Source organism: Lactuca saligna, chromosome 6 (genome assembly GCF_052625555.1).
Source record: "Lactuca saligna cultivar CGN05327 chromosome 6, ASM5262555v1, whole genome shotgun sequence".
In the NCBI taxonomy this organism is placed as follows: domain Eukaryota; kingdom Viridiplantae; phylum Streptophyta; class Magnoliopsida; order Asterales; family Asteraceae; genus Lactuca; species Lactuca saligna.
The window spans coordinates 29,336,115-29,408,203 of record NC_136422.1 but is presented as its reverse complement, the minus strand read 5'-3'; the positions used below and the strand labels follow the sequence as shown (position 1 = coordinate 29,408,203).

Below are 72,089 nucleotides of genomic sequence, written 5' to 3'. Positions count from 1 at the left end.
TGGGTTGTGGCGGTCTTGCTTTGTGGTGAAGGCCAACAGACCCAGGGTGGCCCGGATAGACTGAACACCTGTGAGGCGGACCAATCAAGCCGAAGGCCCGGAGAACGGTCTAGACAGGATGAAGGCCCGGTGTGGCGATCCAGACATGTTGAAGGTTGTGTATGCGTGTTGTTACTATGATATATATGATTATGTGTTGTGTTGGTATTTTGGGGGAAACTCACTAAGCTTTGGGCTTATAGTTTTGGATTATGTTTCAGGTACCTCAGAGGATCGTGGGAAGGCGAATGCGTGATCGTGCACCTCCTTATGATTTCGGGATTTCTCTAATGTGAAACTTATTTTGAAAACAATTTATAAACAATGATGGTTTTGGGTTGATTTAAAAGTTTTAATTTTCAAGAATTTTTGCGAATGTTACACCAATATATATATATATATATATATATATATATATATATATATATATATATATATATATATATATATATATACTAGAAAATTTTGAGGTTCGTGCTAAGCACGACCCATAGAGTTTAACAGAGGATGTGTAAGTTGTGATATCATGTTGTGATCTCAGAGTGATGACGATCGTTTTCTCACCAACTCTTAGTTACTTATTAAAATTGAATGATACTTACCTCACTCAATAATATTTCATTATGTATTGTTCAAAAAAAGAATCCCAATGTAAACACCATATATGAGTTCTAAGGCATGTACCAAACACAACCAAGAATCCCAATATCTCACCAACTCTATTTTGTGAAATATATAAAATGAAAATCTAAGTTGTTTTTAGACAAATATTGTTCATAGTTAAAAAATATTTATTAATTAATTTAAATAAATAACTAAATACATTTTAAATATGATGAAAATCAAAATCTTTTTAAACTATGGTCAAAATCAAAAGAGATGTTCATGAGTACTTCAAGATGAATTTAAATAAAAAACGAATGATAATAACTTTGCAACTTTGAAACAGCAGATTTAATTATAGTAACCTAAACATATAAAACCAAAATAATTTTGAACAGATTATACATATAATTATGAAAAAAAAAAAAAAAAAAAAAAAAAAAAAAAAAAAACTTGAAAAAGGGTAGAAAGGTCTTTTTTAGAATACTTGTTTGCCTTTCCTTGCCATTTCTAGTTCTGATACCACATCTATAAGCTGTTATTGTAGCCTTGAAACTCTTTGCTCCAGCTCTTTTACTGCCCCTCAAGTAATTGAAGGGTCATATGGTTGGCTAAAATGCTTTGAAAACGCTTTTAAAGTTTCCACTCCACAGACCTATTATTGATCAAAAGCATGTATCAAAAATCAACATAGTCAAAGGGTAGATTAGTCATGTTGCTTAAATTAAAAGAATATGCTGTTAAAACAACCCTGCAGGCTAGATTCGTCATTTTGATCAAAAATAGTTTTTGATGTGAGGAAAAATAAGAAGGAGAATACAACTATTTAATTAAGAAATGAGAAACAGCTGAGACATTAAAAAAGATAAATAAAAAAAAATGAGACAAAATGTAGAATGTTTAAAAAATTCTATATATATTAAAGAAGAAAAAAAGAAAGAAATAGATGTTGAAACAAAGTAGTAAACTCATAATGGGTTCAGACAAAAGAACACCGTTCAGGGTATTTCGATGATACAACACCACCTTCAAAAACCTTGGTTACCAGCACCTTTGGCTTGGAACAAAACAGATTTGAAGGTTAGTTTCAAAATGAACTTTATATTGTGTAGATAAATATTTTTTCAAGGTTGTAATTCTTGTTTCATCTCATTCAAAGTAGACACTACAACCTTGCAGAAAGCATATGTATCTACACAAACTAAAGTTTCAAGGCTATGCACTAATGTCTCATACAAAAGCAGATCTTAGATCTTTAGAGTAAGAATCTTAATGTCTGGGAGCTTAGATTCGATCATGATCAAAGGCATGTGGGTTGTTGGAAACAGAGTATATGGTAGAGTAATGATTGTTTATTAATCCGAGTTAATATACCAAGTACAAGCAAGGAAAGCAACCTACTTATAGCTAGAAAAGATAACAAACGAAGCTCAAATCACCGGAAGAAGAAATCTTCCACTTTATTCAACTGATTGAGACTTATGACTAAAACTAAGCGCTTGAATTGGTCTTGCAACATCTCTTCTCAAGTTTGAATTATCCACCAACATGGGTTCTGTTTCATCTTATCCAAGTAAACCATCCCAAGAACCCAAACGTAAGAAAGACCAGAGGACAAACAAATAAGCAAAAAGTTTGATGCATTTTATTGTTCTAAAATATTTACCAATCACAAACACCCAAGAACATCTTTAAACACATGATCAATGTAAGTCACTAAGTTGGTAATGGAAATTGAGAACTGTAAATCTTATGAGAATTCTTTGCATGTAATAGCATTGTTATTTCTTTTAACAATATATTTTCCAAATCACCACCATTCATGGGTCATGCTTAGCACGTCACAATGAGTAGGAATCTTCATCACCTTAAGGCCTTGAATCAAGATCATAAACCAAAGAATACACATCATATTTTACCCTTTTCATTATGCAAACATAGTCAAAGATCATCTTGTTCCGTCATTTCCAGTAAGGAATGGAGCTTTAAAAACTATAAACTTCTAAGATCACATGAAAATGACAAGTCCAGAAAATGTTAATCTTTTCATCGTAAAAACTTCGCAATAAATTAAGGGTAAGGATTAAAATGAAATGGAAAAGTGGTTGAGTTTGTAAGAACCAAAAAATATAAAGTAAAAGTCCAACCAGAGATAAATAATAACAAAACTTGTAAATTGCCAAACGTGCAACTTTGTCTATAGCGCCCCCATATAATCGTTTAACAAAAAGAATTAAAACCGTAAATGTTAATTTGAGAAACTATTGATATCTCAAATTAGGGCAAAATTTGTGGGTTTTGTTGAACGTCGTAAGCATGTATAGCAAAATTAGAATCCAAAATTTTAAAAACACGTACTTGATAAACGGAGCATCTCCCAACGGGTGTGCCCATCTAATTTGATGGTCGTCGTTCAAATGTCGAGTAGAGTGGCGTAGCGTACTTGGAAACGTATCAATGCATTAGAGATGGTTCAAGAAAAAAAGGGTTATACTGAAGAAGGATTGAATCGACATATACGTGAATTGCATCGTTCGGATGGGGGTTTATTATGAAAGAGAGGTAAAGGGCATGTCTATTGTAGGTTGAGTCGTTTGGAAGATAGGTTACGTGGCATGAGACAAAGTCCATAAGTTTGATTTTAAAGGAACGAGAAAAATAACGTTTTTATATTATATTATATATATATATATATATATATATATATATATATATATATATATATATATATATATATATATATATATATATATATATACTAGCCGTTTACCCGCGCAAAGCGGCGGACGACAAATAGTTTGTTTCGATAATTAATTTCTTTTCAATGAAGAATGATTATTTTCAATTCAATCGTTAGTTTGTTTTAGGAAACATATCATATTAAAAATAAATAAAATTCATGAAATGACCAAATTATAGGGTGTTGAGTATTTATTTGGATGAAAAAAGATCTGGTCAAAACCTTGGAAGATAAGATTTATAAGAGTTTTTTAAAATTTTAATATTATTTTATTAGTGATTAGTTGTACAATTAGCTTAACGATTTGGACGTCTTAAAAAATATTATTATTTTATTCAATCTATTTTTAGAAATAGTGAGATTTGTTTTATAAGATAGTATCACTGTTGTAAAAATCCCGACTAGGTCCCGATTAATCCCTAGGCGCTACTCAACCGATTAGAGGGCGCCTAGCGATTAATCCCTACATAAATAATGAGTGAAATAGTATGAAATGATGAAATTTTAACATTTTGAAGAAGTTTTATCTCAATGGAAACTATTTGAGGCATGATTAGTGTTGTATTAATCATATTAACCTATTTTGTTATAATATTAGTGGTATTTATGAACTTTGATATAATATTAGTCATATTTAGGTTTTTAAAATTCAACAAATTAGCAATTAATGGTCCCCGATTAATCCTCCGATTAATCGCTTAACCCCAGTCCACCGACTAGCTAACGCCGAGCGTTTTTTACAACCTTGGATAGTATATATATATATATATATATATATATATATATATATATATATATATATATATATATATATATATATATATATATATATATATATATATATATATATATGTCATGTTTCATAGTTGCTATTTAGGAAAAGACTATCTGGAAAAATTTTCTGATTGAAAAAAAAAATCATGTTGTTTGATTATATATATATATATATATATATATATATATATATATATATATATATATATATATATATATATATATAGGAGTAGGATCAAACGAGAACACCAAAAAGGTTGAGAACGCGAGAACAGATCACAACCTTGTAAATAATTAGATCTATGGCTATTATTAACTGGACCATTTATGAACATTTATTAAACTGATGTGCTAAATATGTAACTTTGAAATGGCAAGAAGGTTACAATAGGAAATCCATATAATTTATTTAAATAAAAATTCCTATAATCTCTCTCTCTCTCTCTCTCTCTCTCTCTCTCTCTCCCTCTCTTTACTTAACTAGAAAACCCTAATCTAATTATTTTGAAAAAAACGGCCGCACACCCTCACCCTCTCCATCTTCGATTCTGCTAAAAATCGTTTTCCTCTGTACCTTCTTAAGTCACGATCGATACTTCCCTTCTCAGAGGCTTCCGATCTTTGCATCCAATCGTTGATTGCAGTTGATGTTTCCCTTGTTATCGCATATACACACACACAAGTTGTAGCTTCCTTCCGTATCTAGCTTCATTCTGATCGTAGCACAATTCCTTCTTCCCCCTGTTATCGCACACTCACATCATCGAATCAGGTACTATCGACTTCAATATATACCTATTTTCCATCTCTTTAATTTCGTTGTTAAGGTTTTTAGTTTCAATTGTTCAAATTCTTCTTACAATCCGCTTTGTTATGTTGGAAGATCCCGTAAAAGCTTACAACTCCGCTTTCTCCACAACTAACAACGAACTCCACGACAATTAAGACATCGACGATTCCATGAGTGGTACAACTGCGATTATTGTCCTTGTTATCAAGGTTCTGTAACTCAACACACTCATAATCATCCATTCTTTGTTCTTGCAAGTGACGACATATTTGAGTTCTTATCTAGCCAAACTGTTGTTGGTATGGTAATTAAGTACCAAGGAAATCATATATTGTTATTCTGATTGTTTCTTTTTTGGCTGCTTGTTTACATATTTAGTTGCAATTGGTGTCACAAGCTGTTCTTCTTGCTAATCTGATAACTGTTGGACCCGATGTACTTTTCTTTTACACTCAGTAAGTTGTTACAAGTCACATACCCTTTATGTTTTAGTTGTAATCTTATATGAATACAATGTCAGATGTCTCATTTGCAGTTAATCATCAATGAATACTCCATAAGGCTAGTTCGAGAAGAGCAAGGAAAGCAGCCATGGCAATGCAGGTGAGGGGAAAAAGCCAAGAGGCGGTTGCCCCTTTTGATTTCACCGGAAACACAACCCCATCCTGGTGGTTATTCTTGGCAAGGAACAAAGAATAAGAAATGATAATTTTTACACTATTTTTATTTTGTATTTATTTATGAATAGACTGTATTCATTTGTGAATATCAGTGTATTCATGTGCGAATGACTATTTAATTATACATAATTGTTTCTTTAACATTTTTGTAGATCCAATGAATAAACATGCATATAGTGGGAGGTGAGAGATTTACCAAATGAAATACCGACACCAATAGATTTTAGAAGGAGCGCAAAGATGTTTTATTCATTTATGACTGTAATTGTAGTACTAGGTTCCGTATCAAAAAAAATATATTGTAACTTATTCATTTACTATTATAATTATATTCTTTTATGAATAGAAATGTGTTTTATTTATTTATATATGAATATCATTTTAGCTGATTGTATAATCTTTTTTTTCGGGTTTTATTCATTTATGTTTTTACAAGTGTATTCATAAATACATCTGAGTTAATTCATTTATAATTTACAATTTTAATCATTTTAAAATGAAATGTATAAATCATTATTTATGAAGATATATATATTTTTTTAAATAAATGAGGTAAACTGATAAATTATTCATTCTCTTGATATTTGATTTGCTAAAAACGAAACATAAAAATGAAAAATGAAATGAAAAAAAAAACGTTTTTTTAGATAAAAATTAAATCATTATTTTATTAATTATTGGTTCATTAAAAGAATAGGATCTAAAAAATGAGATATTTTGGGTAATTGTCATCATAATCACTAAAATTTAGGAAATTATAATTTAATTAGATGGTAAAATTCCATTTATGCCCTTTAAAAATGATTGGTCTACAACTGTTATCGCGTTTTCAACCTTTTAGGTGTTCTCATTTGATCATCTCCCTATATATATATATATATATATATATATATATATATATATATATATATATATATATATATATATATATATATATATATATATATATATATATTAATGTTTTACATAGTTATCACTTTATTTTTCCATGTTGAACCTCACGTGAGACACCGCCCTTCCTCTTTCATCGTCGCCTCCATAAATTGACGCCATTTCATGAAAGCTTACACGCCCACACAGTTTCGCAATGACCCTCTGGTCCAGGTGCCAAGATTAGGTCACCAACAACAAACAAAGAGAAATCAAAGACACAAACACTCAGAGATAGCAATAACACAGCATCAATGGAACGAGGGTTTATTTTCTCTCTTTTAGCCGTTTTTTCCGTCATTTCCCTTTCAATTTACATCATCACCCACCATTACAATCACAATAACCGCCACCCTTTTCTTCCTTCTCCTTCTCCCCCGAATTCCCTCATTTCCAAGTCCGACGACAGAATCTGGCCTGTAAGTCCCGCATTTATGATCGTTGACGCTTTTGATTCTATAACCGAATGGGTTTTTCATCTTTAATGTTTTGATTCAGAAATTGGAGTTGAATTGGAGAATTGTGATGGCAACGATAATAGGGTTCTTGGGTTCTGCATTTGGAACAGTCGGTGGTGTTGGTGGTGGCGGCATTTTTGTTCCCATGCTTACTCTAATCGTTGGATTTGATACCAAGTCTTCCGCTGCTCTTTCTAAGTGTACGCGTTTTCACTCTCTCTTTTCGGATTCTTGTCTAAGTAATGGATTCAAACCTACAATGTTTCTTGAGTTTTCTAAGAGGGGATTACGTTTCATTTCACAAAATGTGATTCTTAAAGTTTCTACTCATATTTGGAATGATGTCTTTCTATTTGGGTACAGAAAGTTTGAATTTGTTTTGAGTTTGTAATTGAAGGTATGATAATGGGGGCATCAGCATCATCAGTTTGGTATAACCTAAGAGTACCACATCCATGCAGAGAAGTACCAATTCTAGATTATGATTTAGCACTCTTATTTCAGCCTATGCTTATGCTTGGAATCACTCTTGGTGTTGCTCTTAGTGTTGTTTTTCCCTATTGGCTCATCACTATTCTTACCATACTCCTATTCTCAGGTAACCCCTACTCCTACCCACATCAATTATCATTAAAAGTTCAGTTTTGATTTATGGGTTTATTCTAAACATCAATATCTATTAAATCTTCATGGTATATTCTAAGTATAGTTCTTAGTAGTTTAGCAATTATTCATTCACTTCTATCAAGAACTCTTTTTCATCAAGTTCTTTTCCCTTGTTGATAGGCACATCTTCAAGGTCTTTCTTAAAAGCTATAGAGATGTGGAAGGAAGAGACAATAATGAAGGTGGAAATGATTATATATATGACATATAACATCTTGAAATAAAAAGCCAAAAAGTATGATCTTAATCTTATGATTAATATTTTTTTTGATATTATGGCAGAAAGAAATGGAAAGACCACGTGAGCCAACTGTAAATTCTCGTGGTGAACGTAAGTTTCATGAATCTTTTTGGATCAAAAGTGAAACTTTTTGAACTTGGAGAGCTTTTCTGTAACTTGTGTTCTTTTCTTCTTAGTGCTTATTGACACATACGAGCCACTGATTCCTAAAGAAGAGAAAACACCAATGGTGAATATTGTTGACTTTAATGTTCTCTTTTTCCTTTTAATAATTTACTTTTTTTAATGTCGAAAATTCTTTCCAACAAAACATGCAGCAAATTTTTCTGTTCAATCTACGTTGGGAGAAGCTAATGGCCCTGATAGTCGTATGGGCTGCTTTTCTAGCTCTTCAAATCATTAAGGCAAGCAGTTTTCTCAACTATAATTTCGACGTTCAAGAGCCAAACCAATTAGTTTTTATTCTAAAATTGACGATAATTGTGACACGATTTTAAGGAAAACAAACTGTTAATAGACAGATCTACTACAACATAACATCAGAAACATTTTGAGCTAAAACAATAAGCTCATTAATGTCAAATTTAAATTTAAAAAACAAAACCAATTTTCAATACATGTTCTTTGTAGCAACCTTGTGGCTAATTATCTTCATGCAGAATGACGTAGTAGCATGCAGTACTTCATACTGGGTAATCACCATAATACAGGTAATTTGTAGTCGAACTATGGTATACTCAACATGCATCATATTGAACAATTCTTTTTAGGGTTAAATGCATGAACCATAATACACGTTCTTTTTATGTCTATTTGTGTTTCTTGTAGTTCCCTGTAGCATTAGCAGTATTTGGACACGAATGCGTTAAGTTGTACAAAGAAAGCAAGAAGCGTAAAAGCATGGGGAATCCTGAATCAGTGTGTGAAGCTGCAATCGATTGGACTGGGCCCCACCTTACGTTTTGTGCAGTTTGTGGGATTTTGGGTGGCACCGTTGGTGGGCTTTTGGGGTCCGGTGGTGGCTTCATTCTTGGCCCACTTTTACTTGAGATCGGTGTCATGCCACAGGTATACACAACTTATTTATAACTTTTAGTCAATCAAAAATAAAAATAATAATAAAAATAAAAAAAATCTTCTTGGTGTTATATATATATAGGTTGCAAGTGCGACAGCGACATTTGTAATGATGTTCTCATCATCATTATCTGTAGTCGAGTTTTACCTTCTCCAAAGATTCCCAATTCCTCATGGTATATATTTATATAATCTCCATTTCTATAATCAGTTAATTATCACCATTCAATTTCATTAAAACATTAAATACAAATTATGATTTATGAATCATTTTTTATTTGCAGCCTTGTATCTTATGGTAGTATCTATAACAGCTGGCTTCTGGGGTCAGTTTTACATTAGAAAGCTTGTTGCAGTACTAAAACGAGCTTCAATTATCGTCTTCATTCTTTCAGCTGTCATCTTCACCAGTGCTCTTACAATGGGTAAAGTTATGAATAATATTTTTCTTGTTGTACTTTGTGTTTTAGGAGATGTGGCATGATGAACTTGGATTGATATGCAGGGGTGATTGGGATTGATAGAAGTATCAGGATGATCCATAATCATGAATTCATGGGATTTCTTGAGTTTTGTAGCAGTCAATAGGTGTGGAAAACAAAGGGTTGAAGAAATTAGTGCAGAAAAAAAGATCGGAAGATATATATGGTGTTCATGTACAGAATGTATAATCTAGTTGTAGGCACATCTGGTGTCCCCCTTTCCACGATCATCAAGTAGGATTTGTTTTTTTTTTTTTTAGCTTCATTGTCCAAATTTTTTGTTACATATACCAAGTAATTCGACTCATTTAGTTAGAAATGGTAAGAATTGAGTTTATATATATATTCATTTTTTTGTGTTGGTGAATTCTAATTAAGACACATCCATATCAGTGACTAGCTAGACACCATGTATTACATGTTTGACAATTTAGAAAATCAAACCACATTGATAAAATATGAAAGATATAAAAATGCAATATTAAAATATGACAAAATATAGAAAATATAAAAGGTTATGAAAGTAAAATGATAAACAGGTATGAAGTGCGACTTATAATTTTTATTTGCTTTTATTATAAAATTTTACTTTCAAAATATAATAGTTGCCAATTAAACTTTTAAAAAAAATAAAACTAATAAATTAGAAGTACAATTATTAAAATAGAATAAAAGATGTAAACCACAGTACCACACACTTAATTAAAACAAAAATTAAATTACATTTACGGCATATAAATTTAAAATGGATTATCATATGTCAAGGATGTAATACATCATAATTTCTGGTATTTAAAATTTTAAAATAAAAAAGATATTTTGATTTAGAGGGGATCTTTCAATCCATTAATACTATTTTCCATTATTTCCTTACTAGTTGTAAAACCCGTATATTATACGGGTTAATTAAAACATAATGTTAAACAGAAGCGATTAGATGAAAAGTTTATTTTGAATTTGAAATATGAAATAAGTGAAAATTATGAAGAAAAAAAAACGTGCAAAAAATAAATTAATTAAAATTATGTATTTAATTGTTAGACCCGTCTACTAAACGAGTCTCCCTATCTAATAAATGAATAGGGTTAATCTCATTCCGCCATGTATCAAGCCATTAAATCAATAATACGCACATGTCATTATTTTGGTTCTCCAATTTGAATTTCATTTTACCACTCATATTCATAAATACTCATAAATTTTTATATTTTTATATAGTAATAAAATATATCAAAATATGTCAATATTACCCACCCATTAAAGGATATTTACCAAATTTGTTTACACTTATTATGTTTATATTTTTCTTTTATAATTCCTTATTTTTTAATAATATATGTTTATTTTAACAATTTAATTTTCTAATTTATATTACCAATTTTAATTTTGTAACCGTGCTTTCCACGGGTTATAAATTAGTTATTATAATAAAATGTTAAATACAAATGTTTAAAGTGTAAATTTATTTGAAATTGAAATTGAAATTTCAAATTTGAAATTAATAATTATTATAGTAGGTTTAATTTATGGAAACTAAATTAATGATATAGTGGAATTGAATAATGAAGTAATTGAAAAGTGGAAAATAAATATATTTCAAAATTATGACAAAATGACATGTGGCCAAATGAATGAGAAGAAGACAAATGACAAAAAAATCCTTCATTTATTAAGGAGGATTTTTTTCATCCATTCAATCCATTCCTATTTTACATTATTTCCTTATTTTTTCATTTATTCATTTTTAACCCTATTCCAATTATTCATCCATTTTGGAGGAAATGAATAGTATAACACCATATTTGATATTATACTATTCATTTCCTTCAAAACAGGGATAAACTTTGAGCTGTTGATTTTAGTCCTTTTTTTATATATTTATATATTTCTGTTTTTTTATTTATTAATTATAATTTACATGTAATATTTAATACTTATAGTATTGTGTTATATATTAAATTATATTAATTAATTGTAAATATAAAGTTTGTTTTTGTTTATCAAATTCATATTAAAATTTAAATATATATTGAAATTTTAAAACACGATAACGTATTTTACAAAAGATTATAATTAACTGTTATAAATATAATCTTATTTATTTAATATTATTGTAATGAAAAAAACATAGATTATATATTTGTTAAAACCAAATTAATTGAAGATATGTTTGACAATTTATATAAGTTAAAAGAATGAAATATACTTTTTGGGGGTAAAAATAAGTTAAAAATATAATAGAGTTGGAGATGAAACACTATTTACCTTATTTTTTACTCAATTCTTGGGAGAAAAAATGAAAGCGCGTTGGAGATGGTGTTAATCAATTTTACTCTCCTTAACATCAATTTAATGAATCATTTAACATCATTTTTTTGTTTCTTTTCCTTTTTGTTTTTTTTCGTTTCTTTTATTTGTGTGTGTGTTTTTTTTTTGTTTTTTCTTTTCTTTTATATTTTATTATTATTATTATTATTATTATTATTATTATTATTATTATTATTATTTCGATAACCATAAAAAATTCAGACAACATTTTAAAATTCGCATGACATTTTAATATTCGAACAACGTTATAAAATTCAAACGGCTATATAAAATGAAACAAAAGCAAAGTTTGTATTTATTTAAGAAACAAATCCATACCATTATTGTCTATTGATAAATTACAATTCACCATAACGATTATGTAATGGTTGATTCAAGGAGCATATTTAATGTCTGATGTTTTGTCAAAACCTCTCCATACATACAAATCAGAATATTCGGTAACATGGGTATACAATTGCTCAACTAAATGTTTTCAATCCGCATAACTCAACACGCAAATGTAATACCGAATTACTTAATATTTGTGATAAATAAAGACAAACTTTGCTTTTATTCCGTTTTATATAGTCGTTCGAATTTTATAATGTGGTTTTAATTTTATATGGTTATCGAAATTTATAATAATAATAATAATAATAATAATAATAATAATAATAATAATAATAATAATATAATAATAATAATAATAATAATAATAATAATAATAATAATAAATAAAAATTAAAAACAACAATAAAACAAAATAGGAAAAAAAAACAACAAAATACAAAAAAAAATCAAATCATGGGATGAAATTGGAAAATGAGGCGGAGGGGGTACTTGTAGCATTACCCTAAATGAATAATTTTATTCTCATTTGAATGATATTTATTTGATATTTTTTTTTTTTTGAAATATCAAATCTACACCAATGGTTAAGTTACTTTTTAATTTCATTTACATCTACCAGAAGACTTAAACCCTCAAGATAAAAGACAACTTTTGATATCAAATTATCCGATTTATCTTTTTTTTTTTAATTATATGAATGAATTTCAACAATGCCACATGGCCTGATAATAATGATAGAGAAAAACATAGTAGTCAATTTTATTTATTAAATAATATAAATAGATATCGATATCTTAATTTTTTTGTAATTAATGGTTAATAATTAAAATAAAAAATAATTATTTAAAATATATAATAATCAAATAATAATAAATTTGTCATAAAATTGGGGAAAAAAGGTCAAGAGAATAACAAATAACGTCAAAAAGCAACAACCGGCAATCAAATTAATGGAAATAAATCCATATTTTAAATGAATAGGAAAAAAAAATTAGTTATTAGTAATAAATATATAACCGTTTATGTTTGCAACTTGCAAGTTTTTTAATATTTTAATAGTTGAATCGAGTCGAAAAAAAATAAATAGTTGAAATGAATCATGTGGCTTGCATACCGGGAGTCACCGAATACGGTTAATTTATTCTTAAACGGTTTAATTTTGTGAGGCCGTGAAACGTAATTTTAGTAAATTATTTAGTAGATAAAAAAACATTTTTAAAATGCAAAATAAGTATAAAAAAATTGAAAAAAAAAATGCAGGTTCATTTGAAACCATGTTACTTTTGTGAAACTGTGAGATGCAATCTAAAAATAATTTTAAAATGCAAAATAATCCAAAAATTCTTTTTTTTTTTTTTATTTTCGTCATTTTATTTATCTAAAATAAATTATCGTTTTTTTTTTTTTTTGAAAAATACGTGAAATATTCTAATAGAATATTACACTGTAAATATTCTATTATACTTTTTAGATTGTTAAAATATTCTAGTATTCTACTAGATTTGTCAGATATATAAAGTATTATAATATTGTAATATGCTATTAGAATATATAAAAAACCGGTAATTTTTCTTTTTGGAAAATATAAATAACGAAAATAATACTTTAAAAAAATCGAAAATTTTCAATTATTTTGCATTTTAAAAATATTTTTTTATTTACAAAATAAATGGCTAAGATTGCATCCCACTGTCTCACAAAATTAAGCTGTCTCATATGAACTTAACCCTATATATATATATATATATATATATATATATATATATATATATATATATATATAAGCGTCTCACGGTCTCACAAAATTAAGCAAACTCAAATGAGAACTAAAAAAAGTTAAGAACCATTTTTTAAAATGTTTTCAATAAAGATATTTTGGACAAATCAAACATTAGTATTATATTAATAAAAAAAAATTCATTTCATAGTTTACAATTAGTTGTCACTTGTTGGAATACCATCGGACCAAATCGGACCGCTACCTGACCACTCTCGAACAACTATCGAACCACCATTGAACTAACACCAATTTCAATAGTAAATTTTTGATCGTATTCACATCTTAATAGAATAAATATTGTATTTCTCGTTTCTATGGTAATACTTTTTAACCAATATTAATTCATTTTTGCAACCAAATATACAAAATTATAATAAAAAAAATAGAATTATTCATTAACAAATTCAATTTCCCTTTTTCTAAATTGTAGATTTTAAAAAATATATATAGTGTTTATAAGATATATTCACAATTTAGAATACGATAATCATAATTTAATAATATATTAATTCAATAATACACAATTTAATATTTTTATGCATACATTCATTAATATTTTAATATAAAATTTATATAAAATATACAAGTTAATGCAGTTCATTTTTAATTTAATACATCAAATTCACAACATAACATCATACAATCTATCATAATCTAATTCGCATATTTAAATAACTCAAACCCAAATTCTACCACCACAAAATCCCATGCGTCACCACCAACCACACGTGTTATCGCCTCAATCAACATTCCTTCGAAATAAGATGTGTATATAAAATCATTAACTAAAAGTTTAAAATATTATATTCACAATTTAATAATCAATTAATTCACTTATTTAAAGTTTAATGCAAAATAATTATAATAACTAATTTATTCTTACATATTTATGCAACACAAAAATAAATATAATGATAAGAAAAATTATACAAATATTCATACATAAATCATTCAAATTTTAACTTAAAATTCATCAAAAAAAATACAACTTAATATATTCAATTCACGTTTAAACAAAAAAATGCATAGATTAATGAAGTCAAATTAGAGTTTAAAGCACAAAAATCACAGTTTAATATATAAAATTTAACAATTTAATACAATCAATTCACTGTTTAAACAGAAAATACACAACTTATTGTAAGTAATTTGTTGTTTAAAACACAAAAATCACAGTTTAATAAATACGAAGTATAAATTCATAACCTTGTTATCAACTTAAAATATTTAATACAATCAAATCACAAAATAATATACAAAATTCACAACTTAACACATTCACAATTTAATTTACGAAATTCATAACTTAATATAGTTAATTTATAATTTAAATAAAAAATTCACTGTTTAATGCAATCAATTTACAATTTAAAACAAAAAATTCACAGTTTAATATACAAAGTTCATCGCTTAAGACAATAACTGAAACATTAAAACATAATAAATCACAACTAAAAAAATCTAATATATATATATATATATATATATATATATATATATATATATATATATATATATATTAAGAAAACACTAACGTAATAACATACATTCTAAACTCAATTCACAATATAAAAACAATAAAGCATAAGCTATGAATACCATTCTAAACTAAATTTACAATATAAAAACAATAAAACATAAGCTATGAATACTAGTTTTAGAAAAATATTATAAATTAATAGCAGTGGATTCACAACTTAATATTTTATAAAAATATTATAAAAAATAAGAAAACACTTTGTGTGCATCAAGACTTCAGGGCATGAGACAAAGTTTCATGTTGCAGCGGAGGATTAATAGGTGCGCGAAAGCTGGTCCGGAAACCTCGTTAAAGAAGTTCCCTTTCCAAAAAAAAGTAATTCACAATATTTATACAACAACATTATTTATAAATAAAAAAATTTATAAATACAAAAAAAATAATAACAATAGAATGTAGGTTGTTTATAGATTAATACACAACTGTATACACTTATTCACAACTAAATGGACAAAACACACTATTCACAACTTAAAATTTTCATTCAGACAAATCATCAAACACCTTATGTACATCATGAAATGGTTTTTTAATCAGATTTTTACTAAACCTTTAACACATAATCAGTAGCAAAGATAGAATAAGATGCAAAACATTATAAATAACCATGAAAATAATTGTATGAAGATTTAAACAAAAAAACATTTATCAAAACCTCATCATAACATACATGTTGTGAAGAAGACGAGTGACACATTGTAAATCGAGTTAGGCACAGAGGTTGTAACAACACTGTCAAATCTCATAGATCTGGCTCTATCACTAATCGGATATTGTAGATCTGTCCTCGTCGGTAGTCGACACTCATGTATCTGGCCTCGTCAGTCGTCGGTAGTGTTGCGGTCATTGTCGATGGTGACAATTAAAATCCTCAACGAGCATCGTGCAACAAATATGAGGCGACATTGCAACACAACCAGTGACAAAATCGATCAATGTGATGGAAGTGGAATTAGATTCATCACAATATTTTGAATAAATATGCATTTGAAGCTTTGAATGTTTACGACACTACCATTTTCGTTGCCGGAAGTTGGTGAAAAAGGAGTTAGAGAAAAATAGAAATTGGATTTATGGATATAATTATGAGTAATTAAATTGTTTCCTATTTTTTATGTCTATAAATGTTCCTACCCAATAAAATTATGATAAATGTCATAATTCCATATTTTTTTAACTAACTCATTAAGGTTATATTATGAATATATCAAATAAAATTAAATTGAATGATGATGTGTTTTAATTTTAGTGGGTAGAAATAATTATAGGTTTAAAAGGTAGGAGGTAATTTAATTTCTCTTTTAAGTATTGTGATGATATTCAACGAATCTAACATTAACATAGGAATATAATAATACCTTCGAATTTATACATTATTACAAAATTGCCACCCTTAGTTTTAACATGTTAACTTTACTGACTTAAGGTATAAAATTTTGAGCAATATTACAAACATTGCCAACGGGATGTTAATTTTTTTAATTTACGGAATAAAAGTGGTTCTCAATTGGTTCTTAATCTTTAAGGGTTTTTATTTGAAATATTATATATATATATATATATATATATATATATATATATATATATATATATATAGAGAGAGAGAGAGAGAAAGAGAGAGAGAGAGAGAGAGTCCTTTGATTTTGAAAGTCTTGTGTAAAAATTAAAATTGATCCCCTCTAAATACAATTTTTTCATATATATATATATATATATATATATATATATATATATATATATATATATATATATATATATATATATATATATATATATATATATATATAGTGTTGGAATCCTAAGTCAAGTAGGACATTGGATACCAAGCAATCATAATATGGCAAGTTGGTCATTTTTCCTAATTCCAGTCTAATAGCAAGTCGGTTATTAGAACCTATATAAACATTGTCTTAGCCATGTTAGGGTATGAGATAGTAATTGTAAGCAATTGATTTTTGAGCAAGTTTCTCATTAATCAAAGAGTTGTTTTGATTAAACTAGGTCAACATTGTTCTTATGTGTTTAACTTTAATTTTTGTCTTATAAATGGTATTTTTCTAATTATATTATTTGGTTTTTAACGTGTTTTTATACATCGTAAGTAATTTACTTTGTTTTCATTAATTGGTATCAAAGCTAAGGAATCGAAGGCTGTGAGATCGATTTTGTTACCTGTTGACAAGCTAGGTCAACATGTCGGATGGTGAAGATGGTGCGCAGACCCCTCCGGTGAGAGTGAAGGAGATTGTGTCAACCATTATAGCATGTCCTATGCTGAACCCAACAAATTACACGGTCTGGTCACTAAGGATCAAGGTAGTTCTCAGAATCCATAAGGCCTGGACTGTAATAGATCCTGGAGAATGAATAGTAATATTACCTTGCAATAGGATTGTTGTATCAGGCAATCCCAGACGATCTAATCATGCAAATAGGAGAGGTGGAATCTGTTGGATTAATGTCTAAGTCCATAACTATAATTGGTAAGACTTGACCCGACCCGGCATGGTCCATTTGGGTTGCATGGCATCATGCACTTGGATAGACTATAATGAGAGAAATAAGACACTTATGGTTATTAATATATTATAAGTTTTAGTATATTAATAATAAGAATAATAAGATTATTTAATTAGTATTGATCAAGAATTAATCTAGGATTAATTAAGTGATCAAAAGAAGACTAATTAAATATATGGGTTGATTGTGTAAATCATCCATACTTGTATAGTGGGCTAATGCTCCATGGATTATCTAGTTGGGCCAAAACCCATATGATGCTCCATGGATGCTCCATGGTGTATTTGAACCCATGGATCCAAGGAAATGGAAAGTCATGACAATTAGGGTTTACCCTAATTGTATAACTATATAAGCATCTTATTCTTGAGGAAAATCGGCCACTAGTATTATTCTAGAGAGGGCTAGCCGATTTTATGAAGTGTAGAATCCTCTCAAGTTATTCCAAGTGTATTTGGTGTTGTGTGAACCATTTGAGGTGTCACACTTGGGGCACTAAGCACTCAAGCTTCATGAAGACAAGCACCATTAAAGAGGTATGTATTCTATCTTGTTATATTGATATTTTGTATGCTAGATTAGGATAATACCTTGGATGTTCATATTTGCATGTATAATAGAGAAAACATAGATCCAAGGTATTTAGGGTTGCATGTACACTTAGGAGTGTTAGAATGCTCATAACCCAACAGTGGTATCAGAGCCTAGGCTTGTTTTCTTGTTAGACCTGCAATAGAAGCTGAAAAATCGAAATTGGTGCTGTCATCCCAGCAGACTCGCCGAGTCCATGAAGGGACTCGACGAGTCCAAGGCAAAATGCATCCAACTCGCCGAGTTGTGTTCATGCACTCGACGAGTTGGACCCCAGACAGCATATCTTCGAGGTTTTTGGCTAGAAATGGACTAGGAACATTACCCTAAGTTGTTTTTGAACTTATAAACTTGTTTTTAATGTGGTAATGTTCATGCTAATCCATTTTCAAAGATAATTGTCAATAGATTCATGTTTTGTATTAGTTTAAAGGTTAGACTAATTACATGAAAAAGTTTGATTTGAATTATCTTGTTCTTATGAGTTGCTTATATTAATAGAAAAGTTGAGTGAAAAAGTTGTTTTCAATCCAAATTAATCTAAGAGTTGATTCTAAAATGTGTTTTTGTAACTTGTCCTCAAGTTATATGAAAAGTCACATTTAAGTTTCATAAAAACTCATAAAAGTGGGCAATGGTTACAAAGATGAAGAGTCTTGTCCTTAAGTTATGGAGGTTCAAGAGTCACTTCATTAATAAATAAATAAATAAAATATGTAACCTTAATTAATTCTATAAGTTATAAAATAAAGAAAAGGTTAAGTCTTTATTAGTTTAAAGTCTTCCATAATTTGTCCACAAGTTATGGAACTTGAAGAGTTTTTGGATTAAAACTACTTTAAACATATAAGTTATGGAATTAATTAGTTTTTAATAGTTTCAAAACTTGCCCTCAAGTTTTGGAATTTGTAAAGTTTTCTCTTATGAATACTTTAATTCCAAGTTAGCCCTTAGAATTTTAAAAGTTAAAATTCAACCCTTATACTTTATAATATTATAAGTTAATAATATATACATGTATAAGAGTAAAGTCGGTCTTACCGCTAGTACGCCTCATTCACGAAGCCGGTCTATAAGGTAGGTATAAGGTTGTTGCCTATAAAATGGCAACTTAATGGGTGTTCACTCTCACCCACCGCTTGCTTGACCGGTGGTGGGTCGTTAGCCGAACGGGTTTGACATGACTATAATTCTCCCTTCATTAAAAGTATTAATGATAAATACTAAGTAACTAAACTTTTAATAATACTCAATCTTAGTTACTTAGGAAAATGTGAATAAGGTGCTAATCCATGAAATTACACTTTGCACTTTGTTTAAGTCGGTTAGTGGAGCTTGTGTGGTTAACCGGCACACTAACTCGTATTTAACAAGGTAGGCGAAGGGTGACTTAATGTTTATCATAGTATCGATGGAGCGTGTGTGGTTAACCGGCACATCGATTGAGGGGTAAACACTTAAGGGTACCAAGTAATTTGCATGGTTACTTCACACCTTGTTTTGTGATCCTCGGCATCCCAATCACAAAACCTGAAGGGCACACTCGAGATTGAAACATGCCATTGAACAGTTCAATGAATCTCAAAAGATCTAGGAATTTCAAAGCCAATTAAAACCTAATAATACATTTCGTTTATCTTGGTGGAAATTGGTGAATCGTCATTCACCTACCTTCAAATTGTTTTATAGCTTGGATTACGGCATACCTCTTCTAAGTTATAAAATAGTTTGTTGGGTCCTAGCCTTAATATTTCATATTGGGTGTCATATTAAGGACTTTAAGATCAACTATCTTGAATATCTCCCATAACATGTCTGGTTTAGACATTTATGATCTTCCCAAATCTCTTGAAACAAGCTTTCCTAAATGAAGATGATGTCCCATGGATATCATACTTCTTTCACCTCCTCCAAATTATTCTCCCTACCCCACAAGTTCTTGAAAAGTTTAAGATCACTCAAGCCCTAATGGCAAGGCAAGGTCTAGGTGTGATCACATCTTGGAGATGTAGTCACATATTGACAAGCCGGGAGAGTTGGGTGTCAAAGTCTTGAGAAAGTTAGTGGCTCAACTACTTTCTAAGTCACATAGTGAGTTCTTTTGGAACACCTATGAAACAGACTATGACAAGACCCTTAATGATCTTATCTATTTGCTAAGATCAACTTCCTGAAACTCTATGGACATTGACAATAGTGACACAGGAAATCCAGAAAAAGTATTCTCTTCCCAATGGAAAGGGATCGGCCATAGTCAACTCGGTTGATCAAATGGTAAAGAGAAAAACTAAGTCTGTGATAGTCCCGTGTACCATTATCAAAGGGTCCATATGTTTATATTGCCAAAGAAAGGGTCATTATTTGCGAAGCTGCCAAATTTACCTAAGGATGTTAAAGTCAATAAGGTTGACTCTACTTCAGGTAAAGTCCACTATCTAACTCTGTTAAGTTTCTATTCTGAGATTCCTGATACATGATGTGACTGGGTCACATGGTAATGTTTTAAGAATCAAAGAAAAGTAAAGGAACTTAAAAGAAGGGATATGCTGAGTCTGATCGCGTAGATGGATTTCTATCGCGTAGTTTGAAGATCGGATTCTTGAGCTACTTCTTAGGAGTTATGAGACATTGCTAAGGAATAGATAACAACAAGTTTTCATATGTATTGTAAGGATAAGTTTTTCCGCATAGTTTTAAAATAAAAGAAATTTTTGATTTTATTTATTTTAAAATATCCTTACAATGGCATTTGAGGAAAAATTGTTGCTTATATGATTCCATTAATAGCAAGAGTGGAAATATGAAATTGATTCTTTCATTTGTGGTAATGTCTAAATTTATCAAATAAAGGAAAGATTCTCATCACCCAAGTCTCAATTGGACAGGAACTTGGAATCATGCAAGGTGTATAGCATGATGAATGAGAACTTTCAAGTATTGGAAAAATTAAGACTAATTACTTGTTCACATGGATGTGTGAGTCAAGTAATGGACTAAGGGATCGAGTACATAGTCATGTGCACTGATTAAGTCCACCACAAAAGATATAAAGTTATTCGTCATAGTTTACTAAAGCTCAGTAAATATGATTATACTTACAAGCTTAAGTGTAACTCTGAGACATTGGAAAAGGTTCCAATGTAAGGCAGAGCGAATAAGAAGAATCAAATTAGGCAGAAGGATAAAAGTTTCTCAAATCTGAAAAGATGGGAGAGTACTTTAGTATCAGTTTTGTGATCATCTTAATGATTAAGAAACCATATCAAAATTAGTTCTCTAAGGAAGTCTTAGTTCATTCTTATGACTAAGAAGAAGGGATCTTGAATTGTTGAAATGGTTAAATCAAGAAGATGAGTCATACTTCGTTCCAATACAAGTCTTAGAGTCATACTCCAAGATTGTAATTTGAGTGACATGTCTTAAAGAAGGTTTAAAACACTTGACAAATGTAAGAGTAAAAGTTTTCTACTCTTGTACATTTGAAATTGGTAAGTTGTGATGTTTTGGATAAAACAAAGACCAACTTCGGCCAATTGTGTGAAGTGTTTGTCTTGATTAGAATCCACACTATCTCTTGGACGTTTGACAAGGAAGTCTTATAGGTCAAGAGGACAGTGGGAGTCTTAAAGGTCTTGAAATTCTCAAGAACTAATCAAGAATGAAACCTGAAGTTCTTCACTAGCGCACGACTTGAGGTTTATAACCTATCGTGTTGACATATTCTGTGCCCATTCTAGTTATAGTTGGCTTCGCATATGAGTTCTTAGAGTTCTCAATGTGTTGCACAACAACTTGGAAGCAATGGTAGGCCCTTGAGCTGCCAGGTGGCAAGAAATTAAGATTGAGTTCAATCCATATGGTTTTGGATTTGTCATTATCCTTGTCTTGTGATTATGGTTTTGACAAATTCATATGGGTAGGAACTCATACACCATTAAATCTAAGTGTCATAAGGTTTCTCTCCGATTCATGAAAATGATGGTGAGGAAACACTTCCACTAAGTAGATTTTAGCTAGATAGCAATTGTAATATTTGCATTCTCAAAGTCGTTAGTGGAGCGTGTGTGGTTTACCGGCACACTAACCTGGACTTGTGAGAAGTGGCAAAAAGGTCTAACCATTATGATTACGGCATCCCTCTTCATAATTGTTTAGACACACAAGTGTGCTATCTAAGGGAAGGTGTATGTTTTTGATAAAGTCTTATCAAAACAATCTAGTATCAGAAATCTGAACTTTGGTAAGTCAATAAAGTATTGATTCCTAGAAGTCCAGTTGATTTCTGATTACATGTCAAAGCTAGTGGGAGCATAAGTGTTATGCTAATAATCATCATGTTAGTGGGAGCATGATAATTATGATAAGTATTGCAAGTTAGCAATGTTAATTATAGAAAACAAAAGTTTCAACTCGGAAAGAGTTGTTTTGCTATAATTAAGGGAGAGGAAATTATACTTCATCTCAAATCTATAAGCTTAGATCGTGAGGTTTTAATCATTTAGTCAAGGATATATATGAATTTCATGTTGGAATGGCTCAACATAAGGAAATTCTGTATATGGTTCCATTATTTGCGTTCTAAAATTCGATTATGATTACGGCATCCCTTTTCATAATCTGAATTATGAGAACTTGGCAAATTGAAATGGAAATGTTATAGCAAAAGACTGGTTTAGTCTTTATGTGAGACATCATGAATCGTGTCCCATATGCTTCGGATATAGGATCGATTACATGTGCTATATTCATCCTTTCTAAAATTTTCCAAATGCCTTCCAAATGCCTAGGGCATTAAGAAGGGAAAAGGTTTAGAATTGGATATGACTAAAAGGATTAAACAATTGTTGAGAAAAATCTAAGGTTTACCAAAGATTGGTTGCTCAAGGACAGTTGGAAGTATAGTGATAATTCTAGAAGGACCATATTGACATAATCTGTAAGGAGGCAACTCTTGTTCAGAAGTGATAGTCAAAATGAATCTGGAAATGTTTCAAAGTCAGAAATTTCAATCTGTGCAAGATTAAGGAAACTTAATGCAAGAAGGATGTTTCCAAGGAATTGATCTCCTTTGGAATACTCTGTAATGGTTGTTGCCAAGTCTTTCTGACTTTGTGCATAATCATTACAAGAGGATCAATGCATATAAGTTTAGAATCTAACAGATTTCTGTAAATGGCATGAATTTGGAATTCTTGCATTTGCAGTAAGGATTTGGGAGTGTGAAAAGAGAATCATTGAAGTTATGTTCAATTGATCTAGTTCACAAAGTAAAGATCATAGACAAACATAGTATGCATACTTGGTGTATGGCATGACTAGTGTTTAGAAAAACATAGTGTACATGCTTGGAGCATGGGACAACTATTGTTTTAAATTCAAGAATAATGTTGATAGCTGAAACAATATACAATGAATAATGTGTAATCATATGGTGATAAATAAAAGGTGTTTTATTTATATTCATAAGTTCTGAGACCATATTGGATTCAATTATTATTGTGTTTCACTTTGCATGTTTTGACTTCCCGAATAAACTAGGTTATTCTTCCGGAATGACTACGTTATTCAAACCATCCACAGTCGGTCATATGTTGGAAGTAGATATGAATTAAGACTGTCATGGGTTGGCTTGTAGAGGTCTAAGTTGTTGGACAAAGGGCTACAACACTCATGAGTGCTCATAAGTTCTGAGTATTGGATTCAACCCGCGCTCATTGGAATCACTTCATGGATTTTATCACGAGTGATCATGAGACGATAATATCTTATATTCTTCAAACCTAGAGATATGAGTTGTTACTATGAGTTGATAGTACATTGATTACACGAAACGCATTGGTAACTCGATGTTATAAAACGTGTCTTTGTGTATGATTCAACAAGTAGTAGAACAAGCCATATGAGTCGAAGTTTATCCATTCCTTTTACCTTCGGGATAAAAGCGATATCTGTGGGCCCCTCGATGATTTGATGATGACAAATGGAAGTGCTCGGCCGGGCCAGGACTGATTTGATTTGTTCATTTAGTCAGTCGTCATAAATCGGAAATCGGGAAACAACTAATGGACAGAGAGAATGATTATAATCCATGTCTCAGTCCATATGATATCTAGAATGGAGGAATATATGATCCCTTATCTAATGGACAAGTCATTGACAAAGGTCAGCGTTTATCGACAAGGTCAGAGTTCGACAGAAGCTTTTGAGAGCTACGATTGCCAGTTGGTTCCTGAAGTCATACGCAATAATAGTTTTAGACTTATCCAAGTGGGAGACTGTTGGATTAATGTCTAAGTCCATAACTATAATTGGTAAGACTTGACCCGACCCGGCATGGTCCATTTGGGTTGCATGGCATCATGCACTTGGATAGACTATAATGAGAGAAATAAGACACTTATGGTTATTAATATATTATAAGTTTTAGTATATTAATAATAAGAATAATAAGATTATTTAATTAGTATTGATCAAGAATTAATCTAGGATTAATTAAGTGATCAAAAGAAGACTAATTAAATATATGGGTTGATTGTGTAAATCATCCATACTTGTATAGTGGGCTAATGCTCCATGGATTATCTAGTTGGGCCAAAACCCATATGATGCTCCATGGATGCTCCATGGTGTATTTGAACCCATGGATCCAAGGAAATGGAAAGTCATGACAATTAGGGTTTACCCTAATTGTATAACTATATAAGCATCTTATTCTTGAGGAAAATCGGCCACTAGTATTATTCTAGAGAGGGCTAGCCGATTTTATGAAGTGTAGAATCCTCTCAAGTTATTCCAAGTGTATTTGGTGTTGTGTGAACCATTTGAGGTGTCACACTTGGGGCACTAAGCACTCAAGCTTCATGAAGACAAGCACCATTAAAGAGGTATGTATTCTATCTTGTTATATTGATATTTTGTATGCTAGATTAGGATAATACCTTGGATGTTCATATTTGCATGTATAATAGAGAAAACATAGATCCAAGGTATTTAGGGTTGCATGTACACTTAGGAGTGTTAGAATGCTCATAACCCAACAGAATCTGCTAAGGGACTTTGGGGAGAAATTAAGGCGAGATATGTAGGTGTTGATCGTGTGAGAGTGGCTCGATTGCAAACCCCCCCTTAATGCAGAATTTGATCGATTGAAGATGTAGGAGTCTGAAACAATTGATAGCTATGTTGGAAAGTTATCTGGAATCGCGTCCAAATCAGCAGCCCTTGGAGAAACCATTGATGAATCGAAGTTGGTAAAGAAGTTCCTCAAAACTCTGCCCCAATCAAAGTTCATCCAGATCGTTGCCTCCTTTGAGTAGGTATTGGACTTGAAGACAGTGGGATTTGAAGATGTCGACGGAAGGCTCAAAGCATATGAAGAAAGAATAATATGAAGAAAGAATAAGGGAAGAAGATATCAGTGAGGCAGATTAATTGAAGGTCCTATTTGTGAAATCGATGTCTGAAGGAGGTGGCTCGTCGGCTGGTAGGGGTAACTCGTCGGGAACAAAGGGAAAGTGGAAAGGATCAAATGGGTTATCCGGGTTAAGTCAAGCTAGTGGGCTACACGGGTTGAAAAAACCAAGTTAGCCCAAGAACAAAAACCCAATAACAATTCTGATTTAATTCAACCCAATTCCAACAATTGCAAAAAATGTAATTGTTGTTGTGACAGAAATCGGAAAAATAGGAAAAAAAGACCGATCTAAGGTGATTTGTTTTCGGTGTGACAAACCGGATCACTTTGCTTCTAAATGTTCGGAATGACTCCAAAAATTACAAGAATGTGATTTTTCGGAACATGGCGACAGCGACGAGTCCGTGTTCTAAAACCTAATCGGAGACTTAGAGATTCGGGGGTGATTGTTGGAATCCTAAGTCAAGTAGGACCGGAGACCAAGCAATCATAATATGGCAAGTTGGTCATGTTTCCTAATTCCAGTCTAATAGCAAGTCGGTTATTAGAACCTAACATTGTCTTAGCCGTGTTAGGGTATGAGATAGTAATTGTAAACAATTGAGTTTTGAGCAAGTTTCTCATTAATCAAAGAGCTATTTTGACTAAATTGTTTTGTAATTTACTTTCTTTTCATTATATAGTCTTGTCTTAGGGAACTGTTAAGTTTTCATTATATAGTCTTGTCTTAGGGAACTGTTAAGTATAAACGATGCCTAGAAATGATAGTAACACCTGGGTCGAAATACCAAATCCCAACTTAAGTCCAAAAGGCCTACACTTTAACTAGGAATAGAAAGGTCCGTGAAATAACCGCGTTGCTCGATCAGTGAAACCTGAGTGATGGTCTTCTGGGACGAGACATTTGTAATGGATCCATAGACGTTATTTTAGATGGTTCTAATTGTGGGTGATAGTCTTCAACTAGGGGGATCTGGAGTTCCCGAAATGTATACTAGTTTGCCAAGTAATGTTTTGGTTGCAATGCGTAGGCCGTCGTTCTTTGATCCATTCTGGTCCATTCTTTAGGTGAGAGGAAACCTTCTCTTTCAAAATAAATGATTGTGGTGTTAGGAATAAATGATTGTGGTGTTAGGGAATGAGACGGTAATTGTAGAGTAATGTAAACAATTGAGTTTTGAGCAAACAATTAAGGTTTTGAGCAAGTTTCTCATTAATCAAAAAGCTATTTTGATTAAACTGATTTGCAATTTACTTTCTTGTCATTATACAGTCTTGTCATTATATAGTCTTGAGTAAGAAGAAATCATGTCATCTTTTAACCAAAAAATAAGATTTCAATGTTATCTTTAGAGAAATAGATAAAGAAATAAATAGATCCTTTTTACTAATCAAAATAAAATACAACTAAAATCATATATGGACCAAAATACAATAGTCATGTATATCGATACCATAATACTTGAATAATTGTTGACAAAAGTTTCGCTTAAGTAGGACAGTTGCTGAAGGTAATTGATTTATCTTACGTTTTCACCTCAACCCAATTTGTAATTGCTTCAAAATAACAAAACTTAGTGCTATAACCGGATCAAGATCAAAAACAAAATTTGGCTTTCGATAATAATACAAATAGTTATCCCACACAATACTTAATTTATATAAGTTCTTTCATAGAGAAACATCAACTACAAAACGCAAAATCAACACATCAATTCATGCAAATTCACAGTCCACGATCGCCGCCGTGGCTCATCTCCTTGCATCCGTCACCGGACTTGCCCGAGTACCTCCGCCCCTCGTACCTAATGGGGTGTCATCCACGTCCACCGCTGCCAGCAACCCTGTTCCCAACGGCGAGATATCCTCCACTTCCACCTCCATCACCTCCACCGTATTATCTCCACCATGTTCTTTCAGGTTCATCGACTCCATTCGCTTCCTTGCATCCTCCTTGGTTCGATTATCAAACATTTCCTACCCAAATAAATCATAAATATCATTTCTCTACGGATTTCATTTTAGTAAATGTTGGGTATTATATAATACATTATCAATTCAGTTTACTACACACGACAAAAACGAAAAATTGATTTAATTTTATCACATCCGACTGACCTTTGTGGCGCCACTGGTTTCAGAAAGCTTCCCTTTGGTTTCCTCTTTCTTTCCAGTCAATAAATCCATGGCTTTCCTGGCAGCTTCAGCGGCGGCGTCTTTCAACTCCGTCGCCTTCCCCACAGTTACATTCTTCCCTTCTGTTGCCTTCTCCGCTGTGTAGTCTCGAGTAGCCGCCGCCTTGTCAAGGGTGTAGTCCTTGGTTGCCGCAGCTTTGTCGACGGTGTAATCCTTGGTAGCTGCCGCCGTATCGACGGTGTAATCCTTAGCTTCAGCAGCTTTTTGAGCAGCATAATCTTTGTACTCCCCCATTTTATCCACGGTTGCATCCTTGGCTGCTTTTGCCTTCTCCGCCGTGTAGTCTCGAGTGGCCGCCGCTTTGTCAAGGGTGTAGTCTTTGGTGGCTGCCGCCCTGTCGACGGTGTAATCCTTGGTGGCTGCCGCCGTATCAACGGTGTAATCCTTGGCCTCAACTGCTTTTTGAGCAGCATAATCTTTGTACTCCCCCATTTTATCCACCGTCGCGTCCTTGGCTGCTTTTGCTTTCTCCGCCGTGTAATCTTTGGCAGCAACCGCCTTATCGACTGTATAATCCTTCGCTGCCACCGCCTTGTCCACTGTGTAATCTTTAGCGGCTATAGCTTTATCAGCAGTGTAATCGGCAGCCTCCTTTGTTTTCTGTGCAGTATAGTCCTTGTACTCTCCTAGTTTCTCCATAGTCGTGTCTTTAGCTTCTTTCGCCTTCTCCGCCGTGACATCCGCCGTCTCCTTCGTTTTCTGTGCAGTGTAGTCTTTGTATTCTACGCCCTTGTTAGCCGCTTCCCTCCCCTTCTGTGCTGCGTAATCCTTGTACTCTCCTGTCTTCTCCATTGTCGTGTCTTTGGCTTCCTTTGCCTTCTGCGCTGCATAGTCCTTATACTCTCCGGCTTTGTCCATTGTTGTATCCTTAGCTTCCCTCGTCTTCTGTGCTGCGTAGTCTTTGTATTCTCCTCCCTTATCGGCGACTTGTCTTCCCTTCTCCGCCGCATAATCCTTGTATTCTCCAGCCTTTTCCATTGTTACATCCTTACCTTCTTTCGCCTTCTCTGCTGTAGCATCCGCAGCTTCCTTAGCTTTCTGCGCTGCGTAGTCTTTGTACTCTCCCGTCTTATCAGCGATCTGTCTTCCCTTCTCCATTGTTGCATCCTTGCCTGTTTTTGCCTTCTCTGCTGTAACATCCGCAGCTTCCTTTGTTCTCTGTGCTGTATAGTCTTTGTATTCTCCAGCCTTCTCTTTTGTCTCCTCTCCGATCCGTTTCCCTCTCTCAGCAGCTTCCCCACTAACCTCCGCTGTCTTCTCCGTCGCGTCATGGGTTTTCCCGGTGAAAGCATCCTTAGCCTGGCCTAAGGTACCAGTGACGGTTTGAATTATACTGCTAACAATACCAGGTCGACCTTCATCAGTTTGTATCTGTTCACGGCGTTCGACTACTACAACATCGCCGCCGCCACCTATCTGTCTCTGACGATTGACGTCCCTTAGCTCGTCGGCGGCAGCCCTTGCAGCGGTCTCCGCCTTCTGTTCCTTGCTCCTAACTTCTTGATGTGATGCCATTGGATTATCTAGTGTAAAATGCAAACGAAACTTTAATGTAAGTTGGATGAAATGATTACTGGGTGATGAAATTTGTGGTTCGTGAGTAGAACGTGAATGGATTTATAAGAAGGCCTGGCTAAGCGATAGAAACTTATTGGTGATGTAAGCTATGGTTGCTTGACACGTAGCATGGAGGGGACACGTGGATGCATACCAAATGAAGTGGCAACTGCAGAAGATATATCTAGTAAATATCATTGGTTATGGATGTGATCAAATTGTGGGTCGGTGTGTTTGACGAATATGATAAGTCTAAAAGGTCGTGTTGGGTGACATAAGCATTTTCTTTTCCTTTTGTTACTAGAATGGTCCTGTGACTTGGGTAGTTTTTGGTGTTTAATTTTTTTTATTTAAATGGGAAGTTTCTTATTGTGTTTGTCAGTCGGTTCTTACTAGACTTAAAAAAAGGTATAGTGTATTTTTTGTATTTTTTTAATTAATTTATTGTTTATCAAAGTAAAAAATATACCTCTTAAAGTTATATTATAACCACCAAACCTTATACCTTTATTTTTTATTATATTATTGGTGAGAGTGTAGGCCATTTCCTCTTTTCTTTGTTGTTTCTCTCTTTATACTCATCGGAAACACGCATCCTCTCCTTCCTTTTCTACCATCCGCAACCATCTACGACCCATTTTACGTCCATATATGTAACCCTCTCGTCAGAAAAGTGCACAAATGCTAAGGTTTAGTTGCCGAAAAATGTAAAAAGTTAAAATTAGGTGGTGACCAACAAGAAGAAAACGAGCGTCGGCTAGGGTTTTAGCAGCCGAAACATTGCTATCATCGGGACGTTATCTTAAATCGGAACCATACGCTCTACCCATATGCTTTAGAAAGGTTCATTGTCTAAAATTATGAATAAAACGTTGCTCGATTTTAATCATTATTTATGAATTGCATTTAGGTTTTTTAACAAGGTCTATCTTGATTTTTTTTTTACAACAATTGTATGTGGTTTTTTTAGGGGGGAGGACATGTGGGAGAAGACGAATGAGATGGTGGTAGTTTGTCAGATGTGAAGTAGTTATTACTAGAAAAACAACATTTTACAACGTGCAATGCGTGTCGTAAAACGCTCAGACGACGCGCAAATGCATGTCAAGGAAGGATCTGTCATAACGAGAGACGACACACTTTTGCGCGTCGTCTATAGACGACGCACATTTATGACATGCATTTACGACACACAATGTGTATTGTGACATCACCATTTTCACGGTCAGAAAAGACCGATTTTGTTTATGTTTTATAAAAATCAGAGTACTTTCTTTTCATAAAAATATTGTGGAATTTGTTCCCAGAAAAATACGATAAATACGTTATCAAAACATTTTCGAAGAAACGTATTCTATTCATTTTAAAACGTTTGTGATGTCATTGTCAATACAGGAACATAAGCATAAACGGAACTTATATTTATTTACACTAGTGATCTACATCTCTTTAATCTCTCAGTGTAATGTCACTTCATATCGACATCTGTGATATAAATAAACTGAGTGGGTCAGGTTGGGAAATCTGGTGAGTACATACGGTTTTCAATCCACAATAATATAATTATTATGTTTAATCATCAAACAGTTAACCCAATTACCCATCCCCATTATCTTCTTTATTCTTAAGGATCTACCCTAAGAATCAGCTATTTCTTGTTCATTCATTCCTAAGGAGTATCCTAAGGAATAGGTACGAATTCCATCGTTGTAAATGACACATCTGTCAAGCACAACTACTAGTTCTGCCACTTAGGCGCAGCTGCCAAAATTATGACATTCTCTAAGGGGCGCATCTACCGGAATAGTCATTTAGGTGCATCTGCCGGGGTTATGAGGATCTCTATTAGGCGCTTCTGCCGGTAGAGTCCTTTAGGCGCATATGTTGGGTTTTATTGACAGTATCGTTTTTGAGAGTCCACTCGCAATACATATCAATGGGTTTTTTTTAGAGTACACCGGTGAACACGTCGTTCACAACACCTACAGGTTGTGAGCCTGCTAGTGTTCCACTGGACTGTCTAGAATAGTCCGTGGTTGTCATCCATACTCTGCTGAATGACGGGGTCATCATTTGGGAAAAAGGCTTCTCACATCGTCCACCTCTCACCCTCACCTCACGGTCTATTTCACCTCTCAACTCATCATCCAACTAATATTTCATCTATTACATCTACCCATGTCTTATCCCAACATTTTCGTAGATATAAAATACATATACAGTTTAAATCATTTAAAACGTGTATAAAATCGTTCACCCAGCATAGATAGCAAGTATTCGGATAATATGCACACATAGCACGTAATTTATATAAAATATTTCATATCTATGTGTAAGCTGAAAGTAACTATGCACTCACCTGAATGGTGGTGACTCAGCACTCGGACAGCGCTTCGATACTCTCAAAACAACTTTCCTTCGATAAAACCTAGTACCAATACCACTAGGGTTTAGTCTAACGATAACCGTGACAAATTAATAGTCTGACTATTATTATTATTATATAAGCGTTAAATAACACTCAATATAACTCATAATAATAGCCCAAATAATTATTTTAAGTACCTAATAACATTACTATAATTATTTGAAAGCTATATTAAAAGTTGCGTACTACTGAAAGCAGAGGATCCGTACCCGAACTAAGGAAGGCCGAGATAAGGCCAGAGAACTTGTAGTGGATGTGGTTCCTCAAGAGGTATCATTATTGCTAATAGTCATTGTATATATATATTGCAGAATGGTGGTACTACGATCAAGGCCAGCAGTTGGCAGTTCAGGAGAGGGATCAGGTTCGGGATCACGTTCTGAGCTAGGGGATGAGAGGCTACGCGAGTTCATCGCGTCAGAGATCACCAGGGGCATCCTTGAGTCGACTCCCATTATCTTCGAGTCGATCAAGGAAGGGATATTTGAGTTGATGGAGGATTGCCTCAGGGCATTCAGGAGCGACATGGCATCTGGCCAGTCGGGATCTCGCACACTATCCTTTAAGGACTTCAGGGGTAGTGGTGCGCCAGATTTTCACGGAGCGAAGGACCCCATAGCTGTCAGGCGGTGGATTGTAGATATCGAGTCTGCATAGTTGATTAGCTTCTGCCCCGAGGGGTCGAAGGTGAGATATGCAGCAGGGTGTTTGAGAGGCAGAGTTAGAGACTAGTGGGAGTCTGTTGGTGACTCATTGGGAGCCTCGGTTGTCGAGACTATGACCTGGTCGGACTTTGTGACCAGGTTCAAGGCAGAGTTTGCACCGGCTGTCAAGCTTCAGCAGCTGGTCAGGGAGTTTTTAGATATAAGGCAGATGACGGAGACTGTGGTGGAGATCACCGCCAAGTTCCGGGATAGGGCGTTGTTAGTGCCCCAGTATGCAGGTCATGAGGATATGAGGCGGACCCGCTACCACGACATGCTATGAGCTGACATCCGGGAGCATGTTAGTTTTTCAGCTTGCCCTACCCTAGATTCCATGATTGCCAGGGCTAGGGAAAGGGAGATTGATCTGGAGCATATCCGGAAGAGGAAGGTAGAAGAGGTACAGGTTGCAAGGGCTTCGGAGAAGAAGCCCAAGGGATCAGATGCTGGGCCGAAAGGCCGGTCAGGATCGGGCCGCTGCAGGAAATGCGGCAGGCCACATGAGGGGGCATGTAGACTGGGATCGTCGGTCTGCTACAAGTGGGGCAAGACGGGGCATTTCAGCAGGGATTATACTGCCCCTGCACCGGTTATTCAGACGTCTGAGTTGTTGTGCTTCCACTGCAACCAGAGGGGGCACAAGAAGGTCAATTGCCCCCAGTTGACAGCAGCATCAGTGCCAGTGAAGGCACCAACTCCAACGACCCTGTGGATCACTGATGGCCGGCAGGGCAAGGCAGAGGCTCCAGTGGTGAGGAGTCGGGCATTCCAGTTGACTACCGAGGAGGCACGCGCCGCACCCGATGTGGTGACTGGATCGTTCCATGTGAACGGTATCCCAGTTCAGGTGTTGTTCGATTCGGGGGCTACCCAATCATTTGTTTCTCTTGCACTTAGTAAGAAGTTTTCTGAGTCTTCGGGCAGGTTGGATTGTCTTTTAGAGGTGGAGATTTCCGACGATCGATCGGTGCGAGCATCAGAGGTTTTCCGGGATTGTGTATTGAGATTATTTGAGGAGCGTTATCTGGTGGATCTGGTTCCCATACCTTTGCGAAGGAACAAGGTTATTATTGGTATGGATTGGTTAAGCCCCCATGGGGCAGTGATAGACTGCGCATAGCGGCTAGTGCGAGTCAGAGCCCCAAGTAGGGTAGAGTTGGTGATTCAGGGCGAGAGACAACAGCGAGGGCCAACCTTATGTTCGGCAGCGAGGTCAAGGCGCTACCTCCAGCAGGGTTGCGCAGGTTATATCGCGTATGTTGCGGATGCCCGGGAGGCAAGTAGAGCGACGGTGGACGAGGTGCCCATAGTACGAGAGTTCACGGATGTATTCCCCGAGGAGTTGTCTGCGATACCTCCAGAGCGTCAGGTGGAGTTCAGGATCGACCTAGTCCTTGGTGCGACTCCCATAGCTAAGGCACCCTATCGGTTGGCTCCTCCCGAGATGCAGGAGTTTTCTACGCAGGTGCAGGAGCTGCTAGACAAGAGATTTACCAGGCCGAGCAGTTCACCCTGGGGAGCCCCAATTTTGTTTGTGAAGAAGAAGGACGAGTCGCATCGGATGTGTATAGAATATCGGGATCTGAACAAGGTAACGGTGAAGAACCGTTACCCACTCCCGAGGATTGATGATCTCTTTGACCAGTTGCAGGGAGCATCTTGGTTCTCCTAGATCGATTTGCATTCAGGTTATCATCATATGAGGGTCAGAGAGGGGGATGTGCAGAAGACCGTGTTTCAGACGCGCTATGGACATTATGAGTTCGTGGTGATGCCGTTTGGGCTCACCCATGCTCCTACCGCGTTCATGGATCTTATGAACCGCGTGTGCAGACCGATGCTGGATCGGTCTGTGATAGTTTTCATTGATGACATCTTGGTTTATTCCAAGACGCAGGAGGAGCACGAGGGGCATCTCCGAGAGGTGTTGGAGACCCTGAGGAAAGAGATCTTATATGCTAAGTTCTCCAAGAGTTAGTTCTGGTTGCGCGAGGTGCAGTTTCTTGGGCACCTTGTTAACCAGGACGGGATTTCAGTAGACCCGGCCAAGGTAGAGGCCGTGATGAGATGGAAGTTTCCAAAGTCTCCATCTGAGATTCGGAGTTTCCTGGGTTTAGCGGGCTATTATCGGAGATTCATCCAAGATAGTCGTACCATTGACCAGGCTAACAAGGAAGGTCGTGGTCTTTCGTTGGGGGCCTGAGCAGCATGCAGCATTCGAGAAACTGAGACAGAGATTTTGAGAGGCGCCAATCTTTGTAACGACCCAATTTTCATGTCCAAAAATTTCATTTTAAAATATTACTTTTAGAAGACATTAATAAATAAAAGCATTGTTTGATCACGCCATAACACATCGCAAAGCACGTTTTAATATTCAAACCATACAATCCATCAAATATCAGAGTACAATCCCAGTGAATCTCATAAATGCGGAAACCGAAGAGTGTGTGTGTGACATGCTGCTACCGTGCCGGCTCCTTTCCCCTAGCTGAGGAGGTACCTGAAACCAAAAACTGAAACCGTAAGCACAAAGCTTAGTGAGCTCCCCCATAATACCCCATACCATACAACATATAACAAATAACATGCAATTAGGAGATACGGGCCCCGCCCACACTCGTGAGGATACGGGCCCCGCCCACACCTCACTTTCTGAGAGATACGGGCCCCGCCCACACTCGTGAAGATACGGGCCCCGCCCACACTTCGCTACCTGGGAGGTACGGGCCTAGCCCACACTCCACTCTCGGAGGGATACGGGCCTCGCCCACACCCAACCGCCAACACATATCATACAAGTATCACGCAGACAACAAGTATAAACAGTTCTATCATACTGGTATATATCACAATCAACTCGACTAATAGATACGGGCTCGGCCCACACTATAATACTAACGTCTCATCTATACGGGCCGGCCTTGGTGCCTTAGACCCGTTACTAATGAAAGGAAACTCACCTCGAAATAGCTGCTGGTCTGTGTGGGAATTGATCACCTACTACTGCTGCTGCTGCTCCGGAAACTCCTCGGCTGTAATTCCCACAATATACTTAATCATACACTGCTAACTGTCCTTTGGGTAAAAAGACCATTTTACCCCTGGTCTAGCCCTAAGTCAAATCGAAGTCAACTTTTAGTTTACCCGACTCGCCGAGTGGATCTCCACTCGCCGAGTCCCTAGCAAACTATTGTCCTGGGTCCCTGATTCTACTCGTCGAGTTGGGCTATGACTCGACGAGTTTATCTTCTAAACTGTCATTCAACTCCTTCATCCTACTCGCCGAGTCGTATGAACAACTCGTCGAGTTCATCTTCATCCGAAGAACACATATGCTAAGACTCGCCGAGTTGTATGAACAACTCGCCGAGTCTGTTCTTGATCTTATGAAGATTGCCTTGGACTCGCCGAGTCAGGGCATTGACTCGCCGAGTCCTAACATGGGTGAGTTCAGCTCCCAACTCACCGAGTCACCCCCTGTGACTCACGGCTCAACTCGATACATCATGAAGGGACCAATTCGGTGACTCGCGACCAGACTCGCCGAGTCACCTATACGACTCGCCGAGTCGTCGCCATGCATCCCCCAAATACACCGATTTGCTCGATTCCAGTCCAGTCCATTCATAGATCTGGGCTTCTAGGAAACAAATCACACGTAAAGTTTCCAGCTTTACGTGTAGATATTCACCAATATGGATTTTAAGGCTCAAAGTGCACCAAAAGAGGTAGATCTAGAGCTTTCATGCAATATGACCCCATAAAGGCATTAGATCCAAGCTCCAGGGACTAAATCATGCCTAGATCTAAAGGCTAACCACTTATCATCACCCACAAAGCACAAACAAGCTTGGGGAAGAGCCCAAGAAGGACTCCTATGAAGCAAAAAGGGATTACAAGCTTGAAAACAGAGGGGAAACGAGCTATACCTCAAGGAAAATGTTGAAATGACACAAAGATGGCTGATCTCCTTCTCCTCTTCTTGATCTACTCCTCTTTCTCCTCAAAACCTTCAAGAACACACCAAGAACACTTCAATCTCTCAAGGAAATAAGGGAAAACGATGTTGGGGGAGTTCTGGGGGTGAATGGGGACGAGTTGGGGCGGAATGAGGGTTTAAATAGGGTGCAAACCCTTGAAACTTAGGGTTTCATCCAGCAGCGGTGACTCGCCGAGTCCAGGATATGGACTCGCCGAGTCGCCCACTTAAACGTGTCCTGAGTCTCGTCCCTACTCGGCGAGTCGGACCTTATGACTTGCCGAGTCCAAGGCTAAAATAGGGCAATGCTCAAATAAAATTCACATACCGGAAACCAGGTGCTACAATCTTAGCCCTGCCAGAGGGCATAGAGGATTTTGTTGTGTACTGCGATGCGTCCATCTCAAGTTTGGGTGCGGTATTGATGCAGAGAGGGCATGTCATTTCCTACGCGTCGAGGCAGCTGAAGCCTCACGATGCGAATTACCCGACACATGACTTGGGAGTGGGGGTTGTTGTGTTCGCCCTCAAGATTTGGCGTCATTACCTCTATAGGGTTCGTTGTACCATTTACATAGACCATAAGAGTTTGAGGTACCTCATGGATCAGCCGAATCTAAACATGAGGCAACGTCGGTGGTTGGATGTGGTAAAGGATTATGATTGCGAGATCCTCTATCACCCAGGGAAGGCCAATGTGGTGGCCGACACACTTAGCCGTAAGGCAGCACCGATCCGAGATATCTGCCTACGGATGACAGTAGTGACTCCGCTATTGGAGCGGATTCGGGAGGCTCAGCAGGAGGATATGAAGGAGGAACATCGGAAGAGTGAGCGGATTGTGGGGCAGGTTTCCTCCTTCAACTATGATAGCCGAGGGTTATTGACTCTTCACCGTAGGGTGTAGGTCCCTTATCATGGTGGCGTGCGTCAGGTTCTGATGGAGGAGGCGCACAAATCCCGGTTCTCTATTCATCCCGGGGCAACGAAGATGTATAGGGATCTTTGTCTAGACTATTGGTGGCCCTGCATGAAGCGAGATGTGGCTTGGTACGTTGAGCGGTGTTTGACCTGCAGGAAGGTCAAGGTCGAGCATCACAGACCACATGGCAAGATGCAGCCGTTGGGCATCCCGTTGTGGAAATGGGAAGATATTACGATGGATTTTATCATAAAGCTTCCCAAGACCGCGCGAGGAGTGGATTCGATATGGGTCATCGTGGATCGATTGACCAAAAGCGCCCATTTTATTCCCATCCAGGAGAGCATATCGGTCGAAAAGTTGGCCAACATCTATATCAGGGAGATAATGGCGTGGCACGGGGTGCCAGTATCCGTGATTTTAGATAGGGATGTGCGTTTTACTTCCAGGTTTTGGAAGAAATTTCATGACGATTTGGGCACTCGTCTGCATTTTAGCACCGCCTTTCATCCGCAGACAAATGGTCAGAGTGAGCGGACCATCCAGACTCTTGAGGATATGTTGCGGGCATGTGTGCTAGACTTCGGTGGTAGCTGGGATACCTATCTTTCTCTAGCTGAGTTCTCGTACAACAGCAGTTACCACGCGAGTATTGATCGACCTCCCTTCAAAATGTTGTACGGAAGGAGGTGTCGGACCCCGATATGTTGGGGTGAGGTTGGCCAGAGGGTCATGGGGAGCACCGATGTAGTGCTCAAGACGACCGAAAAGATTCAGCAAGTTCAGAGCAGGCTTCAGACTGCACAGAGTCGGCAGAAAAGTTATGCCAACATGCGCCGTTCGGACTTGGAATTACAAGTCGGGGATATGGTTCTTCTGAAGGTGTCGCCATGGAAAGGCGTCATCCGATTCAGAAAACAGGGCAAGTTGGGCCCAACGTACATCGATCCATTTAGGGTTGTAGCCCGGGTGGGCAAGGTGGCATATAGGTTGGATCTGCCAGCAGAACTCAGCCAGATCCACAACACTTTCCACGTCTCTCAGTTGCGTAAGTGTTTGGTGGACGACTCGACAGTGGTGCCTTTGGAGGATATTCAGGTCGATGACAACCTGAATTACATCGAGCGACCTGTGGCATTCCTCGACAGGAAGTCGGAGGATCTGAGGAACAAGAGGGTGGAACTCGTAAAGGTGCAATGACAGCACCGGAAAGGATTGGAGTGGACTTGGGAGCCGGTGGAAGAAATGATGGACCACTACCCCGAGCTAAGTGGGGGAGATTTGTAGCACTTGGTTCCCAGTACGCATTTCTTGTAATTAAAAACTCTTATTTCTTGCATTTTTGCCTTGGACTCAGCGAGTTGAAGGATCGACTCGCCGAGTAGGAGCGTGATGAGAAGCGGGGTTTAAGCCTCGAACTCGGCAAGTCGGTTCCCAGACTCGGCGAGTAGGCCCTGTTTGGGCAAAAACCCTAACCCGGGTGTTTGCACCCTATTTAAGCACACTAACTCGGCCTCCCTTGTCCCTTACACATCCAGAAGAGCTGTAAAGTGAAACCCTAGCCCCCTTTTTGTCCTTGTAAGTGATTTTGGCCTTATGAAGGAAGTTTGAAGCTCAAGAGAAGAAGAAGAAGAAGGTGGAAGAGTGCAAGGAGGAGAAGTAGATCCGACATCTACCCTGCAAGAGGCTTTCATTCAGGTAGAAAAGTTCGTACCTTGACCTCTAGTTCATTAGATACCATTTTTGTCCCAAATTGGTGGTTTTCAATCCCTAAAACACCAAACTCCATGTGTTTGTGCTTAATTATCTGAAAGGACTTTAGATCTAGACCGTGTGGACGTATTAGAAGCATAAAGTTCCTGTGGATGAAGTGATTGAGGTCCCCATTGAGGGTATGACCTCATAAAGAGCTTGGATTTACCTTTTGAAGCTTGTAGGGCCATGCATGCACGTAAAGTTTGCAACTTTACGCGATAAGCATGCCCTAGGAACATAGATCTATGATTTTGAAGCGTTGCATGTCTCAAATTTGGTCTATATGGGAAATGGGTCAAGGGACTCAGCGAGTCCCAAAGTGGAACTCGACGAGTTCTTTGAAGACGGCCTTAGACTCGATGAGTTGGATGAATAACTCGGCGAGTCCTATGAAGATTTCCTGGTACTCGACAAGTTGTTCTTCAAACTCGGCGAGTCAGATGAACAGTTACTGAGTATGAGGGGTTTAGATGATGAAGGTCCAACCCTTCGAAATTGCACGCGAAATTAGCAATCTAACGTGTTGAAATAGTCCTAGAAATCCAAATCCTCATAAGGGATGCTCTGGTAAGGATTTGGAAGCGAGTGGGAGGTCTGCTCGTATGGACTCTGTTCTTGGACTCGGCGAGTCGGATCGCGAGCCGGTCCTATCTTCCCAAGTATAAAGTTAAGGGTGACTCAGTGAGTAGGAAGAGGGGCTTGTATAGTAGGACTGGGTTAGTGGGAGAAGGACTCGACGAGTCAGTTCCATGACTCGACGATTCCAGTCAACTGGAAGTTGACTTTGACCAAGGAGTTGACCTTGGACCAGGGGTGGGTCAGTCATCTGACCTAAGGGTGTGAATGAGTGGCTAATCTATGTTTATGATTTATAACCGGAGGATTACCGATTCAGCAGGCAGGCGCTTAGCAAGCAGACTTTCAGCAGCTACTTTCGAGGTGAGTTACCTTCTAGTAGCGGTGGGTCTAAGGCCACAATGTCGGCCCACAAGTAGGAGACGTATGATAGATGATTGTCTTTGTGATATCATCTAGGTTAGTTACTACCCAATGCCACTCCAAGCTTTATACCCCTAGAAGCTCCTCAATGTGAACTAGGTGCAGGTTCTTGAAGCCCAATGTCACTCCAAGCTTGCTCAACAACTTCTCCTTTCTTGAATGGGCACTAAAATGGCCCCAAATGCACACTCTAAGCTCAAAAATGATCTCACAAACTCTCTCTGGAGTAGAAGGGAGAAATAAGGCTGTAGAGGTTGTCTTGGGTTAGGTCCAAGAGGCTTAAGGACGTTTAAATAGGCCTCAAGTCTGGAAATTAGGGTTTTAGATGCCCGTCACGTACACCCAGCGTACGTGCTGCCCCTCCACGATCCTCCTTGCAAAGTACGCTAAGCGTACCCATAAGTACATCCATCGTACTTAAGGGACTTATTATGCTATATTTAAAATTCTTAAAGGGCTTCAAGGTAATACCTGATTTGGAGTGTACATATTTTTGTAAGGATGATTTGATTTTTCATTGATCAAATGTCATGATTGAGTTATGCATTTACATAGTAAATGTTATTTATATTTGGAACTAGTAATATATATATATATATATATATATATATACACACACACACACACATACACACACACACACACATATATATATATATATATATATATATCAAGGTTGTAAACGTTGTTAGGCGTTATTTCGTCGTTCAAAGTCGGTCTAATTGGGGATTAGTCGACAACTAATCAGAGACCCTAAATTGTAAATTTGTTAAATTTTAAAAAAGTTAAATATGACTAATATCATAACAAAGTTGGTAATTACCACTAAAATCATAACAAAAGTTGGTAAAAACCTTAAAAGGTAAAGGTTGTCTAGACGCTAGGATGTGACGCGCCTACCAGGTGTCTGCGGCGTGCCCGTTTGAACCTTTCACGATATTTTGTTGTCTTATGAAGCTCGACATGTCAAGTCATGGTCACGGCGCGTGATAGTTTAATTTTATTTACTTCTTTTTATAGTTTATTTTAGTATATTTCATTTATAATTTAACTAATTTTCATGCATATTTTTTTTTTGTTATTTTATGACAATTTCTGGTACTTTTTAGTTTTGTGAGTGCAATTGAAGATTTTAAGGAGACTAATGAAGTGGGATCTTTGAGAGACAAATGGACTTGGAAGACAATGAAAAATCTCAGGCTAGAAAATTAATGAAGATGAAGCAAATAATGGACTTGTTGATTATTTGAAGGTTTGGAGAAGATGGGTTTTTAATTTACAAGAAAATGGAAAATATTTGTGCATGCAGAGATTATTGACCGGGCGAATACGCGGGTGATTTGCAGAGCCAAATTGGGCTTAAAATTAAAACAACTTGAAAAAAATAGGTTATGAGTTGATTGGATTCAATCAGGGTTAGTGGATTAAAGCTTTGGAGACCCAAAACTCAAAGGCACACAATTTACGTCTCACCCATGCATCTTTTAGACACTTCTAGACATCAGAATTTTAGTCAATTCTCCTGGAGATTTGGGAGGTCTTTGAGCATTTGAAGAACAAAATATCATGTTAGTTGCTCTTGATTCTTACTACATGTTAGGTACTTATTTATTTTTTCTTTTTAACATAAAATGACATAATAATGTGTAAAATTAATTGAGACTTTTCTATTAAAAAATAAATTTAAAACTAAAATGGAACTTTTCCAAAAATTGAGATTTTCTGATAATTTCGTTAAAAAAAAAAGATGCCTATATTTATATATTTATAATGACGCCTTCTTAAATAAAGATAGATTTGCCCCCAACTCAGTTGCCAAACATACAGCGATCTACCTGTGGTGTTACGCAAAAAAGCAGTTGTACTCATTCCATGATCGATCATTGGAGTCGACGACGCTAGTTTGGTCACACTTACGTTGTTGATTCGACTTCCAATTCACTCGATCTTCCGCTCTGTATCCCCATGGACGGACGTCGTAAACAGCAGGTTTTCTGATATGTGCAATTCCCGAATTTGTTTGACCACAATTCATGATAATTTAATACCTAGGGCGATGTTACCATGTATTTATTTCAATTTAAAATCAATATAAGAATTTCCTGTGTGATTTTGTATCAGAATTTGGCTTAATTGATGAATTAGTTGGTGGTTGAGTGGATTGAACATCTTAGAATTACTTTCTGAACGCTGTTTTGGTTGGATTTAGGTGTCGCTACGTGGTTCGAGTGCGAAAGAGATCACTAGGGATGCCTTACTTGAAAAGGTTACGCAAGAGAGGGAATTTCGCAATTACATGCGGCGAGCTTCCGCAGCTTCACTTTTTATTCAGGTTTTTGTGCTTCCGTCCTTCCAAAATAAGAGCTACATGCTGTCTTTGAGGATTGAACTTGTTACTTTACTGATTGAAATTAATTGAATTTTTTACTTTTGAGAAGAATCTGATGGCTTCTACATTATACCCAAGAACTAAACAATTGGTTAAGTGAATGACTTCTCAAATCTTGTGTAGAGGGTTTGGAGACGCTATGCTTCAACAAAGATGGCAGCTGCACATCTTCGAGAAGAGTGGCAGGAGATGCTTAATAGTCATCCAGTTCCTATGAGCAGAGATTGGATTTCCAACAACCTATTGAAACCTTTTCTTTTCTTCATTACAACTTTAGCAACTGGACGTCAAAGGTTTGAAAATAGAGATGTAGAATGTATGCAGATCTGCTTCAAAATTCTTTTGGAGAGCATAAATTCCAGTGGTATGCTATGCTTTTTCTCTACTTAAACATCAGATTCTTAAACGCATTATATAACACTTTTTGTGTCTACCACTTTTTATCATTTCTATGATTTTAAATACTTTTGAACTGATTTACAAATCCTTAATTCAAGTTTTCCTTTTAAAGATCCACAGAGAAACTTCTGCTCCCTTGCCACATCTAACATTGAAGAGAGAAGAACATGGACATATCAAGCAAAGAAGTTGATTTCCTTATGTCTACTCATTCTTTCAGAATGTGATTACTCATATCAAGAGGGACACCAATACATTGTTCTTACATCTATGGCAATGCGATTTGTTGTTAGCTTGACTGATCTGAAAGGATGGAAAACTCTTGATGATGTCACTCTTCAAGAAGCACATACATCAGTGAAAGATCTAGTATCATACATGTGCAGTGAGAAAAGTCGGCTTTACATTTCCATCAGAAGATACATTAGTAGATTGGAAGTTCCTCTTTCTTCAACTACTGGACATACACATACAGATGACAGATTCTTGATTACTGCAAGTGCAATCACTTTAGCACTGAGACCCTTCAACATGAATATGAATGAAAATGGTCTCCAAGATTTGCAGATTGCTGTTGAGCAATATTGTGTGCTTCTGCTCACAATTCCTTGGTTTACTCAACGTCTGCCAGCTGTACTCTTATCTGCTATAAAGCATAAATCCATCTTGTCACCTTGCTTCATGCAAATATTGGTAATCCTTGTAAACTTACATACTTTAGCACAACTTATTCTTCATCATTAATACTTTATTAATACATAAAGCATGAGAGAAGCTGATCAACCTTTGGCAGGTGATGACAGATATCAAAAGAGAGAGTTTTAGATGAGATTTCAAAGTTGAATAATTTGGAACAAAGTTCAACTCCAAATGTGTTGCCTCCTGTTGGTTGGACACTTGCAAACATTATTTCTCTTGCAACAGGTGTAGACAACAATTCCAAAGATTCTGGAAGATTCACTCAAGATCTAGACTTTTCATCTTACCTTCATGTTGTCATCATTCTTGCTGAAAATTTATTAACTTGGTTTGAGGGAGCTGAATGGAATCAGAATCAGAATCAGAATCAGTCACTCCAATCCAACATGTCATACAAAGATTTACTCAACCCTGTTTGTCAACAATGGCATTTAATGAAGTTATTGACTTTGGAAAATGATTCATATGAATTGACAGATGTTGCATATTATTATTCCTGTATGCTAAGAATATTTACAATCCTCAATCCAGTTGCTGGATCAATGCCTATCCTCAATATGCTCTCATTCACCCCTGGATTTCTTTCAAATCTCTGGGAATCACTCGAAAACTCCTTCTTCCCTAAATCAAAATCCACCCCTGATGCTAACTTCAACATTACTGAAGATTCAAGAGATAGAAATAGAATCTCCAAGAAAAAGAAAAAAGGATTATCTAAAAACGGAAGCACTAAATGGGCCAATGTATTAAACAAAATCACTGGAAAATCCCAAGGAGATATAGACAACACAGAGTCTGTTAACAACATTGGCACTCAAATTGATGACTCTTCTGATGTATGGGATATTGAGCCTTTCAGAAAAGGTCCAGAAGGCTTAACAACTGATTCTTCTCATTTACTCCATCTTTTCTCTGCTGTTTATGCACACCTTTTGCTTGTTCTTGATGACATAGAGTTCTATGAAAAACAGGTAATCCTAATCCTAATACTAAATTACTAATATGCCCTTCTCATATGTTACTTTGTATTTATGAATTTGGTGTTTGTGTAGGTGCCATTTACACTAGAGCAACAGAGAAGAATCGCATCAATGCTGAATACATTAGTGTACAACACTTTGTCTTACAACATTACATGGAATAATCGTCCATTAATGGATGCTTGTGTTCGATGTCTACATTTGTTATATGAAAGAGATTGTAGACACGAGTTTTGTCCCCATGAACTTTGGCTTTCTCCAGCTAAAAAAAATCGTCCACCAATTGCAGTTGCTGCAAGAACTCATGAAGCTCTTCTATCAACCAATCTAAGATCATCAGACGATTCATTCCCCATTTCAAGTATGCACTCTGTTATCACCACAACCCCACATGTTTTTCCATTTGAAGAAAGGTAAAATCAAGTAACCGAGTAATCTGAAGTTGATATGATCATATGATGATATGAATATGATTAACAATGTTTGTTTGTTTGATTGTTTGGGTATCAGAGTTGAGATGTTTAGAGAACTGATTGGAATGGATAAAGTTTCTAGAAGAATGGCTGGTGAAATCATAGGACCTGGCCCACAAGCAGTTGAGGTAGTAATCAGGCGTAGTCATATTGTTGAAGATGGATTCCAACAATTGAATTGTCTTGGGTCAAGATTAAAGTCAAGCATACACGTGTCATTTGTTAGTGAATGTGGTCTACCTGAAGCTGGATTAGATTATGGTGGTTTATCAAAAGAGTTTCTAACAGACATAGCAAAAGCTGCTTTTGCTCCTGAGTAAGTTTGCTGACATGGAATTTTTTTTTTTTTATAAACCTTAACAAACTTTATTAAATCATTATATATATATTTTTTTTTTGGTAAAGTTATGGATTATTCAGCCAGACATCGACTTCAGACAGGCTTCTGATTCCAAATTCGGCTGCAAGATCCATGGATAATGGCATACAAATGATTGAATTTGTTGGAAGAGTTGTTGGAAAAGCACTTTATGAAGGAATATTACTAGATTATTCTTTCTCCCATGTTTTTGTTCAAAAGCTTTTAGGTCGTTACAGCTTTATTGATGAGCTTTCAGCATTGGATCCTGAACTTTACAAGAATCTTATGTATGTTAAGGTAAAGGATATATTTTAAAAATAAAATAAAAAGGGTAAAATCGTAAATAAGTTATTATAATTCGTTCTTGTTTTCTTCTTGATATATTATTGCAGCATTATGATGGTGATGTGAAGGATCTGTGTCTAGATTTTACAGTTACTGAAGAGTTACCTGGAAAACGAAATGTTGTAGAGCTGAAAACCGGGGGTAAAGACGTCATTGTCACAAATGATAATAAGTTGCAGTATATATATGCTATGGCAGATTATAAACTTAACCGACAGGTAAAATGACCTTTTTACCCTTTCATTCCGAGAAAAAAAAAAAAAAAAAAACAAATTTCACTATAAGATATTTGATGCTGCTGATTATTTTACAGGTATTGCCACTTTCAAATGCGTTTTATAGAGGATTGACAGATCTTATATCCCCATCTTGGTTGAAATTGTTTAATGCCAGTGAATTTAATCAGGTATTAAGTATTTGCTTAAATTGATTTGTCTTAATTTTTTTTTTTTTTAATTTAAATCAACTGAAGTTTTTAATATTTAAAAAAAAAAGCTTCTTTCTGGTGGGAACCATGACATTGATGTTGATGATTTGAGGGATAACACACGGTACACTGGTGGTTACACTGAAGGAAGTCGGACAGTTAAGCTCTTTTGGGAGGTATGTGTAAATTACATTTCTGGTCCCTGTAGTTTTAAATTTCCGGAATTACACTTTTGGTCCTTTCACTTTTTTTATTTGCAAAAGGGAAATAAGCAACAGACACTTTTGGTCCCTATAGTTTTAACTTTCCGGAATTACATTTTTGGTCCCTGTAGTTTTTAGTTTCCATGAGTTACATTTCTGGTCTGTAGTTTTAATTTTCCGGAATTATTACATTTTTGGTCCCTGTAGTTTTTAATTTGTATAAATTACATTTCTGGCCCTGTAGTTTTAAATTTCTGGAATTACACTTTTGGTCCTTGCACTTCATAATTTTCAAGAAGGAAATAAGCAACACACTTTTGCTCCCTATAGTTTTAATTTTCCGGAATTACATTTTTGGTCCCTGTAGTTTTAACTTTCCGAAATTACGACTTTTGATTCTTGTATTTTTTAATTTGCATAAATTACATTTTTGGCCCTGTAGTTTTAAATTTCTGGAATTACACTTTTGGTACGTGTTCTTTTTAATTTGCAAGAATGAAATAAGCAACAGACACTTTTGGTCCCTGTGGTTTTAATTATCCGGAATTACATTTTCGGTCCCTGAAGTTTTTGGATTGCATGAATTACATGTCCAGTCCCTGTAATTTTAATTTTCCGAAATTATACTTTTGGTCGGTGTAGTTTTTAATTTGCAAGAAATGAACGACTTACACTTTTAGTCTCTATAGTTTACAATGCTCTGCACTCTAGGTCCAAGTTTTGGTATTTTTTTTTACAAGAACACTTAATTACAGTTTGGGCCCCTGTGATTTTTATAATTACTTATTATTTGTTGTTATAAATATGTCATCTCTCTTTCAAATTACACAAGTAATCTTACATACCAACATTTTATATTATTTTATTCATTCAAATCACCAGTAGTTTTTATTATTGGTAAAGAAATGTAAGTACATTGCTACCAGGGGTAAAAAAGTAAATTACATTGTTATTTTTTGTGTTACTAATGACATTTTTACTTGAGTCAGGTAATAAGAGAATTTGAGCCAAAAGAAAGGTGTCTGTTAATGAAATTTGTGACAAGTTGTTCTCGGGCTCCATTGCTTGGGTTTAAACACTTGCAGCCAAGTTTTACAATCCACAAGGTATATTTTTTAATAAAATTATAATCTTTTATTAATTAGTTATGAATATGAACTTTTATTTTTAATAAGAGAAAGATTTTAATTAATATAGGTTGCATGTGATTTACCACTTTGGGCATCATTTGGAGGACAAGATGTTGATCGTCTTCCATCAGCTTCAACATGCTATAATACTCTCAAGGTATTTTTAAAAAATATATATATAATTTTCTTTTATTAAGGTGATGATAATATTTTTAATTTAATTTAATAATATGCAGCTTCCAACTTACAAAAGATCAAGCACATTAAGAACAAAGCTACTATATGCCATTAATTCCAATGCAGGATTTGAACTTTCATAAATCACTTAAATAGTGTGCATTACTTAGGTAAGCCTCTATATTTTGTGCATATTTCATGAATATGATTTGTAATGTATTTCTTTATTTTTTTATTTTTAAATTTCTACATAGGATTACTTGATGGATAGTAAGTGAAGGGGATGATGTATGTGATTCACTTATAAATTATTGATGTAAAGTTTATCCAACAAGTTAAAGGTTTGTGTATGATGTATATGAATTAAAATTGTATTTTGTAGCGTGATTGGTGATTTTATACGAGTGCCTAGGGGATTTTAGTCTCACATGTCAATGTCATTTTTGGTGTAATTGGAATTTATGAGTGTCAAATGGGATTTCATCATATTTTTGTTATTTGATCAAACTTAAAACGAAATGGTATTGAATTTAAACAATTATTTACTTGTAAATTCATCGTGTTGTTTAATGACACTACATAGATTGGTTCTCTCCGTGGATTATTTCCAAGTTTTCGATGGAATATATATTATTTAAGAAATTGTAATCAATAGATTCATTTAAAAAAGTACTAGAGGTCCATTAAAAAAAATGTAGTGGAAGATGTTCAATGCAGTTATGAGTATGGATTGACTTTGATATTGATATGCTAAGAGACTGAGTTTGATTCACTAGCAACTATCAAACAACAATTGATTCAATCAACAACTATCAAAAACAACTTAAAACAATTGATTCTATAAGAACTGTCGAACAACTATTGAAAGTTTTTTTTTAATTATATTTAATGTTGATGTCCTATATTGACGACTTTAATCTCATATTTTTGTTTCTATCTCCAAGAAATATGTTGGATATTGATATTAGGTTTGATTTGTAAAAAAAATAAAACCTTATTTATGTTAAATCAGTCTAAATTTAAGATAGTTGGTCATAATTACATAAAAAGAATTTGTTTCAGGTATATGAAAGATGTTTTTATTACCATTCTAGAAAATTTTGAAAACTTGTTGGCAAAATGCAAATTTTCCTCAACATTAGTGTTACTAATAATTTGGGATGAACATCGGCTTGGATCCAGACTCAAGCAGACTGAGAACCAAAGAACCGGAAACCGATTTACTGAGAAATGGAGAACTAAAAATCGAACTGAATACCTTGGTTCCAGTTCTAATTCAGTTTCAGTTTTGGTTTTTGTTTCCAGAATCAGATCAAATGTTCATCCCTCAAATGACTAATAAGTAACAAAATTGTGGTTGCCAATGGGAGATAATATTATATTTTAGTTTTATTTACAAAAATGTTTGCATTTATTATAAAACAATCTTAAATAAAAATTGTCAAATTTATTGTGACACTTGGTACTTTATAATAAATTCAAAGTTTGAGGGTTGAACTTAAAACTAATATTTAAGGTTATTAGATTGTTTCATTAGTGATGCCAATTCCTTGGTAGTTGTTACATGAAACTTTGTTAATTTTCAACTTTAATACGTTGACATGGAATAATATTGTATTAAAAATGATATGATCGCTAGTCAGATATATTAAGTAATTAAGTATGTTTTTTCAAGCTTAATAATACCGTTTTGGCATTTTTTTTTCAATGGACAAGGTTGTCTATTTTTTTTACGCTTGTTTATTTAAGTAGTGCCCAACATGCATATTCTTTATTGTTTTCAGATATTTATATGATATCTTCACCAAAGTTCTTTCTTGATTTTGCTGACTTGTTATAAAAGTTATGGGTAGGCGATTAGGATACATCTTCTTTATATTTAATTGATTTAACCAACAACAAGTCAACAACAACAGTGGTCTGGTATCATACAAATAGGGTTAGAAGAGATAGGATGGTTGCCCGTCTCTATCATTAGATAGATAGAGGTTGTTTTCGTAGAAGACATTCGATAAAGGGCTAACGGCCAACTTGTTGTCCGTTTGCTTTCCATCGATATATATTGACCTATATGTTTATAACTCAAATATAAATTTTATTTAAATAAATAAATAAATAAAACGAGATAAAATGTAATAATCTACCCTAATAAATAAGAATGATTTTGCCACATGTCATTCTTTCATTCAATTTGACACATGTCATTTTGTCATAATTTAGAGATATATTTATTTTCCACTTGTCATTTATTTCATTTTCCATTTCTAATATATTATTAATTAGTTTCCATAAATTAAACCTACCATAATGATATTAATTTCAAATTTTAAATTTTAAATTTTAATTTTAATTTTAAATAAATTTACAGTTTAAACCTTTGTGTTTAACATTTTGTTATAATTAACCTGTTTAGTATACGGGTCTGATAACTAAACAATAATTTTAATTTATTTATTTTTTGCATGTTTTTTTCTCATAATTTTTATATATTTCAAATTTCAAATGCAAATAAAATTTTCATTTAATTGATTCTATTTAACATTTTGTTTTAATCAACCCGTATAATATACGGGTTTCACACCTAGTAATAATATTATAAACTGTTTTTCTTTGCATACTATACATGCATATAAAACGTTACCTCACTTTGATCTCTGCTTAACAGATCCCTACATATCAAATACTATAAATATTCGAATGGGATAAGGCGGGTTTGTTTATATATTTAGTGAGAAATTAAATCATTCTACATTTTGTTTTTATTTTTCTTCCTATATATTTAAAATGATGACAAGTGTACAAATTTAACATTTCAATCAAATTTTAAGATACTTGTTACCATCTAAAATAGATAGGAGAATAGTAGGAATAAAAAAAAATTGAAAGATATTTAATTTCTCATATTTAATACATTTAATCTCTAATGTAATTTGTTTATATTTTTTCAGTATGTTAGATTTAATAGTTTGGAAAAGAAACTTATGAACCTTAAGACTAAATGGTGAAGGCAATGCTCACATCCGTTTTTCTGACATGTCACGGGCTTAACACCATGGTCATGCGAAACCCCCCCCCCCCCCCCCCCCCCCCCACCAATTTTGTTTCCGTCCATTGTGAGGCAATTCGTTACCCTTCATTGCCTCTATAACGTTTCATAACGCGTAGAATAGTCCATTTTTTGACCGTTGGCGAACGGTTAATATGTAAAATAAATAAATAATAAATAAATTTTTTTATTTTACATATAAATACACATACAAACATAACTTTAACTGCACAATCTTTTCTCATCGTCATTCTATTTTCAATTTAAAATTTCCATTCAACCAAATATGGAGCGAAAGTCGAACACGCCGCCTTTAAACACAAACACATCCATCCCGATGGGTTTCACAGAATACAAAAGTTATATAAACATGCTCAACTCAAACTCACTCCCAATGCAATTTCCTACATCCCCTTACATGCAGCAAAACCCAAATCTTCAACATAACCCTTTTAATGCTTTCACTTCCATGCAACAAAATCACCACCCACACAACTACCACCAGAAATTGTTCCTGAAAGACAAGAGGGAGGTAGTCGGAAAGGAAAAGGGAATATAGTCGCAGATACGGAAGAAGATCCTCCACTATGGTGGACACCGGAGGAGGAGTATGCTTTGGCGGTGCCATGGTGCGAGACTTCAAAGAATCCAACCGTAGAATGATATGCGAAGAGTTGGGTTTTGAGAAGTCATGCTCGACAAATTCCACACGCTTATGAAGAAACAACCATATCGCAATATCGATATGCTTAGTAGCAAGTGGACTCCGAGCAGTCGTCGGTGCACCAAGTTTAATGGGGTTTTCATGAGATTAGAATCGCAAAGGCAAATTGGTGCGAAATAATTTTGATGTTTACAAAGCCGCAAGGGAACAATATCAAGTGGAAATGGGGCACCCTTTCAAGTTTGAAAAAATATGGGAGATTGTTAGACTAAATCCAAAATGGAAAGACGCTAATATCGGGGAAGGCACAATCAAAGAGGTCTCACAATTCTAGTTCATTTGATGTTTCCGATGGACGAACGAACATCGACCTCAACGCCGATACGGATGATATCCCTGACGACATCGAAGAGACCCCCCCCCCCATCTACCGATCGGACACGACAAAGCGAAACGTGCCCTACGTCGCGCGGACGAAATTGATAGAAGGGCACAAGAGTTGGCGGAAATGAAAGCACAATTCGACCAACACAATCCGATCGCCCAACAAAATGTTGATGTTCAACGTGAGCACTTAGAGTTTCTTCCTAAACAAGCGGAGAAATATCAAATTGCGAATGATTTAGCAATTCTCCAGACTAGCGAAACAAATATGGTACCACGGGAAGCGCTAGTGCTCTAAAAGATGAATGAGAAAATCGAAAGACAATATGTGGATGACTAGTTGATCCTCTTTTAGTTTTTAGGACAATTGTTTTTTTTTTTTTGGTGTGTAATGCTTTTTTTTCTTTTTAAAGATTTTAATGCCATGATTAATTTAGGAGTTAATTAAATTGCATGTTTTGTTTTGCTTTTTTTTTTTTATTATTATTATTAATCCAATGTGATTAAAAAAATAATCAAAAATAAATAAATTGAAAAAAGAAAAGAAAAACAAAAAGAAAGTTAAAAAAACGATACATGGAAAGTTAAAAATGTTATAACAAGTTGTCAATTTCTTCAATTTGGTGTTATAATACTATTTTGACATGACATATTAGGGATACATTTTGGATGTGATAACACCCCTTAACTAATTTGCTCACACCTATTAATCAAATCAAATTATTTATAATATAATATCATAATGATATATAACTGATTTTGAAATCATTTATTAAAATTTTGAAAAACTAACTTCTACCTGTTTCTATAATTAATGTTTTCAAATATTATTTTATTAATTTCCTTTTGAACAATAATTTCGTAACATTGCTTCAATTCTTACAGATTTCTTATATACTAATTTCATAGGTATACTAAAAGGAAAAAAAATTGTGTGATCGTATAAATCACCTTTCACGACATAGTAAAAAATTAATTCAATCATCAAAATAAACATCAATTTAGCAGTTGACATATGTGAAATTAAAAGCTATGTGTAAAATGACACGTTATCTGAAAAATATTTGATTATCCTCCAAAGAAGGCCAACATACTAAAACGAAAAATATAAGGTTTGAGGAAGTGGTGCGGTAGAGGGAGCGCGGTTTTGCCACATAAGCAGCGAACACCGCCCCCAGGGTGCGGTTTGGGTGCAGTTCGAACCGCAGTAGGGCAAAAAATGACCGCAGCTTGTGATTGGGTGGGGATAATTTGATTAGCTTGTGATTGGTTGGGGAGAAATTAAAGTTTTTATTTAAATTTTTTTTAAAAAAAATAAAGTGTGACACCACTCCTTGGGTGTGACAAAGAACCGTACTTTTGTGGTAAAAATGATGTGGCGCTTACGTGGTAACGAAGAAAGTGCGGTTTCGGTGACACCACACCCTCCAGCCTAATGGTTATATGTCAAAGGAATGAAAATAACAAGATAAAGGTTGTATGTGGGATTAAATAATGAGGTGCCGTAGTGGCATAGTTTTAATTTTTTTTTTTTTTAAATGTGAATGTTATAGGACAGTTGTGGTAGGGTTCTATTTCAAGTCTTTTGATCCCATGGATCTCTAAAACATAAACAACATAAATAAATAAAAAAATTTAAAATCAAATAAAAAAATTTAAGTATGTTTGTCAAATTATTGTGTAGAAACATTCAAAGTTTGAGGGTTTAAGTTGAAACTAATATGTGATGTTATTGGGTTGGCTCGTGAGTAATGAGTAATTTCAACTTTAATATGTTGACACGGTATAATATTGTATTAAATGATATGCTTGCTACTTGCTAGTCAAATATATAAGTAATTAAGTATGTTTGTTCAAACTTAATAATTGATATTTTGGCCTTTTTATTCAGTCGTTAAGGAGAAGGTTGTGTTTTTTATGTTTGTTGTTTAGTTAAGAGAGGCATTAATCATGCCCAACATGCATCGTTTCTTTATTGTTTTCAAATTTTTATATGATATCTTCACTAGTAGACGATTACGATAGATCTCTTATTTATTTAAGTCGTTCAATATGTTATTTTTTGGGCTGTGTATTAGACTTAATAGTTTGGAAATGAAACTTATTTGCAAACATTTATTAGAGTTTAGAAAAATTAACTTCCGTATGTTTTAATGTTTTTGAAAATCATTATATTAAATTCTTTTTGAATGATAATTTGGTAATCTTAATTTTAAATATGAGTTATTTACTAAAATAACATTAAATGTGAGCTATTTACTAAAATGACCAAGAAGAATAAACTTTCAGGTATTTAAAAATTCAACACCTAACAACTTCATGATTACACTTTTTTTTTTAAAATAGGACAAATGTTTTAACACTCCGTTTTAGAATGATTAACATGTTAATTATTTTTTTATTTTTTTCGTAAGCACTAGGTATATCACCAACCTGTAATGGAGTTTTCATCTACGAATAAAGTTGATAAACATATTATGACAAAGTTTGTATTTTAGCAAGCACAACAAATATTACAATTCAATCATATGAAAATCATAAATGACATGACTTTTTTTTAAACAACTGAAAGATTATATTAACACATTAACAAAAGCTAATAAAAAAAGGTTACAAAAGATTAGACATAATAGGGTTTTGTAACCAAGACACCCAACTAGAATTAACATTGAGCTTCTTATTCCTATACACAAACCAAGAGAACGAGTGCAAGTCCAAAACCACATTGTCATAATAATAGCTTCTAATGCCATGCATTTTATATTCGATAACTAGAATGTATAAATCCAAGTTACCATGTCCTCTACACAGTGGCGGATGCAGAGCATTTTCGTAGGGTGACACTAAAAAAAATTTCCAAATAAATCTATATTAGTAGTGTCACTCGTATTTTAAGCTGGTACAACCAATAGAAAAAACATTAAAAAAACATTAATTTTTTTTACACTACGTGCCAGCGTCGAAGCATTGTCCCAGGACCGTTGGGACCACACTAAGGTCCGCCACTGCCTCTACATCTACTAAATCAGAACAAGTAACACCACATTCATGTGAAAGCCCACAAAACCGAAGCCACTTCACAAGTGATAAAAATATGGGAACCAGTTCCAATTTGGTAAAAGCCTTTACCCTGGATAAGCTAGCTAGATAATTCATTTGAGAAGTTTTGGAAGTGGTTTGAGTTCCAAAGAATCAGCCAAGAAAAAGTCTGATTTTTCTTTCGAGTTAGAGAGTTACACAAGCCGTGTAAGATAATCCTTGAATATTTACTCAGTCATGGACTCTAACGCCCAACAAGGTGAAAAACATGAGTTTTGATACTAAGTTAATGTACTTTGGGTTGTTTGCTTCTAAACCTTCCGAATTAACCTTATGAATGCATTAAGACCTATCATCTTTGATTATTATATTAACCTAACTTATTTCCTTCATAGTCTAGTGCTTAAGATTACTTAATGCTTCAAGAGCTTGACGAAGCACACATGAAGACATCAAACTCTCAAATCAAGTCATAAACTCTATTTAATCTTATGGATTCATCTAGGTTGTTACTAAATGAGTTCCATTCATGTTAAGACCTTAACAACATGTTTGAACATCTACTTAATACTCAATTCCATTATCGATCAATAATTTTCCAAGCTGATAATAGAAATTCAAATCATTAAAATCATTGTTTATTAAAATGCTCACAATTTCTTCCAAGTGGCATTTCCATCAGCCTTGCATCTAGATTTCATTTTATATATTCAAATGATGAATTTAAACTAGATCATTGATATATATAGTGGGATTTGAAACTACTTAAATCTAGGTTCAAAATCCTCACTCTAAATCATGAGACTCTAACATTGATTTAACACTTCAATCAAAGATCAAATAAGGTTGTTATACTTGAGTTATGATTAATAGAGTTAAATTTGAATTCAAAGACATAGTAGTAACTAGATAAGTTATCACTTCTTTAGATGAAGCTTAATTTTTCATTTTTATCCCAATTATTCCCATTTCTAGGGTTTGTGAACTCCAAATTCTTCATGTCGTCAAATCAAACAATAACGAAGAACATTGTTGCTAGATTAGAACATACATAATATTTGTAACTTAGGAACACAAAGCAATCCACAGTTTACCCTAGATTCTCGAATTTGAGAATAACTCAAACCCTAGGCTCATAAAATGGAGGATATATAACTTGAGATTTATCTCTTAAAGGCCTCTAACGTTGAGTTTAACAACTAATGTTCAAATTACACTTCAAAATTGCTTTAATGTTGAGATTATGTTGAGATTTATCACATTTTTGTTCTTAATAAACTCCAACTGTATTTCCTTCGATTATGAATGTATATCCTTCACTTACTCGTGAAAAACATATCTTTATAGCTTTGTAGACTTAGTTCATCGTCCATCCATGTAAAATATATAACAAATAATTTTAGTTTATTTCAAATTCATTGTTGTAACTTGTAATCGACCAATTATGATTCAACCTTACAAAAAAAACTTGTCAAATCCAAAAAATAAAATGTTTTCGAACATACAAAACCGACACATATTAAAAGAAATTCCACTAATAACGATAAATTTATAAAGATCACGATAAAAAGGTTAACACATTACAAGTAAAAATCAAATGATTTCAAACTTAAGCCATATCACTAATACCTTATTCAAACTAATACCTTATTCAAAGACACAAGACGACAAACATCATAAAGTTAACACAAACACCACATAAATATCTACAAACAACAAAATGTTTTTAGTAAAATCGTCAAATTGTATCCAACCTACCACTGAAAAAGAGTTGACTTTTGGTCAAACCTTCAACGCATTAAAATCTGGAATGCTTCATTATCTGTCTCAATTTCATACTCATATCCAAGCTCATTTGCAACACCCCGAAACTCATTTAATTCACTTGAACAAACCTGAATCCCAACCAAAACATTCGCCCCCATTTCACCCTTTTCACATATTAAAAAAAAAAAAAAAAAAAGGATTAGAATCACCATTCAGTCATTCACCACACCAACATCAAAACTCAAAAGGGCAAAATCGGAATAAAAAGATATTTTATCAAACCTGTGCTCGGTAATGAAACAAGCTAATATTCCATCGCGGACTAAACCCATGCAAAAATTTCATCAACGCCCCTGGCCTCTCCGGAAATACAAACCGACAAAGTAGCTCGTTTTCAACATTCGTTCTCCCTCCCATCTGGAAACCAAGGGTATTTTAGTCTTTTTTTTTCATTTATAAAAACTCAAACAATCAGATAAAAAAAATAAAGTATGTTGCTATTATTAGGTATTACCAGATGGCGTAAATGATCCTTAACCATGTCATTATTTGTAAATTCCATAGTTTTTAATTCATATGATTCCATTCTCTCCACCATTGCTTGAAGCTCAAACTTTGTATGTAGCCCCACACTATATAACAATCACATGTCAAAATATAAATTTAAACTTTTCTCAAATTAAAAAAAATAAAAAAAACATCTTTAACCTGTATAGAACTAAAGCTTGTTTCTCTCCAGAATCATATCGATACTTGAACTCAGTAATATTCATCGCCCCTATCTGCCACCACAATTATTTTTAATTATAAAAAAATAAAAAAATAAAAAAACGATATTTCGTTATTTCGTTATTTCATTATTTAGTTAATTACCAGTTCACAAAACTGTTTAAAGCTTCCGGGTTCTTCCGGAAGGAAAGTTGCAAGAACAGCCTCCCGTTGCCTACCAACATTTGCAAGCTCTGTCACCAACCTTAATCTATCAAAATTCATGTTGGCCCCACTTGTTATCGCAACAACGTTAATATCTTTAAGGTTATAATATTTGCAATATGCTTCAGCTCCAGCAAGTGCTAGAGCCCCTGCTGGTTCTAGAATACTCCTTTTCTCCTCAAACATATCCTACATCACAAATTTAAAAAATAAAATATAAAAACATTAAAAAGATCTGAAACTTCTAATTGTGGTATCAAATTCAAAGATACTGACTTTTATGGATGCACAAATGGCGTCACGTGTGACAAGAACAACTCCATCAATTAACTCTCTGCATAAACGAAAAGTTTCTAGACCAACTTCTTTTACAGCGACACCATCTGCAAAACCTCCAACTTGGTCAAGCATTATGCGTTGACCATGGTGTAATGATAACGCCATTGCGTTTGCATCAGCTGGCTCTACGCCAATGATTCGTACCTATTAAAAAGATTTCAGAGAATGAGAATTTTTTTCGTTTGTATGAGATTTAGGGTTTTGGTTTTACCTCTGGTGAAACTCTTTTCACGTAGGCGGCTATACCTGCAATTAAACCGCCACCACCTACAGGGACGAAAATGGCGTGAATTGGACCTTGCATTTGTCTCACAATCTCCATTCCTACAGTTCCTTGGCCCATTATGATGTCTGGATGATCAAATGGAGGGATGAAGGTTCTTTTTTCGTTTTCGCCTCTTTTTTTCGCGTATGTTTGTGCTTCATCGTATGAATCGCCTTCAAGAACAACTGTTGCACCTAATCTTTTGACAGATTCCCACTAAATGGATCGTTCAAGAATGGTGGAATCAGTAGGGATTAGAAGGTGAAAACAATATGAAGAAGGAAAACAGAGAAGAAAATGGAACCTTGATTCGAGGTGTGGTTACTGGCATTACAATCACTGCATCACAGCCTAGTGTTTTGGCTGCTAATGCAACACCTTGAGCATGATTTCCTGCTGATGAACAGATGACTCCTTGTGCTAATTGTTCTTTTGGGAGTTTTGCCATCATGTTATATGCTCCACGAAGCTTGAATGAGAAAACCTGAAGCATAAATCACAAATCATCAATTCAGTATGCTAAACTAGAAACTTTCAATATGAACAGATGAATAGCATAAATAAGAACATATTGATGTTTGTGAAAGTTTATTATGACTAATTTGAATTGAAATATGTGCGAAATCGTGTTTAGATGTGTGCTTACAGGTTGAAGATCTTCTCGTTTAAGCCAGATGTTGACACCTAATCGTTCTGAAAGCTTAGGGGCGAGCGATAACGGAGATTCAATTGCAACGTCGTAAACTCGATTCGACGACAAAATATTCGTCAAATACTCCATTTCACTCAAAGCACCATTACCTTCCTCCACCTTATGGTCCGGAACAGCGCCCAACAGGCCTGATTCGTACTGCAATGAAGAAGGAGAAACTCGAAGCAACGGCGGTGGTTGTTCTCGGGTCCGCAACACTGCAGTCGTTGGCCTCGCCTCCTTTGTTAACAAATCGATATCCGCCTTTGATTTGGACATGGTGGCGGAGACGGAAGGTCTCCTTCTCCTGGTCGTGTTAACATTTTGCAATATGACGCCATTGGTGGGGATTTTGACGTAAGGAGTGAAACACAAGGCTTCCATTTGAGCTCTGGTTAGGTTTCCGGTGGCGGAATGCGGTGGTGTTGGCAGTGGAGACGAAGTCGGAGGCGGTGGAAGAAAAAGCTGATGGTTTCGACTTTCGACACACCGAATGGACACCGAGGGTTCCTGGATTTTGTAAAGGGGACATGTGGGTGATGGTCGAGCCAATAAGATGTTGACACGTGAGATGGCTGTTGAAAGACGACTAGCCGCCGGTGTTTTCTTTATGTTTCACGAACTTATTAAATTTAAAGTTTGTCATGAACTGTGGGCTTGCCTAAGTATTTAATGGGCTAAACGAGGCCCACATTCTAATCATGATGCTAAAAATCAAGATTTTAATTTGATTAGTAAAGAATAATTTAGATTGTGACTTTGAGCTTCTTGTTCTCTTACTTATCAATATATTATCAATATATTGACTATAGTTAAAAAAAAATTAAACAGAAGTATGGAATAACTATATGCAATCAAGTTTAAATTAATAGTTCAAAACCTATTTGTCTAAAAAAAATAACATATATTTTTATAAAATCATAAAACATGAAGGACGTGTTTGCCACGGAACTTTTGGAAGTGTTTGTGAGCTTCTAGCTTTTAACTTTTGATAAAATGCTCTAGTTTAAAAAAAAAGTTTCGTTTGGCAGTATGAGTGTTTAGTTTTTAATTTAAACAAAACGCTTCAAATCTAAAAGTTACTTCATGTAGCGTTTAGCAGAACGCTACTAAACTTTTAAAATCAATTTCCATAATTACCCTTAAAAATATATTTATATATTTATTTATTTTTCATCAATTGTCTTTTTATGTAATTTTATATATTTCAAAAGTTTCCAGCTACTTTTGTCAAATACTCATATAACAAATAAAAGCTACAGCTTCCCGCTACCAGCTACCCGTTACATGTTACCCGCTAACCGCTTCCAGCTAATAGCTACTTTTGTCAAACATTCCTGAACACTAAAACTAAAAGACCGATATCAAAATTTCAAACACATGATTATATAGGGCATGTTCGATTAGTTAATAGCGGGTAGTTGGTACCTTGTAGCTCGTAACGTTTTGTTAAACGCTGCATGAAGTAGCATTTTGATTTTTAGCGTTTTGTTTAAAATAAACGCTAGAAGCTTGTAGTGTCAAACAAAACTTTCTGTTCAAAATGGAACGTTTTGTAAAACGCTAGAAGCTAGAAGCTCTCAAACACTCTATGTCGAACACGCTCATAATCCAATATACTTTATTTAGAAATTTTAATTTAATTTTATGCTCATATATTTTAATAGATAGTTAAATAAAAGATGTATTCGCATATTTATAAATGAATCTTTATAAAAATGTATAAAACAAATTAAATTTAACTAGAAAAACTAATGTTAAAAGAGACTAATAAAATAACTAAATTATAAAAATTATATATTTTTTCTTTTGGAACGGGAACTTCCCTAACGATGGTTTTCAAGTCAGCTTTCACACACCGACAAATTGCGAACGATTATGTTAACTTTGTGAGACTGTGAGATTAAATCTAAAAATAATTTTAAAATACAAAATAAAAGGAAAAATCCAAAAATTCTTTTTTTTTTTCAATTATCTTTCTACTCTCTAGGTGATTATTTAATAAATGTGATACAACAAATACTTTCGAATTTATTTATTTATTTTTTTCTTATCCAATTATCGCAAAAAGATAGAAGCTATTCAAGCTAGGATTCTATATGTTAAATATAATATTTTTAATTTATTTTTCTTTTTTTCTTAAAATGCATATTCATAATTTTAAAATACAAAATAAAAGGAAAAATCAAAAAATTCTTTTTTTTAATTATTATTATTTTCGGAACTCTATTTACCTAAAAAATATTAAAAAAAATAAAAAAATTACTGTTTTTTTTAAAATACGTGACACTTAAATTTCTAATATAATTTTAGAATGTTTAGAATATTCTACTAGATTTACCAGATATGTAGAATATTCTAAATATTTTACTAAAATATGTAAAAATGTTTTTTTTGTATTTATTTATTTATTTTTTTTGTATTTTATTTATTTATTTATTTATTTTGGAAAATATATATTCCGAAAATAATATTGGAAAAAAATAGAAAATTTTAAATTATTTTGCATTTTAAAAATGTTTTTGTTTTATCTGTTAAATGAGTGGCTACGATTGCGTTTCACGGTCTCATAAAATTAGACCGTCTCACATTAACCTAACCCTATATATATATATATATATATATATATATATATATATATATATGTATATATATATATATATATAATTAGGTTCATATATGAACTTTAAATACTGTACGAATGTATGACCTAATACGAGCCATGGATCAAATTCAATCTGCCAAGATAAATTCAAAATTTTTTTTAATCAATTTAGCAGTTATCTAATACGATTAAGGAAACTAAAGATGCGTTACATTTTTTGATCATTTTTTTTTTCAATTCATCTTATTTGATTAACATCTTAATTGCATGGTAAGAAGTATATTCATTCTCCATAAGAATCGATTTACATAACTTCAAATAAATATCGTATTTTTCTGATGGATTTTTATAATTTGATTTGCATTCAAAACAATTTATAGATGAACATTTGTTAATCTGATTCAAAAAAGCAGAAAAATTCAAACCAATTAAGATTTCCGTTTTTTCCATTAACTTTAAAGGTTTTAGGTTTTATTCAAGTTACGATTGCGGTAAATCATTTATTCATAATATGTGAAATTTACCTGTTCATTCTTAAAGAATATATTAATGATATATTATACTGTTTAACTCATTTTTTTTCATATTGAAATTCTTTCAGAATTTTGAATGCGTACATATTTATTTAACTATTCTTAAATATTTAGTTCTAAATTTTTCATAAATTATTGTCATTTTTTTATAGGTAAGACTTTTGAAACGCCCATTCTTCAAGAATTATACTAACAAAATTTATACTTAACTATTTATTTTTTTAGAATGTTGCTCATAAATACATATTCTTATAGAATATTATTGTTTTCATCCCTTTTATGAATTTGAGGTGACGTTTTTTAATATTTATTCATTCTACAAGTTTTTTTTATAAATAAGTTAATTACATGTCAATTCTAAAAGAATATTCAAATTCAGTATATTTTTTGTGCAAGCGTTTTTGTCAAGAACCAATGATGTATTATATTCTTAAAGAACTTATAATATATTATAATTTTTTTTTGTGTATTCTAACAAAAAAAAGATGACATGTTCTTAAAGAATATAGTACACAAGTTTGTAGATATTCTTTAAAATGTTTTATATATTCTTATTTTATGTTATAAAAATGGTTTTCATTTTCTTATTATAAATTTTTTTATTTTATTGTAATATATTTTTTTCAAAGAATGATATGTTATTGTCTTATATAAGAGACGTATTCTTTAAGAATGTTACTTCTCAAAAAGTTATATCTTGTAAGACCGAACGAATCAAAAAACCATTAAATAATATAATATTTTTCAAGAATGAAAGAATTAACATATGTGTTGAATGAAGACGTATTCTCAAAAAATCCGATTTAAAATAAATGTAATTAATAAAATATAAGATTTGACTTGATTTCTATTAACTAATTTTAAGTCATTGCCTAAATATTAGATACTTTTCATATCTTTCTCTTTATAAAATGTAATAAATGTCATTATAATTAATAATTGTAATTATATAGTACATGATAATCTATTTTAATAATATGTACCCAAAATTACATCCATTCAGTCTTTTTAATCTAATGAATAGAATTTGGTCATACATTCATACAATATTTATCATTCACATTTGATCCTAACAATATATATATATATATATATATATATATATATATATATATATATATATATATATATATATATATATATCGTCTTCTTCATCGAAGGTGTTCGAGTCAATTTTCTTTTTTCCGAAAGAGAGTACTCAAGTTAGTTTACGTACACCACAATTAATTCTCATGTAAACATTCACACCTCCATAGTGTTTCACCGGTAGGCCACTACTCAGGTGGTTAAATAAGCTCTTCTTTATATCACACACCATTGTAAATAATGTAGAGGAAGAACCAAGGCTAGAAAGAGTGACAAAGTGAGATTCCCATAATTTTACTACACCTTAAGAAATCTAGACGACAACAGGTTACTCGTCGAGATGCAAATTCACTCGTACGAACACGAACACACAAAGATCAGCAGTTTTGGCGGATGACCGGAGTGATTAGTTGTGACTTGTGACCGATTATTGAAGAGGAGAGTTTAATAATTTGATAGTTATTAGGATTTGATTTTTTTATAAAAGTTATGATAATTTGATAGTTATTAGGATTTGTGAGTTTTTGAAAATAAAATGTTTCAAATCTTTTATATCGTTATCAAATTCAATTTAGAGTAGTATTTGTTATACTTTTATGTTATGATTTTCTTGTATGATTACATGCGCGTTTTATCAGGGATTAAAATGCTTTAAACACTTTGATCATCTCACATTAAGTGTTTATTATAAAGATTAAACTTTTTTGATACATCAAAACATGATGATCAAAAGCTTTGTAACCCAACAATATAAAGGTATTGTCATATCTTTTTGAGGTTGATGAATCAAGTCACGTTTGGAACATAAGTGGATTTAGTTTAGGAGTAGATTAAATTTCTCGTTTAAAAAAAATCAAAACATGATGGATATATCTAATGTCAATGTTTTAAGGGTAAAACCTAGAAACTTTGATGAAAAACTATCCCATGACTAATTTAAAGGCGAATATGATATAGGAAGTAGCCCACCAACTATCATGGACCCCATGTTTTGTCCGCGTAACGAATATATAGTGAAATGTGACTTAGTCTCCACAACTTAACTACTGCAACGGTCACCCATTAAATGGATTTAACCAGTCTGTGTATCAGGCCAATATTTTCTCCACTTGTGTGTACCATTGATCTTCTTAGCTCAGGTAATGGCAGGCTGCTCTTGACGGGTTGAATCCGACATTATGTAATAAGAAACGACGCCTTACATTATACACACACACACACACACACACACACATATATATATATATATATATATCCAGCGTACCGATGCAGCAACGGGAAAGTTATAATCAGCCACAACAACTGCCACCACCACCACCACCTCTACCACCAACCAACCTTACCACTACCACCTCTGTCACCTCTACCACCACTGCCTCCGCCACTACCACCTCCTCTGCCACCAACCACCATAATCATATATTATTAATCCGTTTCTGAATTGAACAGAAATATATGTATAATCATATATGATTAGGCATATATGTATTAACATGTACGATCGTATCTGATTATACTTTTCACCATATAATCATTTATGAGTGGGTATTATCCAGCCACGCTAGTATGCTGAAGCGTTAGAGCAACAAATAAGAAATATTTGGCTGAGGTTGAATCTAAATATCTTTATTTTTTTCATAATGGAACCGTCATATCTCTCTCTCTCTCTCTCTCACTATATATATATATATATATATATATAGGTTTAGGTTCTATGGAAAACAAAAAACCCCTAAAAATGCATAAAAAAATACTTAGAGAGCACAAGACTTTTTTTTGAATTTTTTTTATAAAAAATCGCAACTTTTTATAAAAATTCGCTGAAAAAAAATATATATATATTTTTTTGTAAAAAAAAAAGTTCATATATATATATATATATATATATAGAAAGAGTATTCCAATGTTTAAATTATGTTAATTCATCATTTCCCTAATCTAGACCTCGAAATAAATGATTACTCCAATAGATAAACTTTACTCAAATAGTTCTTTTTTATAAATTTAGGTAATTTATCTTCATTTATATAAATGTTTTATTAAAATCCTTCATTAGCTGCTGGTTAAACAAAAATCATATTTAATACGAAAATTTAAATGCAACTAAATGGATCTTTTTTTATATGTATAAAATACAAAAATATTATTTTATAGTTACAAAATAAAATAAAAACATTAAAAATATTATAGTATCGTTATAAAACTTATATTTTATAACGAGAAGTCATCCAATATTTAATTAAAATAATTAATTAGTAAATATAAAAAAAAAGTTAAATTATAGTTAAAAGAAAAAAATAAAATATGATTGAAGTAGAAAGGGTAATATGTACAATTTATGAAAGTATAATGATCACTTAATATATCTTGAGTGATCAAATAAAAAAGCAAAAACATTGTATTCCAATAATATTAAGTATAGGGGTGTGTATGGATGATTTGGTTCGGTTATATGTTAAACTCAAGTCATAACCATTGCAATTGGTTAATCTGTTTTAGTAGTAGTTATGATTATTCATGGCTATGGTTAATGGTTTTACTCGGTTAAATGTTTTGGTTAATGGTTAATATTGTGTAACCATTATGATAAAAAAAATTAATATCAAAATTGCAAGTGGATTTATATAAAATGTCAAGAAAAAAGCCAACTCCATTGCTATAAAAACTAAAAAGTGAAATTAAAAAAGTAAGTTGCTAAAAAATGCGAAAAAAATACAAAAGAGAATAATAATCATCCGCAAACAAACATCTTACTTTCAAAAATGAAAAAAAAATGCATTTTACCTTAAAAAATGCATATGGTTCCTTCACTATTCATCTATAAGGTCGGACGATGTGAGTGAGGGAAATGGTGCGAGAAGCTTTTCCTCTCACCAGAACACCGCTTATTGACTGTGGGAAAGATGGTGAGGGAATTAGGTGAGAGAGCTCATTGTCGCACTCTTTCTTTCCTATTTCTATTAGCCAACTTTTTTTTATCAATTTTAATACTTATTAAATTATATACCTACTAAAAATTATAAAAAAAAGTATCAAAACTAATGGTTTTTAATTTCCTACAAAATGAATATAATATTTGCAGGATATATATATATATATATATATATATATATTAAAAGAAAATAGAAAAGTTTTACAATTATTCCTTAGGTTTAAGTGAAGAAAAGAAAAATCATAAAAAAAACCGATTCATCAATATTCAAAGAAACAACAATACACATAATGATTGCGTAATTAATAATTGTGGTATCTTTGTAGGTGTATTAAAGAATTGTGATAGTCCTTATGTTATTTTTTCTTTGTATGTGTGCATTAAAGCATTTAGAATGGTATTTAAGATATTAAATTGTCGACTTGATATAATAAATTAATTATATTTTTTATTAATATTGTAAATGAAAGCCAAATATTATAAGTATTGAGACAACATGGACAAAATGAATTTTTTTTATTACATATTGTATTAGTCTTAGATCCCGAAATAAGATGTTCTATATTGATAAGTGTGTGGGGTTGATTATGGTTGCAATGATGTGAAAGTCAATAAAGTGAATCACCGACTGCTAGGAACTTTGAGAGTTATTTACTCACTACAAGAAGATTGAGGACAAAGATAATGAGAAAAATACAAATGGTTCATCTTCTACTACTACATAGTTTAGTGGCGTTGTACATCTTGATTTGGATACAGCTATGCAAAATATTTGGATAACCGGGGAATATATATATATATATATATATATATATATATATATATATATATATATATATATATATATATATATATATATATATATATATATATATATATATATATATATATATATATATATATATATACAACAAAAAATAAATTTAAGGGGGGCGATTTTGATGTATAAAATTGGTGGAAACTCAATTTGGGTAAATACCCTGGATTCTCTAATCATTGCAAAACATGTTTTGGGCATGTGAATTTCAACCGGTGCTAGCGATTTGACGTTTAGTATCGGTGGTTGGGTTATTGACAAATTTAAAAGCTCTCTTACACCACACACCACCGAAACTTTGATATGCACACAAGATAAACTACGTGTTACACTATCATACTTGCAAGAGATGCCCATTCATGACCTATAAGTAGAAGAGTTGCCGGTGTATTCAGAGAATTTAGAGCATGGTAACAATTTCCCTATTTAATTAGTTATTTAGTTTATAAGTTTTTGCTTCTTAACTTTTAACAATATGTTAAAATGTTTTTTCTTTGCAGGTTATATTGCAAAGGGAAAAATGTATGTAATGATTTGGTCATGGATGAAGGAACTTTTTGCATTTTTAATGTAAAATGCATTTTTAATGATTTTTTTATTTTTTAATGTAAGATTATCTCTTTTTTGTATTTTTTTTTCTTTTTATAACTACGTACTTTTTTATTTTTACTTTTTATATCAATCCACACTCAGTTTGGATATCATTCTTTTATCATAATGGTTAACCAATATTAATCATTAACCGACTAAAACCATTAACCATAATCAATAGCTACCAAATCGCATTAACCCATTGTAATGGTTATGGGTCGGTTTTGAATTATAACTAACCAAACCTCAACATACACACACCTAGTCTATATGGTTTGAGGAATGCTCTAACGCAGTGGTCCTTGAAGTTTGATAACTTCATATATAGGAGTGGTTACAATAGATGTGAGATCGATCATTGATATTATTTGAAGAAATTCAAATCCCCAGACATCATCATGTTGTTATACATTGATGACATGTTGATCAGTGAATGTGATATGCAGGAGATCAACAAGTTTGGGAAACCGTTTGGCTAATTAGTTTGAGATGAAGGACATAGGGGGTGCTAAGCAGACATAGTAATGGCTGAAATAAGGAGCATGGTATCTAAGTGACCAAGAATAATTATGGTAAGTCAGATGAAAATAAGGAGAGATGGTCCAACTCAAAAATCCCTGAATGACCGAAAGGTTAAATTTTTTTTTCTTAACATGGTATCGTTATATGGTTGCATATCTTTACTATATTATTAAGCATATTGCCCATTTCTTGAAAATTAAGAGGTATACCTGTTATAACTATCATGTACAATCCTATTAAGCATAATGATTGTAACTGACTGTAGTAAATTCTCCATATATCTAAACGTGAAAAACCCTAATTTCATCTACATACCATCTGTCATCGTTTGTCCTAAATTTATGTCTCTCTAATTGCTCCCTTCAATCTCTTTTGTGTCTCTAATTGTTGTCTTCTGTCTCTCCATATATCATTTCTTATCTCAGTCGATTTGTGGAAGAACCCTTAGCCATCTCTTCTCTCGAACTCTCTGATAAGAACCCTAATCCATATCCCTCATATTCCATTTATGGCTCCCATATCCACATTTGCCTCCTTTGCTAGTATCTCCTGCAATCCTTACTTCCCTTCTCCTCTCTACCCCACCACCATTGCACCACCAGTGAATCATCGCCCCTATGAAAACCCTAGAGACCACCATCTCCAAAACCACTCAACCCTCTCTGAAAACCATATACACGACATTTACCATCGTTTCCTCTAACAACTCCTACCATCGTCTAAATTTATAAGCTGGAAGTATAATCACATAATGCACAAATTTTATCTGCATACCAAATCGGATTATCAAACATATACATATGTAATTTGATTTTTATTCCTTAAATATCTCAACTTAACCGCTTTAATTCATCTGTAATTTGAATTGATCAAAGTTGACCCTGTATTCTCTCGCCTTCATCGAATTGAATAAGTCATCAAGAGATATACATTTCATAGCCTCTCATCAGTCATCTCTCAAAGAACCCTATATGTGACGCCATTTCTTCTCTCGATGGCAACAATATACACGAATCTACTCTCTTCATCGCCTCTTACTACCAAGAAAAAACCGATTGAACGACGGTGATTGCGGCTAAAAATAGTTAAATCGGCTTCAAAACCATTATACAAAAAAGCCCTAAAACAAACATTCTTCCATCGTCTGATCGTCTCCCACTCGAAAGTAATTTTTCTGAAGACCTCTGAAGGATCCAATTTTCTTTTATCTAATTCAAGGTAACTTCATACTACTTGATGTTTGTCACTTCCATCCGTTTTTTTTTCCTGTCAAAAAATTCTGTTTTTTTACTATGTTTCAGGATCTTAGATGTCACTGTTCCAAGGTAACAAGACTTCCCCAATCTTTCTTTGTGGATTTTTATTGGTTGATTCATGTGTGTTAACTGATTTTGTGTTCTAAATTTTGTAGGAAGACTCAAAAATCTGAAAGGAAGGAGCTGAAATGTGAGTTTATTCGAGCTTCATATTTCCAGGTTTGTGTAATTGATGAAAGATATGGATTTATGTTTAATTTTTTTATAATGACTAGCATTTTGTGATTTAGTTATCCTGATTTATTAAAGTACTTGCTTTCTGGTGTCTTGTATGTGGCATAGAGAAACGGTTTGAATATGGATTCGAAAATTAACTACCCACATTCATTTTGCATCCAATCAATTTGTTTGGTTTTCTTTCTGAAAATGGATAAAATAAGGCAAAAGCATATATATATATATATATATATATATATATATATATATATATATATATATATATATATATATATATATATATTTGTTTTATTTGTTTATTAGTAAGTGATGAAGTTTCTCAGATTTTCCAAGAATTTTTTTGCATTAATAGTATCTATTTAACTCTGAATGTGTATGTGATTGAACATCGTTTGTGTGAAATTTCTTGTAAGGATTTAAATATGTGTTTTTTGATGACTTTTTGTAGGAGAAAATCAAATCCTGGATCATTGCTTTGCCATTCTAGAACACACAAGGTATCTTTCACTAAGCACTTATATTTAACATAAACAAAGCTACTTGATTCAAGTAAATCTCGATTTTTTTTTCACAATCATTTTTAAAATAGCTAATTTTGGTTGAATCATGTTTTTAACTATTTCCGAAGTTTATAGCATAATGGTCTAGGAAGATGTGTAGCCCGTGAAAGATCCTGCTCAGACTTGTGGATAGACCTACTGAAAGTCACAATTCTTAAAAGAAAATATGTTTGTTTTTTCAGCCTTTTGTTTGCATATTAACTCACCTGCTGCCATGGGATTCACAATGTAGCTTGAGATTTAGATGTTTATGTTGGTTTTCGAGTTTGGTCTTGGTGTTACTTTTAACAGAATTTTTTTTGATTAATGACTTATGATATGATGAAACGTATCAAGTTTCAAGAGTTCGGTCGAATTAAAGTTTTTTATTTATTTTTTATTTATTTTTAATTTTTTTTAAGGTTAGTGTAATTTTTTCTTAGATATATGAATATGTAGTCTATAATTTCATTTTTTGGTTTGCAGGGGCAAAAGGTTTTAATATTCGGGATGAAAATATTTTATTTAAAGAATCTTTTTACTTGTGTTTTTTTACAGAAGGTAACATTGTTAATCAAGGATAGTGTATTTGGTAAAAGCTTGTGATTATTTAGAGTATTATATATGTCTTGTGTGTGATATGTGTGTCAGTGTTTTGAAGACATCTCCAAGGACATCGTGCTATGCTTCCACGGGGAATTTGGTGATGAAAAAGATGGAGTTATGGCTTATTACCAACGTACTTTTAACAAAGTAATATTTATTTGTAACAATTTGTATACACTTTCACATTGATCTTACATTGTCTAGAGTACGTGTGAATGTATGTGAGTGGAGGTAATTGTTCCACCAATTCTAATAAGCCTAACTTGTGCAGAAGTTAAATATGATGGAGCTGGTTTAGTTGCTTTAAGTGAATGCTTGAAGATTTTTTGAATAAGAAGACCCATATCAATTATTTTTTTCCCATTTCTTCTGAGTCCACCAACTGGGAATGTTTTTGGATCCGAGGTATCTTGAAACCCTTCTTGGTTCTTTGTGATATTTAGTTTGTGTAGAACTAGGTTGACAATTATATTTGCATCATTTATATTGTCTCTTTCAACTGTAGTGGCTATGGTCTTGGGTGTTGATGATGAGAATATACTTAGACTCTTCAAATATGATCCATTAGGCACTTTTTTTTTGGAGATAAAGTGTGTAAATATTTGATGGGTTTAAAAACACATAAATCCATGATATGAAGTTTTATTTTTTAATTAATCTTTTAGGTGATAGGTGTTGGGTTGAATGAGCAAAAATTGTTAATTGTTAAATTTGGGTTTTGATGGGATGCTCTCAAATTGATCTTTTGTCTAATTCATATTGTGTATTTATTAGTTAAATTTATAGTATAAATGAAAATTTAGTGTTAATCAAAATTGCTAATTGCCTTTTGTCTGATCCATATTGTCTATTTGTTAGTTATATTTACAGTATAAACGGAAATTTAGTTTGAATAAAAATTGCTAATTAAATTTTTTCTCTTTAAGCTTGCTCTATAATTTGTCCATTTTCACCGTACATAGTTTAGCCAAAGTGATGAGATAGGTTTTGAATTTTGGATAGAAGTTAGTATGTCTAAAGATGTTGAAGTTGTACTAAGGTTATTATTTGTAATTAATTATTTATTTAACATTTCTATTGAGAATATAAGGATGTTGATTAAAAATTATAATGATATAATCCTTC

The 72,089-nt window shown here is 33.6% G+C and overlaps 4 protein-coding genes across 4 annotated transcripts; 2 read left to right on the top strand and 2 right to left on the bottom strand.

Annotated features, from left to right (window-relative positions):
• The first annotated feature begins 6,622 nt into the window (after positions 1-6,622).
• Positions 6,623-9,735, top strand: LOC145000979 (sulfite exporter TauE/SafE family protein 4-like). The gene is made up of 12 exons (XM_078960292.1): positions 6,623-6,975; positions 7,055-7,214; positions 7,412-7,612; positions 7,801-7,862; positions 7,963-8,011; positions 8,098-8,150; positions 8,239-8,325; positions 8,581-8,631; positions 8,750-8,989; positions 9,081-9,174; positions 9,283-9,423; positions 9,504-9,735. Exons 1-12 carry the CDS (start codon positions 6,811-6,813, stop codon positions 9,584-9,586), a joined length of 1,386 nt encoding a protein of 461 aa, XP_078816418.1. The 5' UTR covers positions 6,623-6,810; the 3' UTR covers positions 9,587-9,735.
• A 17,881-nt stretch (positions 9,736-27,616) lies between these two features.
• Positions 27,617-29,753, bottom strand: LOC144999879 (uncharacterized). The gene is made up of 2 exons (XM_078959039.1): positions 28,105-29,753; positions 27,617-27,963 (listed from the first exon to the last, which is right to left on the bottom strand). Exons 1-2 carry the CDS (start codon positions 29,695-29,697, stop codon positions 27,739-27,741), a joined length of 1,818 nt encoding a protein of 605 aa, XP_078815165.1. The 5' UTR covers positions 29,698-29,753; the 3' UTR covers positions 27,617-27,738.
• A 12,574-nt stretch (positions 29,754-42,327) lies between these two features.
• UPL7 (ubiquitin-protein ligase 7) lies at positions 42,328-48,609 on the top strand. The gene is made up of 15 exons (XM_078959531.1): positions 42,328-42,518; positions 42,739-42,861; positions 43,042-43,282; positions 43,430-44,010; positions 44,121-44,987; positions 45,069-45,409; positions 45,507-45,785; positions 45,875-46,127; positions 46,223-46,393; positions 46,489-46,581; positions 46,671-46,778; positions 47,795-47,911; positions 48,003-48,092; positions 48,172-48,282; positions 48,367-48,609. Exons 1-14 carry the CDS (start codon positions 42,495-42,497, stop codon positions 48,253-48,255), a joined length of 3,372 nt encoding a protein of 1,123 aa, XP_078815657.1. The 5' UTR covers positions 42,328-42,494; the 3' UTR covers positions 48,256-48,282; positions 48,367-48,609.
• Positions 48,610-56,774: 8,165 nt separating this feature from the next.
• Positions 56,775-59,749, bottom strand: LOC145000522 (threonine dehydratase 1 biosynthetic, chloroplastic-like). The gene is made up of 9 exons (XM_078959763.1): positions 59,196-59,749; positions 58,854-59,033; positions 58,496-58,765; positions 58,222-58,428; positions 57,886-58,134; positions 57,721-57,794; positions 57,527-57,644; positions 57,295-57,429; positions 56,775-57,176 (listed from the first exon to the last, which is right to left on the bottom strand). Exons 1-9 carry the CDS (start codon positions 59,622-59,624, stop codon positions 57,036-57,038), a joined length of 1,803 nt encoding a protein of 600 aa, XP_078815889.1. The 5' UTR covers positions 59,625-59,749; the 3' UTR covers positions 56,775-57,035.
• Between the last annotated feature and the right edge of the window lie 12,340 nt (positions 59,750-72,089).

Bases quoted from the DNA above. Each gene is read 5' to 3' on its own strand.
- LOC145000979 (XM_078960292.1), top strand. From the start codon at position 6,811: ATGGAACGAGGGTTTATTTTCTCTCTTTTAGCCGTTTTTTCCGTCATT. The intron at 6,976-7,054 runs GTAAGTCCCGCA...GTTTTGATTCAG, and splicing joins CCGACGACAGAATCTGGCCT to AAATTGGAGTTGAATTGGAG. The intron at 8,012-8,097 runs GTAAGTTTCATG...TTTTCTTCTTAG, and splicing joins TGTAAATTCTCGTGGTGAAC to TGCTTATTGACACATACGAG.
- LOC144999879 (XM_078959039.1), bottom strand. From the start codon at position 29,697: ATGGCATCACATCAAGAAGTTAGGAGCAAGGAACAGAAGGCGGAGACC. The intron at 27,964-28,104 runs GTCAGTCGGATG...TTATTTGGGTAG, and splicing joins AAACCAGTGGCGCCACAAAG to GAAATGTTTGATAATCGAAC.
- UPL7 (XM_078959531.1), top strand. From the start codon at position 42,495: ATGGACGGACGTCGTAAACAGCAG. The intron at 46,582-46,670 runs GTATTAAGTATT...TAAAAAAAAAAG, and splicing joins ATGCCAGTGAATTTAATCAG to CTTCTTTCTGGTGGGAACCA. The intron at 47,912-48,002 runs GTATATTTTTTA...TAATTAATATAG, and splicing joins CAAGTTTTACAATCCACAAG to GTTGCATGTGATTTACCACT.
- LOC145000522 (XM_078959763.1), bottom strand. From the start codon at position 59,624: ATGGAAGCCTTGTGTTTCACTCCTTACGTCAAAATCCCCACCAATGGC. The intron at 58,429-58,495 runs GTAAAACCAAAA...TCTTTTTAATAG, and splicing joins TGAAAAGAGTTTCACCAGAG to GTACGAATCATTGGCGTAGA. The intron at 58,135-58,221 runs GTCAGTATCTTT...TTTGTGATGTAG, and splicing joins CCATTTGTGCATCCATAAAA to GATATGTTTGAGGAGAAAAG.